At 50.9% G+C, this 71,086-nt stretch overlaps 2 long non-coding RNA genes across 5 annotated transcripts; one reads left to right on the plus strand and one right to left on the minus strand.

The window, feature by feature from the left end:
- Positions 1-3,008: 3,008 nt before the first annotated feature.
- Positions 3,009-15,214, minus strand: LOC139031579 (uncharacterized). Its single transcript, XR_011484069.1, has 2 exons — positions 14,998-15,214; positions 3,009-11,443 (listed from the first exon to the last, which is right to left on the minus strand). It is a non-coding gene; the product is annotated as an uncharacterized lncRNA (long non-coding RNA).
- Positions 15,215-15,288: 74 nt separating this feature from the next.
- LOC139031581 (uncharacterized) lies at positions 15,289-23,956 on the plus strand. 4 transcript variants are annotated; one of them, XR_011484073.1, is made up of 3 exons: positions 15,331-16,338; positions 16,369-21,698; positions 21,815-23,956. It is a non-coding gene; the product is annotated as an uncharacterized lncRNA (long non-coding RNA). The 4 variants fall into 4 exon arrangements; XR_011484075.1 differs by having other exon boundaries at positions 15,339-17,451; positions 18,005-21,698; XR_011484074.1 differs by having other exon boundaries at positions 15,344-18,144; positions 18,850-21,698.
- Positions 23,957-71,086: the final 47,130 nt, after the last annotated feature.

The following is a 71,086-nucleotide window of genomic DNA, read 5'->3' on the forward strand; positions in this document are numbered from 1 at the left end:
TACAGATTTTTAAAAATCTATTAAGAAAAATTATCCAAAAATCTGGAAATGAGACCAGAAAAACAGTGATCCTTTCAATGTCCTATCAAAGGATATTTTTCAAACCCAAGGATTACTTCCTTTTCTAGTTGAATCTACTGTTGTTTGATGCTGCTATTTACTATTAATGAAGGGCATACCAACCTGTAGATTTGTGCACAGAAGAGATGCAAATAATTTTTGTCCCAAAGTAACGTCAAAGGTTATAATGCACTGCTCTGTAAGACACTGACCATTTTTATATCTAGCCTTGCAGTCTTGTTTTAATATAATCTGACTCTACAAATCCATTTCCACAAATGGTCTTTGAATCAGCTTTTTCATCTTATAAATGTCCTCAAAAATTAATGAGGTGAATAAACTTTTGGCACCTGGGCATGCCATATTTGTAGAAAGATTTGAGAGTCATGTTTAATTTGGAAACTTATGTTGGGAAAGTCTGACGAGAATGGGAGTCTTTGCCAGGTTATGGAGAAACATGTCGCTTCCTTGAGCACTCATTGGGGGCATCCCATTTGGAAAGGGCTCTCGGAAGGCAATTTGGCGGTTGTTGTTAAAACTGAAGACCATGCCGCACTCGTGATCCGACAGTTCCTCTTTTAGAGTCAATCCGGAGAAACGTTTCCACATGGGCACTGAGAGAAATGTGCAGTGTTTGCCACGGTGAGAAAGCGGAATGAATACCTTCCACCACGTACAGTGGTACGTGCGTGTGGTAGAATGCTATACAGCCACAGAAAGTGCATCAGTCCTAAAAGCAGGACCAGCTGTTGGCTGTTTAGTCGCTCAGTTGTGTCTGACTCTTTGCGACCCCGTGGACTGTCGCCCCCACTCCAGCCCCAGGCTCCTCTCCATGGGATTCTCCAGGCAAGAACACTGGAGTGGGTTGCCATAGCCTCCTCCGGGGGGGCCTTCCCAACTCAGGGATCGAACCTGCACCTCCTGCACTGGGAGGCAGATTCTTTCCTGCTAAGTCACCAGGGGAAGCCCCGGAAACCACATCAGTGGGAAAACTATAGGTGGAAATGACTGACGGGTACAGCCATAAGTGCTATCAATAGTCACGACAGACTTTTTGGCTAACTGAATAAATAGCCAGAGTACGCCCAGTGCTTGACTCTGAAAAGTGGGTGAGGTCCTAGTGAGGTAACAGAAAAAGCCTGGGAAGAAAACCTCACTAGGACCTCATCCCACTTTCCAGAGTCAAGCACTGGTCCAGCCCGGCTGCCAAGTCCAGTGTGACATCTCATGGCTCACCTGAGCCCTCGGCCTGGATTTGCCTTTCCAGGTATCAAGTGAAAGTCCCTCTGCCGTGTCCGACTCTTTGCCACCCCATGAATTATACAGTCCATGGAATTCTCCAGGCCAGAATACTGGAGTGCATAGCCGTTTCCTTCTCCAGGGAGTCTTCCCAACCCAGGGATCGAACCCAGGTCTCCCGCATTGCAGGCGGATTCTTTACTTTCTGAATCACCAAGGAAGCTCAAGAATTGAACACGAAAATATAAGAAGCCCATGTCTGTGAGGCCAGCTGGGTGGTAAGGGCAGAAAGTGCGTTGTCAGGCCTCCGAGGACCTGTGTTATATAAACGTCAGGAACGGGCTCAGAGGAGGCGGGGTGGTTCAGGTTGTGAATCAGGCTGATTGGGTGGCTGGGCGCCTGGGGCCCCATAATACACGTGAAGCAGGAACAAAGAGGCGCTCTCTGGGTCACCTGTTGGGCTGCCAAGGCAGCTAGAATTGCACAGGTGTGTCTGAGGAGCCCTGCTTGTAGGCAAGCGCTTGGGAAACCAGACACTTTAATCTGATTCTTAAGAGGGAAAAATGGGAGTAAAGGACTGCGTGAAATTCAAGGCCTTTACTCTTGAGGGGATGATCGTTTCTCTGTTTATTTTTCTTCGGTGGTGGTTTTGTTTCGGTTTAGATTATTTTGTTAAGCTCTATCCTTTCCCAAACCCTGGCAGTTAAGAAAAGAAAGAGCAAAGGTTGGTGGTCACTCCAGGCCACCCTCCGTGTCCCTCCGGCCTGCGTCAGACGGCACGGTGGGAGCTGGGGGCTCCAGCCAGGAAGTGAGACGGGGTCGGGGAGGCCCTCCTGTCCCCACCCTCGGGGGTGGGGAGAGTGCCTGCCCCGGGAGGTGAGGAGACTGGGGTGAACCTCCCCGAGAAGGAGCTGGAGTGCCCCCCAAACGCAGGGCTGCCCCTACCCAGGCCTCCCGGCTGATCACACAACTTCCTCTGGCTGAGGTCCAGCCGCACCAACTTCCTCCCCGGCTCCCGTCACCCCCATGGGGGCCGTGAGTACTGGGCTCAAGGCCGAGCGGGCTTTCCCTCCACACTGCGCACCCCCACCCCAGGACTGCCGATGCCTGCACACTTCAGACCAGAGCTTCTCAAGCCCTGATGGGCCTGTGACTCCCCTGGGAGCTTGTGAAAGAGCAGATCCCAGTTTCATGGGCGGGGCCGGAGGGTCTGCATTTCTGTCAAGTCCCCAGGAGGTCCCAGAGACCCTTCTCTGCAGGCAGCTCTGAATAGCAAGGCTGATCTTAGCCTCGGCCAGACCAAAAGAGTCTAGACAGTGTCAGGAGACCCGGATGTATCCTCTCTGGGTGTCCTCCTCATCTCCTGACTATAAATAAGTGTTAATTACATTTTCCTGTCTGGAATTTCATCCCCATGAAGACGGGGACTGTAACTGTCTCCTGCATATCTATCTCTCCAATGCCTGACCCAGGGCCTGGCACGTGATACATGCTAAGTACATGCTGAATGAATAAAGTGAGCAAGGGGAGCAGATGCCTGAGCCATCACTGTCCTTCCCACCAAAGTGATCCATCCCCAACCCCCAAAGAGAGACATTTGGAGTGTTTTCTAATCTTATCACTCTAATCTTATCCTCAAACCCAGATCTTCCAGGAGATCCAAATCCCAGGCATAGAACCATCTAGAAGGGATTCACAGAGATCATCTCTCAGGAACAGGGTTACAGAGTTTATTTTCCTTTGTGCGTTTTTCATATCTTCCAAATTTAGTGCAGAAGGCGAGCGTTGCTGCAGTAATTCAGAGGACATTTAAGCGCTCGTCTAAGCAGATTCTCTCGGTCTCTCCTCCTCTCTCACTGCAGATGCCACGCGGGCTGTGCTGCAGTCAGTCCACGTGTCCGCTGTCTCAGCTCCTGACTCGAAAGGAAGGCAGGGCTGCGAGTGGCCACCAAGGCATGAATTCTCTCTGAATCTGTCATCTTCTCCGTGAGTTCCTTCTCATCCCCATCACTCCTGAGGAGTCCTGACCCTGTTCCTGTCGACCTCATCTCTGTGGATTCTTGCCATCCTGAATACCATTCCAGGAGGCCCCTTTTCAGAGGATGGAACTGGTTACTTAAGGCATGAGTAACAGACTGCTGAAGCTGAAGCTCTAATACTTTGGCCACCTGATGTGAAGAACAGACTCATTGGAAAAGACCCTGATGCTGGGAAAGATTGGAGGCGGGAGGAGAAGGGGACGACAGAGGATGAGACGGTTGGATGGCATCACCGACTCAATGGACATGAATCTGAGCAAGCTCCAGGAGACAGTACAGGACAGGGAAACTTGATGTGCTGCCGTCCGTGGGGTCGCAAAGAGTCATCCAACCATCTCATCCTCTGTCGTCCCACGCACCCTGCCTGCCCCCCGGTGGCAGCCTCTTCCCTTCCTCTGAGTCCAAGAGAGAAGCTCTGTTACTTGCCCCCTCTGTTCCTTTGGACTCTCAAGAGCATCCTTCTGAGGTGGGAAACCGTTGTTTATTTCTCTCTGCCTTCTTGGCATGATATTCCAGTTCTTCTTGAGGCGGTTTCTAAGAAAAGGGAGGGGAATGTACTTCAAGATCATGTCTGACGGCGTCTGTCTTACAGAGGACTCACAGGTAACCCTCCTTTCTAGAGCAGATAACCACATCCTGATTTCCTTTCTGGCTTTTGTGAACATTTGTCGTTTCATTCCCAGATGTGCTCAGTGCAGACAAGGCCATACTCATAAAGCCTCTGAGTTTAGTCTTCCCTCTGTCTCTCTGGTTGGCCTGGGTATTAACTTCCAGGCGGCAGCCCCAGTGACTTCACTTGGTTGTCTGCACATCCCACGTATTCCAGCTAATTGTCAAATTTCTGCTCTCCGTTCATTGTCTCAGGCCTGCGAGCACCTCACCAATGCAGCTTACACAGGCACAAAGCGTTCAGTGAACTGAAACCAGAAAAAAGCTCAGGGCAACGGCACAAATGCCCATGTCTCGGTTCAGGGAGTTGACTTTTATAGAAATAAGTACATTTGTATTAGTTGTTATGATGAATTGTTCTGACACTCACCCAGACAGGAAAATAATGAAAGTTTCTTTTCCCAAGGGCTCCTTAATTCAAACATTCAAAATGACCTGGCCTCAGCTGGCCCAGGGCAGAAGTCATAAGATTGAAAAAATAAGTAAATACATTTTTAAAGAGATGGAGGAACCACTGCTTTCTCATTCGGGCCAGTGACTGAAGACAAGCCAAGTTACGTGGAATGTTTTCTTCTTCCTTACTTAAAATTGTTCAAGTTGCTCATCTAGACCCTCTGAGCTAGGAGAGAGCATGTTTGGAAAGTTCACACTTGAGGTCTTTCCGCCACCTTCCCAGATATACATATTCTAGAAAACCAGGGCTAGTCTGATGACCAGCTCTGGGCTGAGCTACAGTTTAGAAGGTAAGCCGTTGCAGTCTGCTCTGTCAGGCTCTGCTTTTTGTTAATAATCTATTTAAAGTTCAGCAGGCCGGCACCTCCTTTGATTCTGATTATACTCCTAAAGCTCCTCCAAGTTCACTGTCAGCAGAGCCTGCGCTGACAGAGAGATCGCTGTCTTGGTTTGCTGGGGAACCGCATTTGAATGTCAGACTCCTTCCAAAGCAGCTGTCGTGGCAGAGCCCACACAGCCCCTCACAGGGTGGTTGTGTTAAAGGCCACCTCCCTGGGAGAACTGGTCTACCCAGGCGGCCGTGTGGACCTGCTCTGGGCAAACAGAGGTCTACATGATCTCCACACAGTTCACCCCTGTAACTGTACCCTCCTGGAGTTAGGCACTGTCTAGTCTCCGATGATAATAGCTCTTGGTGATTAATTTTGCTGGTTTTGGTTGCTTTCAGGGAAACGGTTTTTGATATGTAGTCAGTGTCTTTCAAATTGAGAGAAAATGGAATTGAGGAACCCGTTTTCCAATTAAACCCAACAATTTTAAGTCCTATGTTAGAAGAAATGCAATTCTTCCTAGAATACAAACACAGAGAGACGGTTTGATTGCTTATTACAATACTTTCATTCCAAAAAGGGTTGGAAGTGGCTTCCAAAACAATGGATAAAAGAATGAAATTGACAGCTAAGGGTATTGAACAGAAACCAAGCTTTTCTAGGATGCCTCATCTTTCCATTGCTCTGGCTGCTCAGTTCACATGAAGAGGCACCAGAAAAGAGGAAGGATGACCATCCATGGAAAATGAATCTGAGAATACCTAGAAGGGGAGAAAGAGGAACCGGTGACAGATTTTATTTTCTTGGGCTCCAAAATCACTGTGGACAGTGACTGCAGCCATGAAATTAAAGGACGCTTGCTCCTTTGAATGAAAGCTATCACAAACCTGGACAGCATTTTAAAAAGCAGAGAGATCACTTTGCCGATAAAGGTCCAAATAGTCAAAACTATGATTTTTCCAGTAGTCATGTACCGATGTGAGAGTTGGACCAGAAGGAAGGTTGAGTGCTGAAGAATTGATGCTTTTGAACTGTGGTGTTGGAGAAGCCTCTTGAGAGTCCCTTGGAGTGCAAGGAGATCCAACCAGTCCATCCTAAAGGAGATCAGTCCTGAATATTCATTGGAAGGACTGATGCTGAAGCTGAATCTCCAATACTTTGGCCACCTGATGCGAAGAGTCGACTCATTGGAAAAGGGCCTGATGTTGGGAAAGATTGAGGGCAAGAGGAGAAGGGGACGACAGAGGCTGAGATGGTTGGCTGGCATCACTGACTCAATGGACATGAACTTGAACAAACTCCAGGAGATAGTGGGGGACAGAGGAGCCTGACATGCTGCAGTCCGTGGGGTCAGAAAGAGTCAAACACCACTTAGGGACTGAACAGGAACAACAAAATGCCCCGTTTAAGTCACAGACTCACAGGAAAACAACAGTCTAAGTGTGTCGTTGAGACCATTTTTTACACGATTTAACTGCTACACACAAATTTAGAATTAAAAGCATTTTAACAAGGTGGGTAAAAACATTTACACATATTCCAAACGTCCCAAGTCAGGTGTTCCATCATTCAGGAAGCATGCAGCTGTCCACCTCCTCTGCCTGCAAGATTTGTTCTTAATAGCTCAGCTTTTCCTCTGAATTGGCCCCCAGCTGGGAGGAACGGTCAGTGTTTCAAACAAAAAGCACTTCCAGGAACTCTTAAGTAAGAACTGGTCCAGAATTCTTTCAGCTGGGGGAATGGGCAGGAGGGGACTTTTCTGTCTCCTCTGGATCCAGTACTTGGTGGTTCCCCGGGTTCTTCAGTGAAACAACAAAATGGCCGGAAAACACTTTAGAAAATGTTTCTATGACAACCCGGTATGAATGAGCAGACTTCCTAAGGAAATGAAACTCCTAAAAGCCTCTGTGACTTTATTGGTGATCTCAAGAGGAGAGTTTTTCTGTTTGTGTGTGTGGTTTTTTTTTTTTTTCCAGTTCACTGATTCTAAATCCAGGTTCAAAACTTATGACTATTTACCCAATGAGCCAGCTACATATAGTGTCTTTTTTTCACCCCTTCAATTTAATTTTTAAAAGTATTCATCCAACACGCTCTCTTTCTCTCTGGAAAGGTCCCTCTTGTCACATGTCCATGCATTGTCACCACTGACTGCTTAACTCATTCAACAGATTTTTCTTGCCGGATGGGGAAATCTGGAAAGAGCTGCACAGGAGTGAGCAGGAATTCATCTGATTTTTGGTGCTTCTTCATAAAAGATAAACAGCTTCTGGATCTTGAAAAGTAGCCAAGTGGTCAGGGTTTTCCTTTAGGTGTTTCACTTTTATTTAACTTTTAGTGAAATATGACTGACTTACAATGTTTTGTTTGATTTCTGCTGTGCAGCGAAGTACTCAGTTATACGTGTGTATATATATTCTTTTTCATTTTTTATTATGCTTTTATCACGGGACATTGACTGTATTTCCTGTGCTCTACGGTAGGACCTTGTCGTTTATCCATCCGGTATATAATAGTTTGCACCTGCTCATCCAAACTCCCAGTGCTTCCCTCCTCCCCGCACCCCCGCCTACAAGTCTGTTCTCTCTGTGTGCAAATCTCCCGTTTAAGTAGGAGTTCCTGACTCTTGAGGACTGGGATAGGTGTAAGATGACATTCTAGAAGCTGATCAGGTACCTCTGACAACTCCATCTATCAATTAAAAAAAATAATGATCGTATTTGTTTATCGTGGCTGTGCTGGGTCTTCGCTGCTACACGCTGGCCTCCCTAGCTCTGGGGCAGGGGCTCCTCTCTCGTTGGCCTCCCTAGCTTTGGGGGCAGGGGCTCCTCTCTCGTTGCGTGCTCTTGGTGCGGAGCACGCCTCTAGGGCGCGCAGGCTCAGCCGTCGGCTCCGGGCCCTGCAGTACAAGCGCAGGCGTTGTGGAGCCCCGGCTTCGTGGCTTCACGGCACATGGGATCTTCCGGGACCAGGGACTGAACCTGTGTCTTCTGCACTGGCAGGCGGATTCTTTACCCCTGAGTCACCAGGGAAGCCCCATCTATCAATTTTTGACACCAGCACGGTCTAGTTTCAAAGTAGAGGCTTGTAGCAGACCGGCAGTAGCTGCCGTCTCCTCGACCGTCGTCGGTGTGAGCACTTCAGAACCGGTTTCGCTTTTAGTAAGTGGCCATGCTGCCTGCGCCTTCTAGAGAACACACCCTGGAGATAAGGCCGGGGGTGTTTGCTCCACGCTTAGACACCGGACCACTCACTTCTGCACCAGTCCCCCGTTCTCAGGGGCCCTTCTGCCTGGTAATGAGCTCGCTACCAGATTGACATCTTGAGGGGCCCCTGTTTTAGAGCTCGCTAGTAAATTTTAAACAGCACACACAGTTTGTCACAGCAGACACCTCCTGTTCTCTTTATAAAATTCACATGCACAAGCCTTGTCCTGGATTTAGTTAGCCTGTTAGACTAGGGGAACAGCTAGCTCATCAAGGAGAGACGTTACGGATATATTACTTTATGAACAGGACTGTCCCAAACTTTCAATTTCATTCTTTCAATGAAAAAAAAGAAATGAGCCCCACATGGTAAACATTTGCTGTTAGAATTTTGCTGAAATGCACTAATAGTTTTCAGCAGTTAAGAGCACTGTGTCTGAAAGGAAGGAAGAGATAGGAAGTCAGCTCTCACAATAGATGGAGAGTAAACGCGTGAACCGTGAGGATAAAGATGAAAATAATTGTTTCATTCCTTCCCTTCCTTTTCACCCTAGTGTATGGTTTGGTTGCATCTTCAGTGCCAAGGTGGGGGCGGGCACATTGCAGGTGCAGGAGTTTTTCCCAGGTGCCTCCCCGACCAGCCAGGTGCCGGGAGAGGAGACGCCTTCTCAGGGAGGGGGAGGGCTCTTCTGAACCCTCCATGTCTTTTCTTTAAGGAACAGAAAGGCCTCGAAATTGCTTTCTTTGTATTTTTCACCACTTCCCTGACTAATACAGACACACTGTATTTGCATAACATATTTTTGGTCCGCATGGGACCCCATCTCAAACTTCCTGAATATGCATTTTATTCTGTGCAACTTCTGAAAGTTGAACCTCTAATCTCATTACCAGCCTGTGTGCTTCCACTGAGTTATTTTTCTGGGCTTCAGAACAGCACCTCTGATTTGTAAGCCGAGCTAACAATTACATTTTCATCTCTGAAAGATGTTCAATAAAGCATGCTTTGTGTGGGGAATAAATCAAAGACCTCAGGAGGAGTGACCAGCCCCCTCCAGCCGGCCTGGCTTCTTTGCTTGCTCAGTGGAGGCTGGCAAGTAAATTCTCTTTCTCTAGAACATTCATCATCCCCCAGAGAACCTTGCAGACTCTGTTCCAAAGACAGCACTGTTTAGCCCCCTTCACCAAACTGCTTTCACTTTATCCCCCCAGCCTTGCAGACAGCTCAGTGAGCGAAGTACCAGCCCAGGGAAACGGCAGAAGACACCAGAGTGCCGGGATCCGTGAAGAAACTGTCCATCCTTAGAAGCCGAGGACAACAGACAAGATACAGCTACAAAAACAAGAATAAAAATTTCACCGAGGCAGGTTGAAGCAGAGTCAGAATCACTCTTCCAAGTCATTTCCATTTCTTTGGGTTCTCACGTCGGTTTAGCTGCTTTGGGGCCCAACGCTTTGCCCAGATGATTTCTTTGAACCCTTAGCACCATCCTCAGAGGTGGATGAGGCATCAGAGGCAGAGTCCCATGGGAAGAGATGGATCAGAGACAAGTCCCTGAGTTGTGGGCTTGCAATAATGCGCAGCCTCAATCGTCACCGGCCCTGGGTCTCTCCCTTCAGTGTCTTCTGGCCTCAGGCCAGTTTTCTACACCAGGCTCATCACCTCAGAATCATCTGGTGTTTATTAAAAATAGAAATGCTCTCCCAAAAAATAGGGGTGCCTCAGTGTCTCTTGGAGGCTCTGATTCATGGCCTGGGGGTGGGCAGGGGTGCAGAAGTTTCTTTCTGGAACTCTGGTAATCAAGTTGGGAAAGAGATGCCATTTCCCCAAAGTTTTAGACCCACAGACATTTTTAATGTAATGTATAATCTGAAAGCTCCTTCAAAATCAAGAAAAAAATATTTTTACATGATGTTAGCCAAAAGTTAGTATTTTAATTTTAGTATGTTATTTCAGATCAGTATGATAGCAAGGATGTCATGAAGTATTTCTAATGTACTCTTACTGATGATTATAATTTGTAAGATACATTTTTACTTTTTCTCACTTTATGCATGGTTTGTGCTATATAAACACTATAATTTTATACCAAAACCCACAACTTTTTAGCAAACCACTTTAACAATGATTTTTGTATTGTGTTTGGTTTGGGCAAGCAACAAATATTACAAAGCAGATGGAAATTTAACCATGATAAGGCATCAAAAATGGACGATGGCCTAATTTTAAAGAACTTTCATGATTTGTTTCAAAATGGTAAGATAATGGAGAGAGTATTTCATTTGTTAAATTTTAATTTCAGTAAATGGAGAAATAATTGGATGTAATAGTTGCTGTTTTTTCTCTTTTGGACAATGATTTGGAGATACTGGAATGGACTTCCTATAAGAATTCCAATTTATTTTTTAAATTTTATTTTATTTTTAATTGAAGGATAATTGCTCTAAAATATTGATACTTCCTACCATATATCAACATGAATCAGCTAAAAAAAAAAAATCCAATTCATTGAAAGTAACATTTTTGAAGCTGATATGAGGAATGATGATGTTATTTTTCTTCATAAACTTGGATTCAAATGTTAGTATCCCAAATGCTTTGTTGGTTTAACCAATGACCCAGTGTGAATTAAATAACGTAAAACCAAGATGAAGACTTGCACAAACCCTAGAGGCTGTCAGGAGGGCCCACACGGCCAGCTGTTCTCAGCAAACCGGGTAACAAATTCCCACCCCTCCTCCCCCCACCGGCCTGCCTCCTGAGTTCAAGCTGTCAGGTAGCAAAGGGGAAATCTCTGAGTGGTTATTTTGTTCATTTATGATTTTAAAACGAAAATAAAGGGGACTTCCCTGGTGGCCCAGTGGTTAAGATTCTGCTCTTCCAATGCAGGGGGTGCGGCTTCCATCCCTGCCTGGGGAGTTAAGAGCCCACGTGCCTAAAGCTGAAGCAACACGGTAACAAATCCAATAAAGACTTTTAAAAAGTGGCCCACATCAAAAAAAATAAATAAAATCTTCCAAAAAAAAAAAAAAAAGGAAGCAGATGCCGTCAGCACCTCCAAGACATGAGCCTCTCATGCACATTCAGAGAAGGTCCTGGAAACGGGGAAGAGTCAGCTACCTCAGCTGGGTTCTCAGTCCTAACGCCCATCAGAGTCATCGGGTCAGCTTTTCAGAATGACACACCCAGGACCAGCCACTCAGCCAGAATCTTAGGCGGAAGCTTCTAGTGTCAGGACCTACTTCCCCAGGTGAGTCTGAGGCGTGGCTGGGATGAAAACGGGCAGCCGAAGGGGATGAGTCGGACTGTGACATTGGGGAAGGCTTTTGGGGGCCATCAAGCCGAAGACCTGAGACCCCTTTAGCATCCTGGCCGTCTGCCCCGGGCTCTGCTCTCCAAGGAGTCCGCAGGCTTAAGGAAGGCACGCATACCCACAAATCGTCCTGCCTGGAGGGTTTTGGAAACAGGCCTGTAAGTTACTGGTAAAGGTGAGTGAAGTCGCTCAGTCGTGTCCGACTCTTTGTGATCCCATGGATTGCAGCCTACCAGGTTCCTCCATCCATGGGATTTTCTAGGCAAGAGTACTGGAGTGGGGTGCCATTTCCTTCTCCAGGAGATCTTCCTGACCCAGGGAATGAATCCGAATATCCCGCATTGAAGGCAGACGCTTTACCATCTGAGCCACCAGGGAAGTCCCAAAGGTGACGCCTTTGCAAATGCAGGTGGTGGAGGCCACGTCCGCCTCACTGAGCACCCCATCACTGCCCCCCACCCAGCACTGCGGGGCTCCCCAGCCCTGCTTCAGGACAGGCTCCTATAGGAGCTGCGAGCCCCACTCATACCCACGCCTGGGAGCTGGCTCTGCACCAGCCTGCGCTGACCACTCAGGACACGCAGCTAAAGCTGTGGCCCTGCCCCCGGGCACCTCCACCCTCCTGAGGACAGCGAGCGGGTCAGGGCTGCAGCCACTAGGCTGAGAGCAGAGACGGCTGCGGGCAGCGTCCTCACCCTGTCCCCGCCGAAGGTGACAAGGGCGGGGGGACATCCTTTGAGCCATTTCCCCTGCACTGTGCACTCAGATATGCTACATGGAAACATACATAATATAGAAAAATATGTGTAATAAATGTGTGGTCTTTCATGCATGTCTGTATACGTGTGTATGCTTACACAGTTTTTGTTGTTGTCTGTAGAACAACGGCTGCAAACTAGTCCACGGAAACTTCTACTGCGAGTCATGAGCTCACTTCAGGTAGTTCCTGAAAGTGTCATCTGTGGCACCTGGGGCTCATGGGGGGCAGTCTGGATGAGTGGGTTGGAGTTAACGGTGGGAGCTTAGCATGCCAGGCTGGGCATTGTTTAGAGGTCTTATTCTGAGTATTGTGAAGAGCCCCGTGCATGTGTGTGTGTGTTGGGTAGGTGTATTGGATGTGTTGGGTGTTGGGGGTGTGTGTCTGTTGGGTAGGTGTATTGGATGTGTTGGGTGTTGGGGGTGTGTGGAGGGGTGTGTGTGTGTTGGGTAGATGTATTGGATATGTTGGGTGTTGGGTGTGTGTCTGTTGGGTAGGTGTATTGGATGTGTTCGGTATTGGGGGTGTGTGGAGGGGTGTGTGTGTGTTGGGTAGATGTATTGGATATGTTGGGTGTTGGGTGTGTGTCTGTTGGGTAGGTGTATTGGATGTGTTGGGTGTTCGGGGTGTGTGTCTGTTGGGTAGGTGTATTGGATGTGTTGGGTGTTGGGGGTGTGTGGATGTGTGTGTGTGTGTTGGGTAGATGTATTGGATATGTTGGGTGTTGGGTGTGTGTGTCTGTTGGGTAGGTGTATTGGATGTGTTGGGTGTTGGGGGTGTGTGTATGTGTGTGTGTTGTGTACACACGTGTTGGGATGTGTGTGGCTGGGTATGCATGAGTTGGGTAGGAGTAGTGGGTGTGTGTTGTGAGTGTGATGGTGTGTGTGCGTTGCCCAGGCACACGTGTGTTGGGGGCAAGTGTGGCTGGGGCAGACCCGCCCTGGGGGCCCCTGGTAGCGGCTGTGCCCTAGTCCTGGGCCCCTGCGTGCTGCGTGGGGGATGGTCTGGGGGCAGGGGGCAGGCAGCGAGGCAGAAAGTGCTTGTGGAAACAGGCGCAGCAAACGGGCTGAGAGGGGAGGCAGGAAAGGGGCTGAAGCCAGTGTTTGGCCCCCAGCAGACGCGGGCCTGGGCGGGGCGGGGGCTGCGGGCCGCACCCGCCCGGTGGTGCCTCTGACCGGGGACGGCCGCCCGAGTGGGGAGGGCCCAGGTGGGGCTGAGTTTGAGGATGCGTGTGCCCTCTTCACTCAAGGGAGCCCAGAGCGGCAGCAGCAGTTCAGACATGGACTGAGAGAGAGGACAGAGTGGGGAGGGAGCCGCAGAAGCCGGAGGCGGCCAGCAGGGCTAGCCCTGGGGTCCCACGGAGCCAGCCCTGGACAGCGGGGCCAGCCCTGGACAGCGGGGCCAGTCCTGGACAGCAGGGCCAGCCCTGGGGTCCTGGGGGGCCAGCCCCAGGGTCCCGCAGGGCCAGCCTGACAACCGCCAGCCCACGGTCCTTGGCTGTGCCAGAGGGAGCACTCAGGACCCCGCACCACCGAGAAACTAAGGCAAGGTGCCCGGAGCCCAAGCCTCCGGGACAGCAGGGGCTGAGGCCAGGTGGCCAGCGGGGCCCGCTGGGGCATCTCAGGGCTCTGTGTCATGGGGGGACCCACACCAAGGCACTTGGGCGCAGCCCCTGGGCAGTAGCTCCCCTCCAGGCCCAGGGGAGGGCGTCATGCCCTGAGGGCCGCCCCTCCTCTCGGGATCTCTGTTCACCCTGGGCTGAGTTATTCAAAAACAAACACATCGGTTTATTTTCCTCCAAATAAACAGATCAGTAAGTGCCGATCCCAGCAGGGCAGGAGCAAAGCTTTCTCGGCCCTCAGCCTCACATAGGGACCCCTCCTCCACAGAAAGCAGCTCGGGAAAGTGGCTTTGGGGGTTTGGTTCTCTTCCCGCCACCAACGTGTAATTTTCATGCAGCAGCTTGAAGATCCTTCTAAGAAAACAGAACGAGATGGAGCCAGCAAGACGTGTGACGACATGCACACTGGATGCTGCCAGACAGATGGCGGGGAGAGGGCCAGCCCGCGGGAGGGGGTCAGGCACGGGCTGGGGCGCCCGGTGCAGGGGTGGTGGTGCAGGGGACCTGGCCGCCAAAGCCCCAGGAAGCTCCCTGCCCAGGTCACCCACTTCTCTTGAAAGTGGAGCCTTTCTTTCCCAGAAAAGCAGCCCGAGTCTGAGTTAACCCAGTCCAGCCAGCTTTCCTCCCCTTACTCATAACTGAAGTCTGTGGTGATGTCTGAAACCACATTCACAGTGATTTACTGTTTCTATATGACAGGCAGGCATGAAGCTCTCCTGGCCTCACAGTGAGCGTGTATGTGAGTGTGTATATAGGTGTGTGTGTGAGTGTGTGAAGGTGTGCATGTGTATAGATGGGTGTGCATGTATATGTATATAGGTGAGTGTGTATGTATGCGTATAGGTGTGTGTGAACGTGTGTGTATAGGCGTGAGTGTCTGTGTGTGTGTGATGTGCACAGGTGTGTGTGTGTGTGTGTGAGAGAGAGAGAGAGAGAGAGAGACACTGCCTGGCTCACGGCCCTCAGCTCTGACACCGGCAGTCCCGTCCTGCTGGACGGGCTGCGCCTTGGGTCCCAGCACCAGGCCCAGGACCGCGTCCCCTGAGGATGTGGGGCAGATCTGGGCACAATGCTCCCCTCCCCCAAGCAGCGGTTCCCAGCCCCTGGTGGCCTCTGCCCTTTAGAACTCGGCGTGGAAGGCAGTGTCACGGTATCCCACAAACTGCCCTGATCCGTGTCCGGATTAACCCTGTCAGCCACCCTCACTGGTCTCTGCCTGCACCCTGAGTCCTAACCAGCCTGAGGTTCCCGGGGGTGACTGCGTTCAACGGAAAACAGCGGGCCTGAGTGTGTGTCGTTTTTGCGCTCACCTCTTGGAAATGACCTGAAAAGCACCCACAGCAACGGAGCCGCCTCTGCAGGGTCCACGCGGGCGGGACAAGCCTGCCCCTGGCCCGGGGGGAGCTCCCGCCAGCGCTTGTGCTGTTTCCAGACGGCGCCTGTCGGAGCTGCCCACCCCCGGGGGGTGAAGGCTTCCCACAGCCGAGCGCGAGTCGCCCGCCGTCGCTGAGCCAGGAGCACTTCTGAGCCCAGGGGCCACCGCCCTGTCCGCCTACTGCTGGGGTGGGCGCCTGAGACTCACCTGCCGGGGCCCCGGGCCCCGCTGGGTGCTGGTGGGGGGGCCCTGGGAGGCCCAGCCGGCCTGTTCGGCCCCTGTGGTCCCCCAGCTGCCATTAGTTTCTCTTCTGTTTGTTCTTACCTGAAACCGTCAGCACAAGTGGAACTTTAGACATTAAATGCACGGCAGCAAGCCAGGCAGGGGCATCCAGGGGTCAGCCTGGGCGTTAGCTCAGAGGGTTCAGAGACTCTTAGCTGGGCCGGGTTACCCCTTAGCTGGAGCACATGGAGAGACCCGGGGTGCTGGGGGAGGGCCCCGGGAGGCCAGGGCACCTACGGGGCACACGGCTAGTCACCCACCAGCTGCCTCCATGCCCAGGGGCCACAAGGGCCACACTCGGTGTCACCGCCCACCACAGTCAAAAATCTAACTCCAGTCTCAAAATCTAATTCCAAAAAGGTGTTATTTGCCTCTTCTAGCTTTTTCAGTATCATATCGATTTTCTGCTTTATTTACTTGGACTGAGTTCCATAGAATTCAGAACCAAAACAAACGTTTGATTTTACAGACAGAATGCAAGCAGAGACCTAAGGTCCAGTTTCTAGATGAAAGCAGACCCACACTAGTGGACATCAGACCGACATTTTAAAATGGAATCCTAGGGCTTTCCTGCTGGCTCAGTGATAAAGAATCCGCCTGCCAGTGCAGGAGACCCGGGTTCGATCCGTGATCCGGGAGAATCCCACATGCCTCGGAGCAACGAAGCCGTGCACCACGGCTATTGAACCCAGGCTCTGGAGCCTGGGAGCCACAGCTGCCCAGCTGACTTGCTGCAGCTGCTGAAGCCTGCGTGCCTAGAGCCCGTCCTCTGCGGCAGGAGATGCCGTCACAACGAGAAGCCCGCACACCGAGGTAAAAGTAGCCCCGCTCACCGACTAGCTTGCAACTAGAGAAAGCCCTCGAGCAGCAAGGAAGACCCAGCACAGCCAAAAATAAATTAAACAAATATCTGCCTCTGGGACACCTTCCCCAAGAAGGGCAGCTGGAAATTTAAAAAAAAAAAGAATCCTAAGTCTGCCTGGGTGGCTCAGTGGTAAAGAATCCACCTGCCAACGCAGGAGAGGTAGATTTGATCCCTGGGTCGGCAAGATCCCCTGGAGGAGGAAATGGCAACCCACTCCAGTACTCTTGCCTGGGAAATCCCATGGACAGAGGAGCCTGGTGGGCTACAGTCCATGGGGTCGCAAAGAGCCGGACCTGACTTAGCGGCTGAGCATACACACACGTATGCTTACATCATGCGTTTGACACCTTAACACTGCTGCCGGGGCCCGCGAGGTAACCCCGGACCCGCGTCGCCGGGAGGAGGAGCAGGGTTGGGATTGTCAGGGTCTCTCCCTCCCCTGCGCAGCCCAGCCTGGGGACTTTGTGAAGAACCTCGGGCCAAGGCACCCCCAGGCCTCAAGGTCCCTCCACAGTGGAGGCAGTGGTCCCCTGCCTGTCCCTTCAGCCTACCAAGGCACATGGAATAAATAGTCTCCCTAAATTAAATCTATAAACTATTCTCTATGTCCCACATTAACCCCACCTCCACCCTGGACTGAGCGGATGGGCCAAGGAGTGACTGTCATTGGGTGGACTTTTGGCCGGTCAGGTAGCCCCCTGTCCCAGGTCTGGAAAACGTGATGTGGGAGGGCAGTCCTGCCTCTTCCCTGCCCAAGGGCGGGGGTTTCAGTATGTCTGTTTCCTCCCCTGGCAGTGGCAGGATGGTTCTGGGTCTTTCTGGATCTTTCTTTCTCACTTACTCAGGGCGAGTTAGCTTCCCTCTTTTTGCTGTTAACATCTTTAGCCCGATGGCAACAAGCCTGAGGTCTGTGCAGAGACAAGGGTTTGGCAGGAGGGCGCGTGCTTCTCTGCGGGGTATTTTGTGTCTGTGTTCACGAGTTACAGATCAATTTGCTCCCTCCCTGAGTCTCAGCCTTTTTCTCTCTGGGATACGATCCAGTAACCACTGAGAGTGCGCCTTCAGCAGAATAGTCTTATTATCCAGCTCCGGGTTCATCCTGAGTCCTAGTCTTACCTGAGCTGCTTCCTGACTTTTGTCACTCACGAACCCACCTTTTCATGTCCACCTGGGGAGCCGGGTGTGTGTCTAAACGAGGATTATTTCAACAGACCCGAGTGGGCTGACGATGGAGGCACACAGGTGAGCAGACATGGCCCTTGCTCTCAGTAGAAAATCAAACAGGTAGGTGGGAAACTGTGACAGGGTACCTGGATGAAAGAACATCGAAACCTTGAACTGCTTTCTATGGAAAGTGATTATTGTTGCACATTTGTGGAGTGGCCACAGCTTGGGCGGTAGTGCCAGACAGTGGTTCTCAGAGGCTTATTTGGTCCCAGTAGAAAACACTGAGGTACCAAGATCTAGCTCACCAAGACCTAGGTTCATCTGATGGCAGCTTCTGGGTTGTAGACAGGTTCCCAGATTGAAATGGCTTCTAAGGACCGGCCTTGGAAACAACAAATCCACTCAGTCATAGTTTTCCCAAACTGTGCTATACTCTTTTTCAGAAATGGTAGGAAGCACAGTTGGGGGTGGTGGGGGCGATGATGGTCTCCAATGTGACTGGAAAATGTTATATATGTCCTTACGTACCCTGGACAGTTCATGACATGAGCAGGCAGATTAAAGAACCCCAAAGAAAAAAAGCATTAACTAAATCTCTCTAATTTTAGTTCTGTTTAATTTAAACTAGCTCAAGTAGGACTTTGCAGGGTCCTATTTTGAAATACCTGGTTGACAAATATTCTCCACGTCACCCATCCGGGAGTTGCTGAATGGTGAAGGTCAAGGCCAACACCGCAGGGTGATCACAAGAAGAAACAACGAGGATGTGTGAGTGCAAATAAATCTGTTGCTGTTCTAAAAACAAAAGCAGCCCCAAAGACATGATCAAAAGACTGTAGATGATAATTCAAAGTGTAGATGGATGTGCCGGTGTTTTCTTGTTTGTGGTTTATGCGAGAGGCAGGCAAGCTAACCCATCGCACGTTCCCTCTGCCCTTCTTAATTCACCTGAATATTTCTTATTTAAGCCTGATGTTTTAAACCCGAGCCTTAATGCCCTCTTGCTGACATGAAGATGAAGCCCAGCTTGCAGGCTGTCTCTCGGGTGAGGAAAGGTCACGGTACTGGATGCACAGCAGGAAACCTTGTCAAGGGCTGCTCCTGTCTGTCCTCACACCGTGGCTGAGTTCTCCCAGAGCAGACTTGTCCGAAGCCTGCAGGATTTTGAAATGAAGCTGTAACTAACTGCCCAGGGCTGCAGCAGAAGTGAGAGAAATATCGTTTCGTGTTTGTTCATCTTGGGCAGTCGGAGAAGAAAAACCTAAAATGGGTGTCTTGACTTCTGGAGCCACTTCCTTCTTAGCCCCCGATGGGTGACGGGGCATAAACCTGGAGCCTTCAGACGGCCGAGGTGGCTGTTGTCACCGTGCCCGTGGCCAGCCCTGGAGCCCAGGAGAGTCCCTGCCTGAACTGTGGCCAGGGCTGATGTCATCCAAGAAGCTCACTTCCTGTCTCTAGTTTTTTGTTTTACAGGTCAGCTTAGATGACTTGAGAGGGAAAGTTTCTGCCAAAAAACCCAGAAGGAAGCGGCACCTGTTTTTGCAGCTTTGGCATTTAGTATTAGAAGGAAGTCTCCTCGCTACGGTAGCTCCACTTTGAGGAAGTTGGAAGCATCCGTCCATCCATGGACATTTACTGGACACAGCCTGTGTACCAGGCTACAAAGGCCCCACCCTCAGGGAGCCTGGTGTCTAGAAGAATGACGTTGGCATCCAAGACTCTTGATGGAGGGGCCCACGCACCTACTTGTAGACTCCCGTGCGGGACACACCCCTAGGTCACCAGCAGCTTGGAAGAAGGCATGACTAATGTCTTGCTGTCATTTGAAAGTTTCAGGATCCACTTTCAAGAAAGTAATGAGAATTGGTGGGCAGTTAGCCTTTTGGTCTTTATCCATGAGGCAAAGTCCTGGGTTTGAGACCCTCTGATATTTAAGGAGCCATCTCTGTTTTCCAGACGTAAGCGAAATTCCTAGCTCAGCCTTGCTATCAATATTTACTCTCTGATATGAAGCCTTGGGCATCTGATGTAAGACATCTTTGTTTACAAGGTCCAAAGCTCTACGGATACATTTGGTGCAACACATCAAAAGCGTCAAGGCTTCTGGTCAATCCCTGTGGGAAACCCATAAGCAGGGCACACAGTCCTCCTGAAGCATTCCCGGATCAGGGTGGAGGAAGTCCAACCTCCTGGAAACTGGGGAGAAAGATGGCCTGTGGAGACGTCACAGGATGGTGGGCATGTTTAAGGGTCAGGCACTGTAGACAGTTCACGAAATGGCTCCCGTAATCCCTGCAACAATTCCATGAAGTAGGTTGTATTTCACAAACAGAGAGCCTGAGGCTCAGAGAGGTTCAGTAATTGACCAAGATTCTGATCCAGATCTATTGCCTTCCAGGCGATGGTCTTCCAGCTGAGCTACATGGAACTCTGGGAGTTGGATAAGGTGGTGGCATCTGATGAATCAGGCAGTTAAACAATGGACCCCACTCTCTAACTTCTCTTTTCAGTGGTCGCTGCTCGTCTTCAGCCTTTGGCATAATGGAACAAGAAGGCTTGTGTGGTTCCCCCTTTTACCAGCTTGGTGGACTTGGATGAACCAATCGTGATTAGACATCAGCTTCCTCAACCCCGAAACAGGAGTAACAATGATGCTGAATGAAAATAACAATCAGGGATGCTAGAGTAAGAGTCCATCTTTAGATTTTAGAATGGGATGGACGCGTGTTTGAACCCGGAGTCTACATTTAAGAGCCCTTTGACCTTGGGGGCCATTGCTTACATTCTTTAGGCTTCAATTTCCTCTTGGACAGATAGGGGAAACAGCGCCTCCCTCACGGTGTGGTCGCAGGGATTAGAGGAAGGGATGGAGGGACGCAGGTAAGCACTTTGCTGGGTGATTAGAAGGTTGTGAGAACTCAGAAGTTCGCTACTGCTGTTACTCACATTGACTCGCCCAGAAGCCTGCTGCCGCTCTGGGAACTCAGGGCAGTAACTCGCATGGGGAGGTGGCTTGTAAACCGCCATGCTTCCTCCGCGTGTTACGTATCGTTAGCGGTGGTGATGGGTGTGGCCCTGGCGAATGCTCACTGTTAATAGTTCTCTTATGTTTATTCTTCTTAATATTAATAAGTACACTATTTCTTTATTTTCATTTTTTTCTTCATAATTAAGATTTGTACAATGTTCACAGAAGAGTAGGGTACAAATTCCATTCAAGGTCCCGTAGACTATAAACCAGGAGACCCAGGAACATAACCAGGGACATCAAAGAAGCTACAAAAGTTTCATGGACTACAGGTGTTGAAATTATGCAGAGTCTGTCCTCTTATCACTGTGGAATTATGTTAGAAATCAGTACCAAAAGATATTTGAAAGTAACCCACATATTTTCAAGTGCAATGTGACATTTACCAAGAGAAATCTTTGATTTAGCCATTGAAAGACTTAATAAAGTTAGAAGACTGAAAAAACACAGAAGATGATTGAAGAAAACATTTAAGTGAGAAATTAATATAAAAAATGCTTTAAAAATCCCATGTACTTGGAAATTAAATATCCAGTTTTTAATGATGGGTGTATCTAAAAAGCCATAACAAGGAAAATCTTTAAAAATGCTTTTAACATAACAAAAAGGAAAAGAGAATTTACCAGAATTGGTTGCAGGCGGCTGAAGCTGCTCAGTTCAACCAAACACAGTGTGGAATCTTTGACTCTTATATTTAGAGTTATGCTCTAAGAAAGGCCAAAGGAGTCAGCCACAGCTTACTCTGGAATCCAGAGACTTGAACCAAATATCACTGGATCTCAGGAGCAAAACTACTGTAGGAGATGAGCAAAATTACCCCAGAGTGGCCCTGATGGGTGAAACGAACACGTGAAGAAGGAACACTGGCTCCTGCCCATCACACAGTTGGTCTCCTCCCCCAGCCGGTGGGTCCCTACCAGCCTTTAGGATCCATCCCAATCGCTTCATCTGGAAAAGCGTGACAAGCGAAGGGACCGCCTGGCGACCGGGAGGAGAACAGCGCAGGCGGATGACGGCGGGCAGAGGGGCGCCGGGCCCACAGCTGTGCCCCGAGCTCTCCACGGGCTGGACGGAAGCTTCGCAAGGAAGTGGAGGCCAGGAGGCAGGCCAGCGCCTTCCCAGAATGGGTGTGGCGCGTGGGGGCACAGGCCGTGATGCCTCATCCGTCCTTCCCACGGCCTGTGACATCACCCGTGCCTGCTGAGCCCGGGCGGACCTGCACAATCCTTCCCCACAAAGCCCATCAGGCGTGCTGTGCTGGAAGATGGTGTTATCATGCAGGGTGAAGCCCAGGGTAAGTCCCGCTTTGCAGTGTCAGCCCAGGACCCCCCAGCATCTCTAACGAGGGTGGGAATGCAGCCCTGTCGGTGGTCTGCCTAAAACTTCCTCCCCCTTCCTCTTTCTTGGCAGAGCTCACATCCGGCTGTGGAGGCTGAAACACAGGATGCTTGGTTTCCCAGCCTCCTCAGCAGCAAGACATGGATGTGAGTCCTCATCCTGGCCCAGGGGACACGGGGAGATGCCTGCTATGTAACTTCCAGGGCAAGTTTTCCTTGCTGACGATATTTGCAGAAAGAAACTCCACTCTATGCTTGGAACTTGCTAGCGTGAACATCTAACATCTAGGGTTGTGGCCATCATCTCATAACTGTAAAGCCCCACGTCCAGAAACAAAGACCAGTGCTCTGTGGACGGAGCGGTGGGGATATGATCACACATGTGTGTCTCTAGTCACCTGCCTGGGGTCTGAATTTACCGTATTTGACACCACTTGCTTCTGAACCCTCATGATACGAGAAGAGTCCTTGTTTAAAGCACTTATAATTGGATAGGCTAGGACTCCTGTGGCTGAAATCCTTCTTCCTGGTCTGAACCCTTTTCCTGTGTTTGTGGCATCTCCTGCGTTAAACGTCACGACACACCCTACAGCACAGAGGTTGACTGTGCCAACTGCTCACTTTTCCAGCTTCCTGGGTGGTTCGGAATGGACCGACTCCACCAAACAGGCACCCAGGCCAAGCCCTGAGTCAGAGGCTAGTGGTGTGAAGAAATAGAGATGGTGCAGAGTCCACACGATGGAGGAGCCGGGGCTGCGTCCAGTGTCCGGAGTGGCAGTGGCCGAGGCTCTGACTGCAGTAGCGCCCGGCGACATCAAAGTCAGGACGGCTTCTGGAGCAGCAGCAGTGGCATTTCTTCTGAGGCATACTTAACTGACGCTGTTGTGTTCATTTCAAGTGCGTAGCAACGTGATTCAGTCATGCGTATAAACACACATGTATGCATGTGTGTGTGTGTGTGCTATGCTTAGTCATAAAGCCATGTCTGACTCTGTGCGACCCCATGGACTGTAGCCCAACAGACTCCTCTGTCCAGGGGGATTCTCCAGGGAAGAAGACTGCAGTGGGTTGCCATGCCCTCCTCCAGGGGTTCTTCCCAACCCAGGGATCTAACCCAGGTCTCCCACACTACATGAGAACTTTTTATCGTCTAAGTCACCAGGGAAGCCCATATATATATATATATATATATATATATATTCTTCGTCAAATTTTTTTCCATTACAAGTTGATACAAGGTATTGACTACAGTTCCCTGTGTTAATCAGCAGTTTTAAATTAGCTACCTACTTTATATATAGTAGTGTGTGTATTTTAATCCCAACCTCCTAATTCCTGTCTCCCTGCCCCAGGGGCATTTTTTGATGGGGTTGGGGGAGGCTGTTCCAAGCTGCTTATTAGGTTCTGAGCCTGGCTCTCCATCTTTCCATGAGTTTTTGAGCTCCTCAATACCTTTTTAACCAATTTCCACTTGCTAAAAACAGCAAACTTGATTTCTGTTGCTTGCAACTAAGAATACTGACAGCACAGTAATCCGCAGGCAGTGGTCGCTACGGGTGACGCAGCCTGTGAGAAGCCCTCTGTTAGAAACTGCCCCTCTCCACTTCTTTAGAGCATAGAAAACAGATGCATCTCTAAGTCCTAGTGTGTACACGATCAAAGCGTTTTCCATTTCTGTGTTTGGATTTCCATGATGAGGGAGGCATAAAATTCAATTAGATCATTAAAGAGGGTCCTCCAAAACTCTCTGTGAAATGTGATTTTCTACTTCCTGAAAGGAAACACGAGGTCGGCTCTTCTCTCCTGTGGGGTTGCTTGGAGGGTCCAGGGTGACCCAGTTGCCATAGCAAGAACTTCCTTTTCAAGGCACAGCAGAGACACGACCGGCTCAGAATGTGTCCCCGAGGCCGGTGACTCCATCGTGCTTCCGTGGAGGCTAGCTTCACCGTGAGCTCCGGGCAGTGCTGTCGAGGTTCCCGAGACCTTGGTGTGGGGCCCTCGGGCTGGGTGTGGGCAACAGCTGTCTCTCTCTGGATCCTGTTTCGAGTTCTGGGATAGAGGAGGCTCTGAGCGAGCCTCAGAGCCCCGGGCTCACTTGTTTGGAATCGTGATTTCGGCCACTCTCCTCATCTCCAACTTCTTTCTTCCTTAATGATGACGATTATAGCAATAGTAAAAACAGTGTCCACATTTTATTAAACAGATTCTAGCAGTGCGGCTGTATGCTAGATGCTTTACCGACATGATTTAATCTAACTTCCTATCTCTCCTGCAAGATATTTTACAGATGAGAAGACCAAGATACAGGGTGCTTAAGAAGCTTACAGCAGTCGCTTTGAGAGGTTGACATTATTAGTCATCTTTTCATATGTCCATGTTTTATCTCTCAGACAGACCCCTTGAAGGCAGGAACCAAATAATATTGATCTTCCTGAAACCTGTGGTTTTAGAAATCAGGCGTTGGGCTGCTTCGTTGCTCTTCCTGTGTGGGAAGATGAGAAGACGAGACTTGACCAGGGGCTTAGCGCTGCTCTGGGTCTGACTCATTGCACTTGACTGTTTCTATCGTGTGTGTTCTCCCTGCCCCGGACCCCCGCCCCCTGCCCCCTGCCCCCCACACTGGTTTCAGGCAACCTGCGTGAAGGCGCAAGGGGCGGATGGGTGCAGCTGGGCCGTGGAAGGGGCTGCAGGGCCTCCGTGGCTCCTGGCAGAGCGCAAGCTGTCTAACCCCAAAGCGGCCTTGTGTGGGAGGTACTCTGGCTCTGTGATCCTCTCACCAGTTCTCAAAAGCACAAAGCCTCGGAGGGGTGTGCTGATGGGGCTGGTGAATGATTTACCCACACCTCACTCTGACACAGGAGTTCGGTGTTGCCCAGCGGAGGACACCCGAGCTTCACGCAGCCCCCAGGGGTGGACCCCAACCCAACACGGAGTTGTGTTCAGGCAGCCAAGGGCTGTGTGCCCTGTGTAAAACCCGTCTTCCCAAGAGCAAACAGAGTAAAACCTTTTTGCTGTGACTTAGAACAAGGTGAGGAATTTCTTCCAAGAATGATTAACCCTGACGATAAGTTAAGCACGTCTGACCCGACACCAAGTTTAGTGATCCGATAGTCTTCCTGCCAGCTGGCAGTTTTCGTCAATCACCTGTGTCTCAGATGCTCTTGTTTAAGCAAAAAACAAAACGCCTCTTGTCCTAGCTTGGTTCAGACTTACCACCAAGGGGAATGTGTTTTAAAGGCTTACCGTTAGAGACACTGGACTCCATGTTTCTGAAACAGCTGTTCAGAGAGCATTACTGTGTAATTGTGTTGTCAGCAACACAATTTCTAATTTTTATCAAATCTAAAAAGAGCTCTGAATCTTTTAAGTTACTGAAATTGAAATGATACTGGACTGTTTGATAACAAATTGACACCCTTGGCGTGTATGCTCAGCGGTCTTCCTACAGACTTTCACTGCGTGTCTGGGTGCCAGACATCCTGTAAGGACCTGGGGATGCAGAGAAGGCACACACACAGGCGGCTGACACGGGGTTGAGGTGGCTGGAGAATGCGTTCCAGGGCTTGGCAAACTGCAGCCTGAGGGCCGTACAACCAAAGCCTGGGATTTACTGGACCAGAGCCACCTCCGTCCACCTTCCCAGGTGGCGCGGGGATAAAGAACCCACCCGCCAATGCAGGAGGAGAAGCAGGTTCGAAACCTGGGTGGGGAAGATCCCCTAGAGAAGGAAACGGCAACCCACTCCAGTATTCTTGCCTGGAGAATCCCATGGACAGAGGAGCCTGGCGGGGTCCGTGGGGTTGCAGAGTCAGACACGGAGCTGATTCCTTCAGTGGAGATTGAGGGAGAGAAGAGAGTCAGGAATGCTCTATCAGAGAGGAACCTGAAAGACCAAGGAGAAAGCCTGCAGAGTGTGAAAGATCATCCCTGAGATGAGGGCTTCTCTCTGCCCAGCTGCTTCAGTCTTGCCCGACTCTGCAGCCCCGCGGACGGAGGAGCCAGGCCGGGTCCACGGGGTCGCAAAGGGCCGGACTCGACTGCACACACACGCCCGCACCTCCGTTCACAGACACGCTGTCTGTGGCCCTCTCTGCTGCGGCAGAGCTGGGAGGCTGGGACAGAAACTAGGGTCGCTGTCCAGCCGCTGTCACATCTGACTTTGCGACCCCACGACCTGCAGGACGCCAGGCTTCCTTGTCCTTCACCATCTCCCGGAGCTTGCTCAAACTCATATCCAAAGAGTCGGTAATGCCATCCAACCATCTCATCCTCTGTCATCCCCTTCTCCTCCTGCCTTCAATCTTTCCCAGCATCAGGGTCTATTCCAGTGAGCTGACCCTTCGTGTCAGGTGGTCAAAGTATTGGAGCTTCAACTTCAGCACCAGTCCTTCCAATGAATATTCAGGGTTGATTTCCTTTAGGATTGACTGGCTTGATCTCCTTTACCTATTAGGTGGCTCTTTCCAGTAGAAGTTTGCCAGGTCCTGGGCTCAAAAGAGAGGATGCAGACCTAGGCCAAGGCACTGATAGTGGGAATAAGGACAAGGACGTGAAGCCCGGTGGGGTTGAGGAGGTGGATTTTGCAGGGCAGGGTGGGGGCAGAGAAGGGGGACAGACAGCGGAGAGCACCCGGGTTCTCTTTCGGGAGCTGGGAGGGACATCATTCCCACCCCCAACACCTTCATGTACACACCAGGTCCCGCATTTCCTGGGAACTTAATAGCAAGCTGTTTTTCCCAAACACCCCTGTATGAATGTGAGTGACCCTTTGGTCCAGAAAGCCTGGGACAATATGTCTAAAATGAAACCCCTCTTTTTCAAGTTACTGGTATATTAGAATATTTACTACTTTTTCTAATGCTGCCATAAGACTGAAAAGGGGGGTCAGTCATTTATATAAAATATAGCAGTGTTGAATTCGGCAAGTTAAAACTATGAAAGTGCTTTTTTTTTTTAATCTTTATCATGACCGAACTAATCCAAAGCAAAGGCCTATTAGATAATTTAATAGATAAAAACTTCACAAAGTAGCTGCTTGGTGACTTGACAGTAAATCTTTGCTTTATTTATTCTTTAAATCTTAGAGAATTAATGACAAGTTCTAGGCGGGTAAGTAGGTTTGCTGCGGGGGGAAAGGTCACCTTGAGGAACCATTCCCTCAGCCTGCTCCTTCATGGCCTGGTTCAGTGAAAACATGCAAAGACCCCAAGTCTTGTAAGCTTCATGAATCCTGTTCCATTAAGTCCGTCCCTGCAAAATAAACTCATCAATGACTGGTCAATTCTGCGAGCCTTGTCAGGGCCCCTGGGTGTCAGGGGCGGCCTGTGGCTGCTCTCGGGGCCAGGAAGATCAGAAAGCCCAGGTGTCTTCCCTCACTGATCTCAGTCCAGAGCGAAACACAGAGGTTCAGGGCGCGTCCAGGTGTGTGAGACGTGAGCTCTTCTTTCCTCTTTAGTTTTATTGACGTATAGTTGATTTACAACATTGTGCTAATTTTTGCTCTATAGCAAAGCGACTCACTTTTACACATATACGTATATTCGTTGTTATATTCTTTGCCATTATAGTGTACCCCGGGATACTGGCCTAGTTCCCTGTGCCCTACAGGGGGACCTTGTTGCTTATCCGGCCCCATATAGTAGTTTGCCTCTGCTCATCCCAAACTCCCAGTCTTCCCCTCCCCCTCCCCTTCCCCTTGGTCACCACAAGCCTGTTCTCTGTGTCCGTGAGTCTGTCTCAGGTGTGACCCGTCCTTAGTAGAGGCAGAACTGTCCTGCTACTGGTGGCTAGCTTCCCGTCCTCCACCACATCCTCATTCTTCTATGAATAAAGCCACCCTCCTGCCCGCACACCCCTGCACCTTCTGACTGAAGAGGAAGATGACGCCCGGGCCAGGCCTGACCCATCCAGGTGCCTCCTGCTCCCGTCACAGTGAGGGGCCCAGGTCCCTCCAGAACTTGCTGAACTCTGCTGGGAGGACCAAGCCCTTCCCTCCCAGGCGTGAGGCCGTGGACCGGAGTCATAACCCAGCAGCCAGGGGCCCTCCCCTAGGTGGAGCTTGGGATACAGGATGCTTTCAGGTTTGGCTTCCAGACCAGTAAATTGCCCCCTTTTGCCTTAGTCAGTCTGATTTGGGTTTCTGGACCTGGCAGGAAAATTCCAACCAATAAAAATGGGGTCAAGGAAGCGGGGGGATGAGAGGGGTGGGCTCTCACTGGGGCATCAGAGAAGCGAGCATGTCCAGCTGAGACCTGAAGACCGGCCAGGGTGTCTCCAGACAGAGGAGGGGGTGAGGGTGGGCATGCCAGGAGCATCCCAGCACTGGCAGAGGCCCAGTGGGAGGGGCTGGCCCGGGAGGAGGCCCAGGTCTGCTGTGACGGGAGGCGTGGGCCACTGGGCAGGGCGAGAGAACGAGAGATACCCGAAGGTGGGGCAGAACCTCTGAGACGCCCACGAGGAGGATGTCCCACAGCCTCGGTCAGGAGTGCCCCCCTTGTCTGCCCTTGAGGAGGCACTGCTCCCAGGCAGGCGGCAATCTGCAGGGCAGCGCTTGGCTGGACGCTGTCTCTCATTACGACGGCTCCCACCCTGGCCTCTCTGTAATTAGGCCTTGCTTTCCTCTCCTGATAACCAGTGTCAGCCACGAACTCCCCGGGAGGAATAAGCCATCTGACTCCTACGTGACTCTGAAATACAGTATTTTGGTTGGGTTTTAATTTGCCTGTAACTGCTGCTAAAAATTGAAACATACATATAATATTATGGGTCTGGCACTTGGAATACAGGTCGGCTTGAGGAAGAGCAGTTTAGTATGTGGTTCACAAACAAACGTGTTCGTTGCTAAACATGAAAGCATCTCAGGTTTCTTGCAGGAGTTGGTTGATTCCCTTTGTCTTGGTTGAGCAGGAGACTTTAGATTGAAAGCAGTGCATAATCCTGGAAGGCAGTTTCTGGAAGTCTCGGACAGATCACTGACAGATCGCTGCAACAGGAAATAAAATCAGGGGAACCTAGGACCTCCCTGGACTATTTCTACAGCTTCCTGAGAGCCTGGAATCATTCCACATGGAAGTTTCTGAAATGGGGAAGGGTCTGTGGTTAAACGCATTTGAAAAAGGCTGGGTACGGCATCCTTCTGTTGAGGACCCACCAAGGTCCTGACTTTCTGATGGCTCTGAGAATTCCCTCAGCGGAGGAACGAGATTGTGTGCAGGGGCCTTGGGGGACCTGGGACCCACTTTCATCCGGCATAGCTACACAGGATGTGGGCTGAGTTGTCGGTTTTCTTAAGGGTCCAAAACAAAGCTTGGAGAAGCTGTGATGGAGATGAGAATTCACAAGCACTCTTGGCCACCTCTGCTGAAAAGTGAGCCGGCCTGTCCTGCGATGTGCTGGGCACAGACGGTCCCCAGGCTCGGACACTCGGCCTTCTGACCTGTGATGAACATGCCGCCTTGTGGCTTGAGGACGCTGTGGCTCACGGCACCCCGTGAGGACATGAGCAGAGTGAGTACGGCTCGTGTGGGGCAGTGAGCAGCCGGGGTGACCAGAGAGAGCTTGTCGTTCCCGCGCGTCAGATCAGCAGATCGTGATGTGTGTAGATCAGGAGGTATTGCGCCAAATAAGATGGTTCTTGGCTTTAAGAAGCCTCACGTCTGATGGGCTGGAAGTATCAGGGTGGATTAAACCAGAACACAGTGACTGTGTTTCAGAGAAGGACACGGTACACACGGATACAAGACAGGGGAATCATCACTGTTTGGGGGAAGAACTATTGTGAAGGGCTCCCTGGGGAGGAAGTCAGGTTAAGGAGAAGCTCTAACAATGAGTGGAATTTCCAGAGTGGTGTCCATACTGTTACCAGTTAAGAGCAGTGCCAACCACAAGGCCTGGAAAACCCAGCTGACGGCAGCTTCATTATCTCATGTGAAGGATGGAGGCCAATGGATGAATCTCAACAACATGTTAAGAGAAAAAAACCACCTCCGCAAGATTGCATTCTGTGTAATTCCATTTACATGACATTCTAGAAAAGGCAAAACTATGGCAACAGGAAGCAGAGAGGCGGTTGCCAGGAGCTGGGATGGGGCTTGACTGCAAATAGGGCAGGAGGGGGCTTGGCAGAATGGGGGGCGTCTTGACGGTGGGGGTGGTCCTATGGCCATCTGCATTTCCACTCAAACAGCTGCACTCTTAAAATGGGCTTCGTTTTGTATAGACCTCAGTCAACCTGATTTATTTTTCATTACAAAAGGATATATATATTCATTGCAGAAAACGCAAAGAATACAAAAAGGCCCAAAGGAGAACTTTAGGCTCCCTCATCATATTGAAGCACGTCCTTTTGGGATTTGTTATAACAAACTTGGGATTACACTGTCAGTGCTTCATAATTGTTTCTTACAACTTAAATTTTAATGCCTCGTGAGTACTACAATTGCACTCATCTCACACACTAGCAAAGTAATGCTTAAAATTCCCCAAGCGAGGTTTCAACAGTACGTGAACCGAGAACTTCCAGATGTTCAAGCTGGATTTAGAAAAGGCACAGGAACCAGAGATCAAATTGCCAACATCTGTTGGAACATAGAAAAAGCATGAGAATTTCAGAAAAAAACATCTACTTCGGCTTCATTGACCAGGCTAAAACCTTTGACTGTGTGGATCACAACAAACTGGAAAATTCTTAAAGAGATGGGAATACCAGACCACCTTACCTGCCTCTTGAGAAACCTGTATGCAGGTCAAGAAGCAACAGTTAGAACTGGATATGGAACAGCAGACTGGTTCCAAATAGGGAAAGGAGTACGTCAAGGCTGTATATTGTCACCCTGTTTATTTAACTTACATGCAGAGTACATCATGTGAAATGCCGGGCTGGATAAAGCACAAGCTGGAATCAAGATTGCTGGGAGAAATACCAATAACCTCAGATGTGCAGATGACACCACACTTATGGCAGAAGCGAAGAGGAACTGAAGAGCCTCTTGATGAAAGTGAAAGAGGAGAGTGAAAAAGCTGGCTTAAAATGCAACATTCAAAAAATGAAGATTATGCCACTTCAAGGCAAATAGATGGGGAAACAATGGGAACAGTGACAGACTTTACTTTCCTGGGCTCCAAAATCACTGCAGTTGGTGACTGCACCTGTGAAATTAAAAGATACTCGCTCCTTGGAAGAAAAGTTATGGCAAATCTAGACAGCATATTAAAAAGCAGAGATATTACTTTGCCAACAAAGGTCTGTCTAGTCAAAGCTATGGTTTTTCCAGTAGTCATGTATGGATGTGAGAGTTGGACTATAAAGAAAGCTGAGCACCAAATTGAAGGTTTTGAACTGTGTTGAAGAAGACTCTTGAGAGTCCCTTGGACTGCAAGGAGATCCGAACAGTCCTTCCTAGAGGAAATCAGTCCTGAGTATTTATTGGAAGGACTGATGCTGAAATTGAAGCTCTAACACTTTGGCCACCTGATGCAAAGTACTGACTCATTAGAAAAGACCCTGATGCTGGGAAAGATTGAAGGCAGGAGGAGAAGGGGATGACAGAGGATGAGATGGTTGGATGGCATCACTGACTTGATGGACATGAGTTTGAGTAAACTCCAGGAGTTGGGGACGGACAGGGAGGCCTGGTGTGCTGCAGTCCGTGGGGTCGCAAAGAGTTGGACAAGACTGAGAGTCTGAACTGAACTGAGTACTTCATCTTATAGATGTACCAAAAGTTACTTACCAGTCCACATTTGGGGGGAAAATGTGTGGTCTCTACTGTTTTCTGATCATAAACAACACTCTGCCACGCTAGTGCCCTTACACGGAGCCATCAGGTCCCCTCAGAGGTGAGTGTGGTGAAGGTTTGAATGTTTTTAATGCTCGTGATGCATACCTGGGGGTGTGTTCTTTTGGTTAACCTCAGGCAAAACATCAGTTGGGCAGGTACGTTTTATTTGTAAGCAATTGAAACTCATGTGGAGCCAGGTCTCGGGAATGAGGAGGCAGGCAAGCTGTGGAAAGTTCCCTAAATTGCTCCTAAAGGCAGTTTCAGAACGTGGGGGCGGCAGGTGAGGGGAGGCTCCAGTGGATCATCAGCCTCACAAGACAGCCAGCCCAAAGCTGTTCTGGGGAGGGAGCAAACCCCACAGGTCTGGCCCGATGCTGAGATACCTGGACAGCAGCCTCACATGCCTTGGACACCGGTGTTCTGCGCTTTGCAGAAGGTGGATTGCTTCTCACGTCCGTGAGTCCCTCATTTATATGACTGCTCTTACCCCATCCTCGGTGCGGTGGGGAAGGACTCACTGTTAGCTCCCATCACGGCTCAGCACTGGGGCACGGGACCCATGCCCGGCTCTGAATCCGGTCCTCATCTCCCGGGATGAGTAACTGGGGGTGTGCACTTGCGTCAGCCGGTGAGTGTTCCCTGTGCTGAGCCGTCTCCTACCGGCTGTCTCCTCCTCTCCTCGTCGGGACTGCTGTCTGCACCAGGAGCCCAGCCTACTTCTGTTTGACTTCCTCTTAATAACCTGCAGAAACCTTGCTCCTGAATGCGTTCACACTCACAGCGATTAGGGCTTCAAGCCACCATCCTAGGGACCCAATTCAACCTACCGTGTTTTCTTTGTCCCACTTAAGCCAACTTTTCATAATTTCTGTTCACAGCCAAAAGTTTATTATAAACACACACAAGTACCTCCTGATCGATTTGTGAATCCTTGGTTCCTCTTGGGGAGGGGGAAGTCTGGGGATGTCCATCTTTGGTGCACGACTGGGGATAGTGCTCCGGGCCTCCAGCAGGCAGGGACCAGAGATGACGCTAGCAGAGGTGTGTCATCTGGTCTAAAACAAACATCCCACGTGGTGAGATGTCAGCGTATCTTTTAGGGGGACCCAGTTCTACCCATAACACCCCCGTATACTCTCACCCTGCCGTCTCCTCACACCAGACACCTGGACCTTTATCACGATGACGGATGAGGCTCAAGTCCACTTTACTTTGGGAGGGGAGTGTGAGCTGGGTGTAACAGGAAGTGAGATACATCTCTTTGAAGTCGTGACTCTTGATCACTCACCTCTATGAACACCTGCCGCCAACAGAGACGAACAGTGCAAGGAGCCAGTGCAAAGAAAAGGTACCAGACCCGGCCTGTGGCTCTGGGGAAGCCATGTCCTGAGGAGTCACACCTGGTTCTGTGAAGTGCGGCTGACCCAGTAGATGCCCCAGAAGCACCTGCTGGGTGAAGTCACGAGCGTTGGAGAGGAGTTTCGAGGGAGATCCTCACCTCAGAGGCCTCACCCTCTCTTACTCAAAACACACTGAAACGACTCCAACTTCCACTTCTGGAATGTAGTAGAAATGGGGTTTATGAGTGTCAATTGCTGTGTGGTCAGACGGCAGGGTGTGTGCGAAAGAATATGAAGCGTCAGGACACATATAAGCATGAGCTTTGTAAACCACCCAATGCAACAGGTCTCTGCTGAATCATGCAGCCTGCGCTGGGGGCTGAGCTGGGACTGGGGGAAGACCACCAGAGAGTCGGGAGCAGAGGAAGGGGGTGGTCCCGGAGGCCCTGCTGGTGCCCGAGCTGGACCCCCGGACAGAGGTGCTCAAGACCCCTCCCAGCCCCTGTGGGGGTGCAGTCCCTGCCCTGCACCCCGGGGATCCTGGTCCTGAGAGGCCTCGCCCCCTGGAAGCTACGCCCCCCGCGGCCCCACCTGGGTCCTTCATGCTCTTGACTCAGCAGCCCTCAGGACAGCCGGGGGGCCAGGGGCTCAGGAGCCCAGAAGCTGGCCTCTGGGCTGGAGTCCCTCGGTGGCCGTGGGCAGAGGCCTTGGCCACAAAGTGCAGCCTGAGGGATGCACACGCATCCACTGAGGTCGGGGACACCTCAGTCAAAGGTCTCCAAGGCAGCACCGGGTCCTGGGCCAACTCGGGGAACAATCGCCTCCCAGGTGCCCCGCCGGCCCCCAGACTCATACCCGTGCTCAGGCCTTGCGCCCTCACACGGCCAGGCCCCCTCCTGTCCCCGGATGTCCTGTTCTCACAGGTCAAGTCTGACCCAGGGCCAGCCTCTCTGGTTCAAGGCCCTCTGCCCCGGATACAGCCGGCCTCCGCAGCCTCAGAGCAGAGGGGCTGAGCGGGTTGTGGTTTTGCTGAAAATAGCAATGATAACAATAAACCTACCAAGTGATCTGCCAATCGCTGTTCCGAGAACTTCACGTGCAGAAACCTGTGGACTCCTCCCAGGACACCTGGGCTCACAGGTGGGGAAACTGAGGCAGACGCCCACCCACGCCCCGCAGAGCATGGCCAGCCAGGCCCTCGGGGATGGAATGTGTTTGTGTGGATTTGTTCAAAAAGTGAATCCTCTACTGACAATACTGACAAACACAGTATCATTGGTGGAGGGTTGCATGGAAAAACGCTCTCCCAACTCCAAATAATTCCTCACAAACTTAAACGTAATCCACCTCAGGACATTGTATCGACATTTTAACGATGGTGTTTCAGGTTCTGTGGGACCCTCTGGGGGAGAACTGCCCCCTGCCCCTCAGACCCCACCTCACAGGCACCCCCTCCTCCCACCTGCTCCCTTCCCTCCCCACCCTGCCACAGGATGCTTCCATCAGAAAGAAAATGCATGAATTTTTTCTTCATTCAGGTACATTCTTGTGAGAGTAAATCTGCCATCATGGAAGAAGTCGCCACAGAGATTATCCCCAAAACTTGCCAAAATGGTGACACAAATCAGGGTGATTGCAGCTGATCACGTTTATTACATATTTGAAAGTCGCTGGGCACGTAGATCTTAGTTTTCATGACAAGAAGAAAATGTGTAACTGTGAAAGGTGACGAGTGTTAACTAGATTTACTGTACTGATCATTTCACAGCATATACAGATACCAGATACATACGCATGTCTGGCAAAAAAGAAATATGTCCTTACATAGGCAAACATAGAGACAGTAGCATTGAAATCACACTAGATAAATATATTTCCTTGCAACTTGAATTTTCATGTCACAAGATGTCCTGGAGACAGTTCCAAGTCTCTGCCATCTACAATCTACACTGTTGTTTTTAAACTGTTCCATCAAAATCAGAGTAGAAAAGAATTGCTCAAACTTTTTACATGAGTAGGACAGTCTGGAAACAGCAGCACCTCCGAGGGGTTATTAGCAAAAGAAGCAACTCTCAAGAGGGAAGCCCATGAAGAGCCCAGGTGGGTCGAGGCAGAGGAAAGCTGACGTGTCGTAGCAAGAAGGCGACGGGGCGCTCAGAGCCCCAGGCGGGGGTGGGGAAGGGGAGAGGCCGGCTTTTCCTAACTGCCCACCCCAGTCCGTCAGCCCCCACACCCACAGCTGCCCAGAGCCCCCCTGCAGGTTCTGAGCCTGAGGTCTGAGCTTGGGCTGCGACTGCAGGAGTCAGAAATCAGGAGCTCAGTGATTCTGGAGTGAGCAGCGTGATGCTGGGCCCATTCAGAACCTGGGCCCCGACCTGAGCTGCCGAGTCCTGCCTGGTTCTTATTCTGAAGTCCCCGCTCTATGAACTGAGTCCTATGAAGTCGGCCCCTCTCTGAGGCCCCAGGATGGAAGGTGTTCCCCTGGGCTCGTCCTGCTGTCCTGACCACCCTTCCTGGGACCGGCTTCACCAGCGACAGAGACCGACCTGCCCACCTGCCCCCCAGCCCCAGCTCTCTCCTGGGGCCTGCGGGCCTGACTGTTCTGAATTCCCACGCAACTCTCCACTTGCCCTCCTGGGTCAGCCACCCTCCACGGGGACCAGACCCATCGTATCCTCTTGGTGGCCCTGGGCCAGGGCTGGCCACACCCCGTGTCCGCCGCAGGTCACTCTGTCATTGCCACGTGCGTGTTAGTCGCTCAGTCGTGTCCAGCTCTTTGCGGCACCGTTGACTGTAGCCCACCAGTCTCCTCTGTCCATGGGATTCTGCAGGCAAGAGTACTGGATTGGGTGGCCATTCCCTTTTCTAGGAGACCTCCTAAAACAAGGATCAAACCTGGGTCTCCTGCGTTGCAGGCAGATTCTTTACCCTCTGAGCTACCAGGGAAGCCATGTGTGCTGGACCCCACTCAGCTCCATCCTGGGGTCCCCCACAGGCCATGTGGGGACCTCAGGATGGGGCAGGAGCTGAGGAGACACTGGGAGCCAGATGGATGGATGGTGTGTGGTAGGTGCAAACTGCAGTGCAGAAAAGACAGCAGGGGAAGGCAGAAAGAAAATGAGAGGCAGAGAGAGAAAGAGGGGGGAGAGACAGAGACAATCTCTGGTGACAGAGACAATCTCTGGCCTGTCTTCCTCCCAGGTCTGCCCTGGAGGACTTGCCCAAGGACCCAGCTCTGAGGGCCTCATGCTGGGCCCAGCATCCCGGGTCCCAGCGTGCAGGCAGTCTGGGCTCTTCTCAAATGCACCCCAACAAGGAGCAGCCCAGGGTGGCAGGGCCCCTCCTGGTGGGCTGAGGTGCAGGGGTCTTGGGCTGGGGGAGTGCCCTCTGCTTGAGGGAATGGAGGAAACAACTGTGGCAAAAGGGGAGATGGAGAGGATGGAACACAGAGTCGCCAACTCTCTGCAGCTCCTTCCATCAGAGGTGGGTTTCTTTCCCACCCCTTGAATCTGGGCTGGCCTTGCAACCTGCTTTACCAGATAGAATAGAATATGCTGGAAGTGACATGCAAGGCCAGGCAAGATCTCTCAGTGTCCTCTTCCTGCTTTCCAGCTGCAGCCACCACCATGTAAGTCGCCGAGGCTTTCACAGCCATGTGCAGGAGAACCCTGGCAGCTGGTGTGTGCGGCACACGGCCCACGTGTCCGTCTCAGATCATCCCCGGCTCATCCACCCACCAGGCAGGCACAGCCATGAGAGCGGCCCCAGGCGAGACCAGCAGAAGAAACTTGGCCCAAACTGCTGAACCGCAAGAAATTCAAGTAAATCATAGCATTTGAACAAACAAATATTTATTTGAGCAATAAATCATTGTTATTGAAACAAATCAGCAGTTGCTATTTTAAGCCTCTAAGTCACAGGGTAGTTCTGTTTCATGACAAAGATCATGGAGTTGTAAGAAAACAACCCGTTACTGTTATCTCAGCAGTGATTTATTTTCCAAAACCGCACAGAACTGAGATGCTGCTTCCAGTGTGGACGAGTTCACTCAGATCGCCGCCTTCAGTCTGTGACCTCTGTTCCCGAGGTGTTGCTGATGGGGGCAGAAGGCGACCCCTCCCCAGGCCTGCAGACGGGGGGGTGGGTATCTGCTGAGACCCTCAGGCGCCGGGGCATCTCGAGGGTAGTCATCCAAAGCTGAGGTTCTGGGACTTTAGTGGACAAGCAAACCACCCCGGGGTCAAAATCCAGGTTCCTACTGGGGAGTCTGGGCTGGGGCTTCCTGACCGCCAAGGTGACCCAGGACTGCGGGGCCACATCCAGCTGTGGGGGGCAGCAGGGGAGCAGTGGTCTCCGCACTGGTTCTGCACAGGGCGCCTCTGCAGAACTGCACAGAAAGCTCCAGAAACTCTGGCCTCCTTGTCTGGGTGGGGCCTGGGGTGGACTGTCCTGACAATCCTCAGTGATTCGAACTTGCAGCGCGGGTCGAGGACGCCCTGTGTGAACTGACCGTCTATGGCCGCTCCACCCCATGGCCGGCTCTCCCACCCCATGAAGACCTCACCTGCCTCCCATGACGGAGCCCCGCTCACCCCTTCCTTTGGCGTGGTTGGAGCCGGGCCGAGGGCTGCTGTGGGGTCAGGCTGTGCCAGCAGCTGAGGACCCGGCTGGCTCTCAACAACCCCTTCCCCGAGCAGTGAATGTCAGGCCACCTTGTGGGCTGGCAGGCCAGTCTGAGGCAACTTAAGTCAAGTGCCCAGTTTGGGGAGAGACCTGGTCACCAGGGGACCTTATTCACAAGCAGAGGGCGGGAGGCCTGCAGGACCAGGGCTGAGGACTCAAGGGGGCCGAGGGCTTGGGTCAGTGTTTGCCAGTGTCTGCTGTCCAGGCTGGAAGGCCCCCTCTGGTGAGCACAGGCCCTTTGCACGGCCTTGCCCTTGAATCAGGTACGACTGACACCTGCCAGGACTCGCCCGGGGGCCAGCACCTGAGTGGCAGCACCTCAAAGACACCAAGAGTGAAAAACTAGAGATTTTAGATTTTAGAATTGAAGGTCCTCCTTGGAATGGACTTTCTCTGCACTTTTAATGTGAAAGAAAATCACTAAAAAAAAAAAACAAACCCAACCCCCCCAACGTGAACTGGAAGCTGGGAGACGGGAGATGGTGGTTTATCTGTGTGTGATAAGAAGGCAGCTTTGCAAAAGTATGGAAGGCTTGGACGGGCTCTACCAGTCATGAAATAGGGATGTCTGTCCCTCGGGCAGAATGAACAATTCCAGCCGCCGGACACTGAAGATGCTAGTTCGGGGTCGTCTGGGGTCTTTCGCGGGGAGGGTGGCATTGTAGTGGAGTTTGCTTGGGGGTGATGGTATGTGTGAGAGGGAGAGGGAGAGAGACGGAAAGCAGGGAAGGGAGCCGGGCGGTAGCAGCTGTGAACCGCCGCCCTGCCCGGAGTCTGGGAGCCTGGGCGCCTCTCTCCGAGCTCCACCCCGCACTCTGCCGCCTGCATCCTGTTGTCCCTTCTTCCTTTCTTCTCCCAAGCCCGTACTTCTTACGTTACAAAATTACCCAACACTGCACACGTCTAAAAGCAGAAAGTGGACATCCGTCTTTTTGCCCAATCCCTCCAACAGTGTTCTCATCTTTGAGTGTAAGAACCGTCTAGGCCAGGGGTCCCCGCCTTCTGGGCCGTGAGCTGGTGCCTCCTGTCGGATCAGTGGAGGCTTTAGACTGGAAACAAGGTGCACAGTAGACGTGCTTCAATCTTCCTAAAACACGCCCTCTGCCGCAATCCGTGGAAAAACTCTCTTCCATGAAATCAGGCACCGGTGCCTCAAAGGTTGGTGACCGCTGGCCTAGGAAACAGGCTAAACATTCCGGGGACCCAGCCCAGAGGCCCTGAGTCACCAGGTCTGGAGCGGGTCTGGGAGTCCCTGATCAGCCAGCCCCGCCCGCCCCCTGCCCCGGGGATTCTGCCCCAGACTCAGCTGCTGGGGCAGGTCACAGGCTTGAACCCTTCCATCACCAGTGCAGACACACGCGAGTACACACACGAAAAAGCTGTGATGTGGAAAACACGCCCAGAATGCATGCCCAGAGGCAGGACCACTCTGCAGACGGGGCACAGCGCTTCCAGCCCGCAGGCGGAGCCCCAAGTGAGGCCCATCGTTACAAAACCAGCGTTTCCTGTGAGAGCGCGCTGGAGAGCCTTCCTGCAGTCCTGGACTTCGACCCCTCTGCCTCACAAAACCCTCCCACACGGAGTCAAATAAAGCTTCGCTCTGGGGCAGCTACAAGCCGCGGCTCTGCTGGGCTTCATCTGCAGCTGGCAGCACAGAAGGCCCTGCTGCCCTGCAAACAGCCCTGAACCTCTGCCCCCGGGGGTTAGCAGTCTATGGGAAGCAGATACTCCAGTGGGAGTTCTCTGTGCCTTGCCAGGTTTTCTGATAGAATCAGTTCCGAGTCCCCAGTGACCACGCAGGATGTGGAAAGAGCACAGATCCCAAGGTCCAACAGGCCCAAGCTCAGATCGGCTGCACGTAGGTGGATAAATCTGCCTCTGGGCCTCAGTTTTCTCACCTGTCAAATGGACACAGCGGTGCTCTTCATAGTGGTGAGGACTCAGTAAAAGGACACAGAGGGAGTTTTATCCAGAGCGATGTGTCAGCAAATTCATCCAGTCCCCGCTGTTCACCGAGCGCCTGTTTCTTGAACCTGGTGGGTTGCCTGTTGGACCTCGCTTCCTGCTCCCTGGGGGCCAGCCGTGCAGCAAACGCGCCTGCCTGGGCGTGGGGGAGCTGTCGCTACTGTCATTATTTCATGGCCATCAGTCACCATAAGTCTGGGTGTTGATGGATGTGAGTGGAGGGCTCAGGTGGGGGAATTAACCCACAAAACACCAGGCACCTTCTCGGGGCCCAGGCTCCCCAGGTGCTCCGGCCTCGTTAATGCAGGTGCTTATGGAAGCGTCTTTAGATAAATGACTCCATAGAAACTGGTCCTCTCCACCTGCGTGGCTTACTCCCCCAGTGGAGAGGGAGCGGAGACCCCTTGGCTCAGCTCGTATTTCCCAGCTGAGAGAACGCTGAAGGTGCAGCCACTGGTGTCCGTCAGCTGAGGCGGATCCACTGTCAGCTGAGGCTCGACCCCAAAGAACACGCCAAGGAGGGTGTTTCCTGGGACTGAGGGGTTTGTCTCATTGTGTAAATTTCAGACTGTTTAGCGTGTAAACAAGAAACTGTGTTCAGAAAATTGCAAAAGAAAACCCAAAAGATAATAAAGATCCCAGAAAAATGGAAAATGTTTTCTTGGGGGGGTAATGAAAGCCAGGAAAAATAAATTTAAAATCCATTTTGAATAAGGCTCTGTGTTATTTCAATTTTCTGTGTATGTGAATGACTCATTGTAATCCAGTCGCAAATGATGGAAAAAATGAAATGAAAGACGGTAACTCCAAACACAGCTCAGATGCTATGCTGTGTTCAATGTCTCTAATAAACCAAGTGGGAAGATGGATACAGTTTCCGCCACAAGTTACTTCTTCTTGCTAAATAAATGTGGTATGTTTGTGTGTGTGCACACGCACGTGCACACAGTTGTGTCTGACTCTCTGCAGCCCCACGGACTGTAGACGCCAGGCTCCTCTGTCCATGGGATTCTCCAGGCAAGAATACTGGAGTGGGTTGCCATGCCCTCCTCCAGGGAATCTTCCCAAACCAGGGATCGAACCCACATCTCTTGCCTCTCCTACATCGACAGGAAGACTCTTCATCACTGAGCCACCTGGGAAGCCCTTAAATAAATGGGGACTACATAGTGAAAGAATGTTGGCTTGAAGTTGGGCTGCATTTGTAGCTGCCCAGAAACTGTCATGTCTGGGTCCCCTCCTGCTGGACACGGGATCTGTCTGCATGGGATACAGGCCTCAACTCCTCTGTTAATTTAAAAATGTAAGCCATGATCTATGCACTTATTAACTGAAAGCCGTTGATTGAGCACCTATTCTATCACAGGTACTGAGAATGCAGATAATCGAGCCTGGCCTTCCCTCACAGAGCTCAGAGAAGGGAGACACATCCCAGCGGGAGCTGCAGGGCAGAGGCAGGGTGCAGTCTGGCTGTGCGGCCAGCAAAGACTGTGGGAAAACCGAGAACAGAGCCGGCCTAGCCGATGCATCATTTCGGCAGGTGGCCCCGCGTCTGGAGCAGAGGAGGGGCTCTGGGTTCCGGATCTTGGAGACCAGACCCCTCCCGGGCAGCTCTCTTGCTTTAGGCCCGGGGCTCAAACCTTTTCTGTGAAGGTAAAATGCTTCCCCTTTGTGGACCAGATGGTAGGAGCCTTAGATGTGCTCACCGAGTGGGCGTGTGGGAACCCTGAACGCGCTCTCCTCCGCCACCAAAGGAGGTGAAAATCCCTTCTCTTCCTCTTCTTCCTCCCGCCACCAACTCCCGCACACTCACCTTCCCTCCTCACTATGTCTGGGGAATGCAAGTGCTCGGGCCGTGAGTTCCCAACTGCCCCGGAGTGACCCTCGTTCAGGAGCAACTTTATAAACATCAAAAGATCATTTTTCCAAAACCGTTTTTTTAAAAAGAAAAAAAACCCAGGCTCAATAAGAGCACATTGTGCTTCTCGACGTTTGTTTCTGAGAAGTGTTTTTCCACTGGCGTTTCAACTGAAGCGTTTTGTTTCTTCTCTCGTCTCTCCTTGAGTTCTTGGCGGCCGTCCACATACCAGCGTTTCACCCTTCCCTCGCTCTGAAGGATAAGACCTCCAAAGCCCGGCTCCTTGCTCCCAGGACTTGGCCGAGCAGCCACATAGCTTCTGTCTCCTGCGTCTCAGCTCCTCCGGGCGGTGCTGGCTGCATTTTTCCAGGACTGGACAGGATGCCGAGGCAATGATGTCACAGGCCTGGCTGCAGCCCCGGCTTCCTGCGCCTTTCCCCCGACACACTCAGGAACCGTGTCAGCTTGATCCTTCGGCTCAGGCTCCCCTCCCAGCTCCGCAGACATTCGCACTTTTAGGAGGTGGGAGCCAAGCGCCATCCGAACCTGAAGCCTGAGTGGTTTTTCTCCTGCAAAGCTGGAACACACGTTCTCCTGCCTTGAGGAAAAGCATAGCATCTGGCTTAATTTGGAGCGTCCTGGCCCAGAGCCCTGCTCCCGGGGTCAGACGGCGGTGATCTCATCTGAAAAGCTGCAGGCTCCCAGGGCCGGGCTGGCGGCGTCCCAGCCAAGGTGGCGGCGGGGCCCTAGGGACTCCAGGGGCGGGTACCCCACAGGGGGGTCGTAACACTGAACCCAAGACGAGGGCTCCAGACTCTGACACATGGGCAAGCAGGCTGTGGTCGCGTTTAGAGGTCGGCCCTGCCCCTGCCCCCTGCATCTCATATCCTCGCCCTCAAGTAACACTGTTGACGGAAAAGCAAAACAAGGCCCTGCTGTTATAGCCCAGGGAGCTACAGTCAGTGTCCTGGGATAAACCATGATGAAAGGAATGTGAAAAAAAGACTGTGTGTGTCCATGTATAACTGAGTGACTTGGCTGCACAGTAGAAATTAATGCTGTAAATCAGCTACACTTCAATTTTTAAAAATAAATTGTTGTTGTTCAATCACTAAATCGTGTCTGACTCTTTGTGACCCCATGGACTGCAGCACACCAGACTTCCCTGTCCGTCACCGTCTCCCAGAGCTGCTCAAACTCATGTCCATCGAGTCGGTGATGCCATCCAACCATCTCGTCCTCTGTTGCCCCCTTCTCCTCCTACCCTCAATCTTTCCCAGCATCAGGGGCTTCTCTAATGAGTCAGTTCTTCGTATCAGGAGGGCAAAATGTTGGAGCTTCAGCTTCAGCCTTCCGATGAACATTCAGGGTTAATTTCATTTCGGATTAACTGGTTTGATCTTCTTGCTGTTCAAGGGTGTCTCAAGAGTCTTCTCCAGCACCACAATTTGAAAGCATCAATTCTTCGGTGCTCAGTCTTCTTTATGGTCCAACTCACATCCATACATGACTACTGGAGAAACCATAGTTTTGACTATACAGACCTTTGTCAGCAAAGTAATGTCTCTGGTTTTTAATATGTGGTCTATGTTTGTCATAGCTTATCTTCCAAGGAGCAAGCAAATTTGGAAAACTCAGCAGTAGCCACAGGACTGGAAAAGGTCAGTTTTCATTCCAATCCCAAAGAAAGGCAATGTCAAAGAATGTTCAAATTACTGGCCTCTCAGTGACACAACCCTAATTTTTTCTTGGCTGGAGAGTCCCCATTCCTGGACACCTGAATGTGTAGCAGCTGCCTCCCTCCAGCTCCACCCCTGTGCTAGAGGAGGCTTTGATTGACTAAATCAGAAGAGATCATTTATCATTTTCCTGGACACCATGGCTGGAAAAGGCAAGAAGACATTTACCGTGGGATCTGGAAAAGAAAATCCCTCACTCTCCTGAGAGCAATCAAAAGACTCTCTGTCTGCCCTGGATGTGGACAAGACAGCAGGTAATTCCTGGAAATTGCTAGACATCATCTTACGACCCTAACAAGTGTCATACTGAGGATGAGGCAGGAGGAGGGTGAGGTTACTGACCTTCCAAATCCAGCCACATGCAAAGCCCAGATGATGTCTAGTTTTTTCAGTTAAGTTAGGGTTAGGCTTAGGCGTAGGCTTAGGGTCGGTGAGTCACTGAACCTTTTATTTAGGCCAGTTTGAGTTAGGCTTCTTTTACCTGAAACAGAAAGAGTCCCAACTGATAAAGTATGTAAACAAGCTTTGTAAGTTGCAAATCCTGATAAAAACATTAGTTTTTATTGTTTTTATTACTACTAGTTAGAAAAAATACCTGTGGTTCAAGGAGCAGGTTGAGAAATATTCCTAAGTTTTCATTTTAATTAAGTACCTTTTGGGGAAAAAAAAATCTAAATCACCACCTTAGAGTATTTCAGAAATAGATCTCAGCTAGAGTATCTATGTAAAAAGAAACAACTATAAGACAACAGTACAAAACTGAGTGATTTTAAAATATATATTAAAGTCACAAGTCAAAAAGAAAAAACTGTCAGATTTGGCTACATTAAAATGAAAATATAGAAAATGCCATCTGACCAAAAAAATCACCATAAACTAAGTTAAAATGCAAAGAACAAACTGGGAGAAATGTTTGAAACTTATATGACAGATAAATGCTTGGTATTCTCAACACAATACAATATATAAAGAGTTCTTAAAAATCAATAAAAACATGAATCTGAGCAAACTCAAGGAGACAGTGAAGGACAGGGAAGTCTGGCATGCTGCAGTCCATGGGGATGCAAGGAGTTGGACATGACTTAGCGACTGAACAACAACAACAAATAAATTAATAAGAAGAAATCTCCTCAATAGAAAAGTAGTTTAAAAATTTTTGTCATGAAATTTAAAATCAGAGAAAGTCAAGGGCTAACCAGTTAAAAAGGATTACTGATAATTGTAATAACTAATGTATATTAAATGCCAGGCACTGTACGAGTTCCCTCACAAAGATTCAGGTATAAGAACAATTATTACAGAGTTAAAAAAAAAAACAAGTTAAATGTCAAGCAATAGAAAACTTGTAACCTATGAACTGGACCAACTAGGAAACTAGGAATGAAAAAATCTCACTATCAGCTCCAAATGAATAAAAAGGATTTGATTCCTTATGTTCACTGCTCTAGAGTAAGCCCTCAGCAAAGCTGTTCAGAATTGGGTCCTCGAAAATTTGAGAAGCAAACATTTGCTAGGATCTGGCTTCGAAGATCAACTCAACTCCAAATCAGTAGTTTCTTGTGCTTAATCTAATCCTTTCCCTGCCCTAAGATTCACCTTTGGACTAATTTGAAAACACGTCAATCCTGCTGTGACCAGCCAAAGTCTGATATGGTTTATGAGCTAATGCCTTTGGCTGAGCCAGAATCTCCCTGCCCCACCCCACCCCAAGAAATTCGGATTTCTAGATGACCAGCAGCCAGGAGATTGCCCAAGCAAAGAAACTGCAGGTCCCCCGATCCTTGGCTTGTGGTCAGCTCAGATGCTCTTCATCAGTCTCTAAGTCACGTCTGACTCCGCGACCCCGTGGACTGTAGGCTGCCAGGCTCCTCTGCCCACAGAGCTCTCCAAGCAAGAAGACTGGAGTGGGTTACCGTTTCCCTCTCCAAAGGATCTTCCCAAACTAGGGATCAAACCCGAGTATAGTTCCTTTAAAACCTGAAAATAAAGCTCCGTATGATCCAGCAATCCCACTCCTGGGCCTGTATCTAGAAAAGATAAAAACTTCAAATTTGCAAAGATACATGCACCCCAGTGTCCATAGCAGCACTGCTCACAATAGCCAAGACAAGGAGGCAGCCTCAGGGTCCATCAACAGATGCGCGGATACGGACGATGTGGCATCTCTACACGATGGACCATTTCTCAGCCACAAAAAAGAATGAAACCGTGTCACTTGCAGCAACATGGATGACCTAGAGATTATCACACTGAGTGCAGTGAGTCAGATGAAGACAGATGTGATACCACTCACATGTGGATACAAAAATTAATAGAAATGTATCAGCATACAAAACAGACTCACAGACACAGACAACAAACTCATGGTTCTGAAGGGGAAAAGGAAGCGGGGAGGGATGAATTAGGAGTATGGCGTTGACCAGATACACACAGAAGTCATGGGTTGTCTGTCCAGGCTTTTTCCAGCTGGTGTATTCTGTACTTCCCCATCCCTGAACACGTGAAGGTTCTTCCCCGAAATTTGCAGCTTCCCCAAACACTGGATTTCTCCCCAGCAAGTGCTGGAAGACATTTTTAAACTCCAATTAGAAAGGATGCAATATGTCATCTTTGTATTCACTTCTAAACACCTATTGAAGGACTTCTAGGCTGGCAACAGAATGTAGCGATTAGGCACTGGTTGGTCGGGAATCTTTCTGGCTTCTGCTAACAGGTGCCGTGGCTCTGCTTGAACAACTAGCTTGCAATATGGAGATGGCCGCAGGAGGTGAGGCTTGCAATATGCTAAGGCTGAGGCCCTCAGGAGACACAACCAAGACCCAAGCGGGGCCCCTGAGAAGGCTCAGCACCTTGCAGACCTGGGTCCACCGTCAGTGTTCACGCAGCGCTGACTCTGGGAGGAGAGGACACCCGGTCACCTGTAGGATTATCATTTAGATCGGAGTTCAGACTGGCGGGAGGTGAGCTGAAACGCAAGCCTGACAAAGGGTATCCTTTTCTGACTGGTGACTGTTGTTTGGAATGGAAACTGAACCGCTTTTTGTTTTTTTGTTTGTTTTCCTGTTAAAGTAGTAGCTTTTAATTTTGTGGAATTTTTTAAAACTTGCTGCTGCTTGTTTTCCTGTTTGTTTCACCTAAGTCCGGAGTAGAAGACGTTTTCCCTAAATTAAAATTTGCCTATTTAATCAGCATTTCAGATTCGTTAGTGCAGACTGCGGCTCCTGCCCACCTGCTGTTACTGCTATTTGTCAATAAAGTTTAAAAGATGTTGAAGCAGGAGCTTTCCAGAAGATGGGCTGCTTTTCGCTGAGAACTGAGGCCACACAGAGCATGAGCTTCCAAATTGTTACTGATGAAACAGCCTCCTCGGGTTCAGTCTCTGGGTTGGGAAGATCCCCTGGAGGAGGAAACAGCCACTCATTCCAGTACTCTTGCCTGGAAAATCCCATGGACTGGGGAGCCGGGGGCGGGGTGGGGGGGGGGGGTGGCACAGTCCATGTGTTAGGGGAAGCACACTGACCGAAACCGCCCACCCTGGCCAGGCACCATAGTAACCATCTGCCTGAGTTGTTTTACGACAGGAGGTCCTGGTAAGGAACAGGGAACTAATAAGCCGCCATCAACCAGAAGAGTTCGGGAAAGGTCAAAAGGAGACACCACGTGTCCGACGACCTCCCAGAATCCTTCTCACTGGCATCTATCTTGGGTGAACAAGGCCTGCACCACCAGGAAGGACTCTATGAGTCAGAATGATTGGCTAAAGAGCCCCCGGAAACTAATCCCATCACCATAAAACCTGGGACTGCAAGCCACGTGGCAGAGCAGTTCTCCTGGGTCCCCTTCCCCTCCTGCTCTCCGCCCAGGCGCCCTTTCCCAATAAAATCTCTTGCTTTGTCAGCACATGTGTCTCCTCGGACAATTCATTTCCAAGTGTTAGACAAGAGCCAGTTTTGGGCCCTGGAAGGGGACCCCTTCCTGAAACACGTGGGGTTGCAAAGAGTTGGACACAACTTAGCTTCTGAGCATGAGCACGCAGTTAGCACCTGGGAATTCGTGGGGGAAATTCTCAAAATGAGGATTTCAAGCTCAAGAAGACAAATCTGCTCCCTCCTGCTGTTTGCTTCTCCTGCCAACCTTTTGTAGGAGTTTGAGACTAACCTTGTTAACTCTGAGAGCCGGCTGGCTCTGGGAAACAGAGACTGTGATTGAGTTAAGGGGGTGGATGCCGGATAATAGGAAGAGAGATGATGAGCTTTGGGGGGCCACATTGACATTCAGGCTCTGACTAGACTGGAGGGAGGGCGTTGCAGTGGCCAAGGCTGGCCTAGAGTTGATTGGATTAAAGTGTGACTGATTGGATTATCTAATGAGAAAGGAGGTGACCAAGCAATATGATTTATGTTACGTTTAATAAAGAGAACAATTCGGGGGGCTTGGAGACAGGAAGGTATGGATCACTTTGTGTATCTGAGCGGATCAGTGTGGGGAGCTGGAGGTTCTCTGCTGGAGATGTTGAGGGATTCCCCACTGGGAAGGACTTGTAAGAAGGGCATCTCCACTGGTGGCAGCTATGAAAAGGCAGCTTCTGTTCAGTAACAGTGAAGCGTTCAGGGTAGCTGCTGGATGCTGCGGCGTGCGGGGTGTTAGGAAGTAGGGGGTCCCGTTATTAGAGATCTGATGGCTCAGCAGTGCAGGAGACCCAGGAGATGCGGGTTCAATCCCTGGGTCGGGAAGATCCCCTGGAGGAGGGCATGGTAACCCACTCCAGTGTTCTTGCCTGGAGAATCCCATGTGCTGAGGAGCCTGGAAGGCTGCAGTCCACGGAGTTGCAAAGTCAGGTACAACTGAAGCGACTTAGTGCGCACACACATAGACGTCCACTCTCCGAGAGCATCCGTGTGTCAGTGTGTGTCTATAGAAGAAGTCTGCGCAGTGGGTGCTGGCAAGTGTTTGCCGGGCAACTTGAGGGTGGGGAGAGGCAGGAGCGAGTTGGGGGGCGGTGAGGAGATACAGGAGGAAGGAGGAACAGCTCTCCTGGAGAACGGGTTGAGCCGCTGCATCCCCGGTGCCTCGTCCCTGGGGCAGGGCGGCTGGTCGAGACGCTGTCCAGAGCTTACAGGTTTGGGGTCCAGCGGGGGATGCAGCTGCGGTGCCTGAGGCAGGACGGTCCCAAGGGAGAGTGGGGCTGAGGCTGAGGACAGTGAATTGGGGGGCCTCACTCTGCTGTGGCTGAAACACCAAGAAGGCAGTTGTGGGCTCAGATCCCCTCTGCCCGCTCTGGCGTCCCCAGCAAGGACTGTGCGTCCAGTGCTGCTGTGGACTTATCGCCGGGCACCACGGGGCCTCAGCAGACACCCCCTGCAGCAGGAAGGACTTTTAAGGGAGGGGGAGGGACAGCGACCCGCAGGGTCCTGCCCCGCCCAGAAACTCAGCGCCGCTGCCGCCTCTGGGGAGGCGCCGGAAGCCGCTGTCTGACTCTCGGCCCTCACTGGCACGAGTGCCTGGGGGGCCGTGTACCTGCCTGGGAGACAGGCGCTTTCTCACTCTGCTCTCCTGCAGTCAGCGCACGCGGGGCCAGACTCAGGTCCTGGGCAGGCCGGCTCTCTGGGTGCGCTGACCGGTACCTGGGCAGGTGAGGGACCCCGGACAACTAAGGGTTTGCTGGTAGACCAGCAGTACTGCCCGGGGCCTCTCCCAGCCTCTCACCATATGGGAGCCGCAGTCATGTGTCGCTACTGAAGTTCAGATTAACTGAAGGAAAATGAAAAATCAGTGCCTGCTGCGTGATTTGGAGCAAACCGGTGGAAAATATGTGTCAGTTACTTCTCCCATGATTAGGGGTAACCACAGCACTGAGGTGACATCAACTTGAGGATGAAATGAGTCAACCCACGCAGAGCGCGTGGAACCCGACAAATCTGCTCTTTTCCTTCTGCTCTTGGCTAATTTATTTGAAGGAGCTGCTCAGTCTCTGAGTCGTGTGTGACTCTCTGCGACCCCATGGACTGTAGCCCACCAGGATCTTCTGCCCGTGGAATTCTCCAGGCAAGGATACTGGAGTGGGCTGCCATTTCCTGTGACGCGTTTCACAACCTTCTGAGGGTGAAGGCGGACCTGCCCATCACTTTTCCAGCATCAGGGGAGGGGGCAGCTTGCTCACACTCTGGGGGGAACAGCCCCCCACCCTAAGGTGCTCCCCAGCGGGCTCCCTTAGCCCCCGGGGTCAGGGGACCGAAAATCTGGTGTGTGTGACCACTTTTCCTTCTGCCTCAAGCCCCATATAGCTCTTCACAGCCTGGCCACAGGTCCCGTCTTTGTTTAAGATTTTAATGGTTTATTCATCGTGAATCTCCTTGTGTTAATGCTGATTTCTTAAAACGCTGCATCATTTATCTTGACTGCTGGATTTTGGGGTGTCCCCAGCCCGTATCTGCCCAAAGCAGGTGACTCACTCTCTCTACCCCATCCCAGCCCCAAGCTTCTCTCAGCGTTCCTGCCTCAACCCACAGGTGAGATTTTGCACCAGAACCCTGGCCCTGTAGGGCAGTGGTTCTCAGCCTTGGGTGCAGACATCAGACTGAGTCCCCTGGGATTTCTGTGTCTCAGAGCTGTCCACACAGAGCTGAAGTCATTCAACAATTAGAGTTTTAAGTGTCCGTGTTCCGACACCGCTTTCTGCCGTAAGTGGTGATGCTCTATATCCAGCTGTCTCTCCAGCTTGGGGGGCTGCATTTTGACCTATGACCTTGCTTCTCTGGCAGTTCTAAGAATAACTTGATTTTTCAATTTGCTCCCCATTTACTTGCTGTTAGTGTGGAGTGCTGACTTCTAAGCTCCTTGAATGCCTGCACCAGAAACCAGAGCACCCACCCACCATATTTAGAGGCATTCTAACAACCCCAGCCTCTTGAATACACACATCCTGCAGCCGTCTGACCTGCCCCCATCAGGGTTGGCGTCTCCCTGCAGGGCGGGGCTGACACCCTGGGGACCCCTCCACCTGCCTCATGGGTCCCACCCCGCGGTTCCTGTCGTGGGTCTTCTTTCTCATCTGCTTCCTCTTTTTGATGGAGCACATCCTCCTCGGCTTTAAGATCAAGGGTTTCTGAGACGTACTTGTTTTTAGAGCTTGAACATCTAAAACTTATTCATTTTACCCTTCTAACGTGACTGAAAGTTTGGCAGATGGAAATCACATTCTATCAGGACATTGAAGACATTGCTCCTAGTCTCATAGTTTGCTTTCTTGACTACTTCACTTAGCACCTGGAGCAGAAGATTGTGGGGGTGGAGGCCATCACGTCAAACCCGGGAGGACTTCCCTCCATCCCGGAGCCTGCAGGGAGGGTCCAGCTCCCCCTTCCCCCGTGTGTTCAGGCTGCTCCGTCCGCCCGTCCATGCCCCTTCAAAGAGGCCCCTTCTCCGAAGGAGAAACCCTCCTGGGCCGAGTCGCAGACCCCTCCCTGTGGCACCCCCCCGCCAGAGGGAAGTCGCCCCGCTTTGCCGTCCATGGCACTTTGCGCTTTGCCGTGTGTATCATGTGAAGATTTTTCCTCACTGTGTGTTGAAGTCCTTGCACCCAGGGGTCAGGGCTTTACGATTCCTGTCTCCCCAGGCTGCGTGGACCACAGAACTGTTGGTTTAACTGACTTGGATGAAGATAATAATTGCTCCGGGATATTCCAAGCACAGCAACTAGTGTGGCTGCCTGGACCTCAGCCGGCCCCCAACATTTCCGGGTGGAATTCAAGCCTGACGCCATCTGGATGCCTAAGCCACTGTTTCGGAGGCTCCCACCCTCCGAAACCCTCCCAACCCTCCGATGTTGATGGCTCCATAGCACACAAGACACCACCCCCTCCAGATGGAAAGAATGTGAACAGGGGACGGCACAGAGAAGACTGTCCTCTCTGAGAGGTCTCCCCCCAGGAACTGCCGGATACAGGGTTTCCAGGACCCTCTGAGCCCCACACCTTCTCCCCTCCTCCAGTCACATCTTTGCCCCGAACCCTCTGACTCTTCTGAGAAGGCCAGCTTCCCAGAGTCTGGACGGCTTCACCACCCTGACACCCAGAGCTGACACTTGGATCACTGCAGAGATCTCCATCCAGAGAAGGGGGTGCGGAAACAGGGCTCCATCCCAGCCCTGGAGAGAGATTCCAGCCAGAAGAAGCAAGGATGATCCGGGGAGGATGGCAAAGGCTTTGACCTCAGAGACCTCCCCCCAGCCTTGTGAGTCTGAGACACGTGTTCTCATTTATCCCAGAGAAGGGTGTGGCTCTCACGCTCTTTCCTCCTCCCCTGGTTAGACGGCTGTGGCTCCTTCTTGCTTCTCCAAATAGGCCATGTCAGACACCTGTGTGGTTACGCATCCTCACACGGGTGTACGGAGCTTAGATAACTTCACACTGGTCAGGGACCAGCTGCCCACGCAGGACAGAGAGGAGCATTCATCTATATGCAGTTTTGTAATATGCTTTAAAATTTTACCATTGTATTGAAGCATCCTCCCCACATTGTCTTCAGAAATACTCCACAAAATATTTTCATCTCAATATCTTCCTTTTCAAGCGTTTAAAAAATATGTGTACAATCCATACATGTCTTCAAAATATGCAGATTTCAAAGATGCAACTTTTCAGTCGTTCTAGATTTTTAAAAAAAGTACTGTCCTCTGTAATGATGGGCAGTGAAGAAAACACTGGTTTCGCTTCTTTTTTTCTGTAGTTGCTTTCAAATTAGGCTTCCTCTCTCCTGGCAGCACGTCCTGGGGATTCTTTGCGGTAATTTAGGTGTGCATGTGTATACCCTGGGAAAGACGCCTAGAATCTTTTGCTTCCTTTCCAATTTTTAAAAAAAGTTTAAAGTCTACTAGCCTAAACATGGGATGTTTTAGAAGGCAGAAAAGCCAACTTTCAGATCAAGCAACTGTGAGGTTAACTTTCTCCCTCAAACCATTCAGTTCAGTTCAGTCACTCAGTCATTTCCGACTCTTAGCGACCCCATGGACTGCAGCACGCCAGGCCTCCCTGTCCATCACCAACTCCCAGAGTTTACTCAAACTCATGTCCATCAAGTCGGTGATGCCATCCAACCATCTCATCCTCGAACCATTAAGACATGGCTTGTCATGGCGCCTACCTGAGGCACCTCTTTCCCCAACTCGCAGACAGAGTTTCTGGAAGCTGCCTCCCTCGTAGCTGTGAAATGGGAAGCCTTCTGCACTCAGCAGATATCATTTCAGTTTGGGGGTGGGAAGCAGGAGGGAGGAAACTTTTTAAAAGTTATGAAACTACCCCTGCACCCTACCTAGCTCCCTCGTGCACCTGCAATATTATTTGGTTTTTTTAAGAGGATTAAAACCCATCCCCACCCAGACCTAACCAGTCCTTTGCTTGCTTTTTCCAAGAGCCCACTAGAACGCATGCCAAACCTTGGTCCCAGTCTGTCTGCCGAAGACGGAACCCTTCCCTGCTCAAAAACAGCATCCCTCTTTCCTCCCTGTTGGGGACGTAGCTGCAAATTTCTCATTTCTAAATCCCTCCTTCTCCTCATCACTCCAGCCACCTTTACCGCGTCTAAGTCCTAGATGCCAGCTCCAGATCTGCGCCTCCAACACGAGTCCGCCCTTAGTAAAAGTTACTCCTTTTAAGGTCTTTTGAGCCAGGTCGGGCTCCCGTCAGACCAGCACGCCCTGCTCACGGGATCTTTGTGTGGCTTTGAGCAGCTGTGCTCATTGAGGCGGGTTGTTTCCAGGTTTTTATCTGGTGAGATAAGGGGACACGGATCAATTCCTCCCATGTCTCTATGGCTGCCTAGGAACCAGGGGCCCAGGACTGCCTTTGAAAGCCAGCGCAAAGCAGTGTCTTCCCCAGAAAGGATATTCTGATCTAATGGGCTGCAAAGGGGAGACTTTTCCTCTCTCCTGTCACCGGAGGATTGGGCTGTGGGGTCAGCGCTGGGGTCTGACTGCCCGAGGGGGATGGGCTGAGACAGACTGTTTGCAGGGAGCAGGGGCCCTGAGACCCTGCCTCGTGCACACAGGACCCCCTCTGCTCCAAGAGCCACAGTGGGGCTTGGAGTGGCTGACCCCGTGTCCTGTCGGAGTTCCCAGGAATTCCTCCCTGGGAACAGTGACCCCGGGAGTCTGCACTTTCCTCCTGACGCTGACCAGCCTTTGTCATCTCCTCTTGAGTCTCTGCCACAACTACACCCCGGGGTCCACCAGCCACCAGTCCACAACCTCAGGTTTCAGAAATGCAAACATTTAATCAGCAGATTAGGGAGTTCTGTTTTGACATGTTAGTTCAGTCTTGTCTTTTTAAGGAAGTTAGGATTTTCAAGACAGCGCATTTCTAACTGTATCACCCACACAAGGTCACAGATAAAGTCTGTAGGATATGAGGTGATTTAGTTCAAGATAAACACTTTGAGCTTCCAAACCCACTTTGCCTTCACACAATCATTTCAGCCTCCTTGCCAAAGAGTTCGTGGATAAGATGGATCATTCCGAACTGTGCTACTGAGTGGAGATTCAAATCTCCTCCTTCACACTGAAAGTCTAAATACACCACAACTAATCTCAATTTCTATTGTAAGCAGCTATTGAAAAAAGAAAAAGGAAGTGAGATCAAAGTTTAAAAATGTTGTTCAGGACAAAAAATGTGTGTTTGCAGTCTGTCTTTTTCTTTCTTGTTGTATGTGATTTCACATCACAAGAATTTCTGCTACAAGTCAGACTCAGTTCAGCCTTTGAAAGCGGCACCCACATAGTTCTGGAGAGGAGGTCTCTCATCTATGAGGCTAGTCTTGAAGGATGAGCTGGTGGTTCTTAGGCTCTTAGACCCGGTGACCATGGGTCCTGAGAGCACCCCACAACTGTGAAGCCCTGCTGACTCCACCCAAGACGCTCAGGTCAGTTGACCTCCGGGCGATTCTACTGCAAAGAAGGGCTCTGTGGAGGAAACGTCACTCCTAGTCCTACTGGGGGCAAGATGACCACTCTTGAGGCCTAATGCTGGGTTAATGAACCTCCAGGAGAAGCGTCAGTATCCCTGCCTCCCAGTAACCACATCCTCGTGAAGTCCCGCCCATGAGGAATCAGGGCTGGTCCTGCATGACCCAGAGAATACGCTGAAGCAACAGCTGGGCTCTCCGGGCCAGGCCGTGAAAGACATTTCACCTTCCACCTACAACCCAGATTTCTCAGCAGCGGCCCTGTGACCATTCCCGCTAACTCTTCACTCTGGGGGCTGTTCTGTGCGTTGTAAGGTGTTTAGTAGCGTCCCTGGCCTCTACCCATTAGACAGCACCAGCAGCTCTTGCTTGGTTGGAGAAATCAGAAGTGTCTCCAGGCACAGCTGAACTGGCCCGAGCTGAAGACCTCTGACCTGGACTCTCGACTTGCTAGCTCTGGGGACAGCAGGTCGCTGGGTGTTGCGAGAGCGCTGCGGACAGGAGCACGCGTGGAGGAGCTGAGACCCCCAGCGGACAGCTGACTGCATCTTGCCGTCCCCTGGGGGAGCCACCTGGAGAAGGACCAAGCCACCAGAAGACAGGGGGGGGTGGCCAAAAACGACGGATAAGTCCACGGGGCCAGAAGCGTCCAGGCGGACCACTCCGGACTTCAGACACATAGAAACCATGAGAGATAACAGATAGTGTCATGCTGTCAAAGCCACTAAGTTTGGCGGCGACTTGCCTAGCTGGTTTGTTCAGAATTATTCTTGAGGTCTGAGAACCGGCTGTATGCAGAGCAGGTGTACACATCCTTTTTCTTTCCCTGACTCTCCGTGACCCCATGGACCACAGCACGCCAGGCTTCCCTGTCCATCGCTAACTCCCAGAGTTTGCTCAGACTCATGTTCATCGAGTCAGTGATGCCAATTAACCATCTTTTCCCAGCATCAGGGTCTTTTCCAATGAGTCAGTTCTTCACATCAGGTGGCCAAAGTATTGGAGTTTAAGCTTCAGCATCAGTCCATCCAATGAATATTCAGGACTGATTTCCTTTAGGATGGACTGGTTGGATCTCCTTGCAGTCCAAGGGACTCTCAAGAGTCTTCTCCAACACCACAGTTCAAAAGCATCAGTTCTTCAGTGCTCAGCTTTCTTTATGGTCCAGCTCTCACATCCGTATGTGACTACTGGAAAAACCACAGCTTTGCCTATGACTTTGTCAGCAAAGTAATGTCTCTGCTTTTTAATATGCTGTCTAGGTTGGTCATAGCTTTTCTTCCAAGGAGCAAGTGACTTTTAATTTCATGGGTACAATTAGCAGTACCTGGGTCTGAACTATCTCCGCCGGTTATGGAGGACATGACTATCCCTCACCATTTACAGACCGAACCTACATGCCCTGCTCCTGCAGATGGGACATCAAACGTGTGGGCCTAGAGGGGGAACTGGGGCCCCTGCTCATTGCCAGCCCCGTTGCTCTGGGGTGAGTTTCTGGGGCCAGTTGGTTTGTCCCAAGATGTTGGCAAGGCAGCTTGGAGGTATTGTTTTTGTTGTTGTGTGTCTGACACACTGTTACCATTTGACAATGAATTAAGGTCCATATATTTCCCTTTTTTAGCCACAGTGAGCTTGAAAGGGCTATTCAGCTTTCGTTTTCCATACTGTCAAGAGAAATATATTATTCCACTTTTTTTTCTATTATCATCAAATGTACATCATTCCATTTTTTACTGCAGTCAACAAACACGCATATTATTCCATTAGCAAATCTGTCTACTGATTTTAGAATCACTAAATCCAATTATCCAGTTCTATAATTATCAATGTGATTTTCCTGAAAATATACAAGAGGAGAGAAAACTGGAAACTAGGGAGCAAAGAACTACAGAGTCTTATTCTTTGGTTTGGTTCGGTTCTAAAGTTCTGCACCAACAGATGATGGAGTGTTTATTTGAGAGAAAAGAACAAAAAGGAAAGAAAGAGGAATAAGGAGACCACTTAGGCCCTGAAAAGAGCCCGGCACCCTTTCTGCATTTTATCTTTAACTCTTTCTCTGACACATAAATATTTCACATAGTTAAAATCAAAGTATACATATAATTTACATATTATTGTCCCATAAGATATTATACAGTTCTCTGTTTCAAAGTAAAATACATAGTCGCCATTTTAAGGGCAGCATAATATTCCATGATCTTGATATACTGTCATCTCCTTATTGTTGGGTATCTGGTTTGTATGAATCAGACTTTTAACAAGATATGACTTCTGAGAAGATCTAGAAATATTGTTAACAGATGGCTTATGAACTGATTTTGATATTACAGTGCCTCTATTGATGATTCTGCAGTAAATAAAATGTAACTAAGGATTGCTCACAAGTTGGTTGGAAACGTGGGTATTATATATACAAATAGAATTTACAGAGAAATACATGAAATTTAAAAAAATGTCAGAAATGAGATGCAGGTAAGACAGAAAAGGCCAAATATACACAGAAATCAAATGGAGCCAGATACATAAATAAAGACATTTTAATCACATTACTCATCCACGTGTCAGAATTTTCATGGTCCAGAAGTTTCTCTGTCTGAATTCATGATTCTATTTAACCTTGAAATACTGAGGGCATCCTCCAGGTTTTATATCCCTATACAGCTAAGTTCTTTCTCAGTTCCTCTCTAAGATTATGCTAAATCCATATTCCCAGATTAAAGCAACCATTTCTAAAGTGAAAGGCAGGAAGTGGAAAGTAGGGCGTTTCCCTAGTTAGAGAAAAAACACAGAGGATCTCAGGAGTGACTTTGACTTATGGGACAGCGGATGTTTGAGAACGTAGCCTGGAGAGGAGTAGAGAAAAAAGATCTGTTTCTGTAGCCTGGGCTTTTACGAAGAGAGACTGAAAGCGCTATATAACGCCCTTGTATTAGACCCTGATGTGCTGAGACCACATCTTAGGTCATCAGGGACTGAAGCTGTCCTTTTAAAGGAACCAGGTTCTCACCCCTGCCCACCCTGCTCCCAGCTGAGCAACAGGGCAAATTCCATCTCCCTGGAACGTTTCAGCCGGCAGAGTGACAACTGGAAAACCATTCTCACTGACTTAGCTCTGACAGCAACCGATGTTTCTTTGTTTTTCTTCCCTCCCGCCTGGGCCCAGCTGTGACTCCGGGCCAACCTTGAAAACGTACCCAAACTGTTACACAACTAGAGGAGCTGTCGGCTAGAAAAATGGTCTCTGTAGATGGTTCCTTCTCTTTGAGATTCACAGGGGTGGCTCGTGGGAAGGTACAAAACCCAAATCCTAGTTCTGAGCGGGGCGATACCATGTGAGGTCCCTTCAACGTCCCTTGGAGTGTGTGCCTGCAGTAGAAAATGCAAATAACTTATTCCTCAGTCTTATCTGCTCTGGTTAAATGGCAGTTTATCTTCAACCCCTGTGTGAAGGGAATGATCAAACTGTGTCACGCAAATCAGTATACTTGATTACATACCAGTATCTACATAGCTGCTTCCCTGGTGGCTCAGGGATAAAGAACCCGCCTGCCAAGCAGGAGAAGTGGGCTCCATCCCTGGGTCGGGAAGATCCCCTGGAGAAGGAAATGGCAACTCACTCCAGGATTCTTGCCTGGGAAATCCCATGGACAGAGGAGCCTGGCGGGCTATAGTCCACGGGGTCGCAAAGAGTTGGGCACGACTTCGTGACAACATACCACATTCATGTATACAGACTCCTGTAACTTTTTCTATACTAATTCTGTGTGCGCGCACACACACACACACACACACACACACACACACTATGAGTTCATACTGACACTTCTGATCTCATCCCAATCCCCCTCTCCTCCAGGGTGGGCACCTGGGGCCGCTCTCCCAGCAGAGAAGCTGCTGTGGCCGTGGGGTCGGGGAGAGGCCACCCGCCCCCCCACCCCGTGCAGTGGCCGGATGGACGCGGCCCAGCGACCGCAGATTTCCACTTGTCTCTGGCTGCAGATTCAGGATTCGCAGCTCAAACACGGTGACTCATGGGTCCCGAGGTCGGGAGCCCAGGTTCAAGGAGCAGGGCAGCTGCAGGCCCTCCTCTGGCTGGGATCTGGGTCCCCCCCGAGCTCTCTGGTGCAGGCGGCCGTCAGGCCCTGGGACCATCTGGGTGCAGCTCTCAAGCCCCTACAGGCTGCTCCCTAATCACAGGGCTCTGCACGGCCGGCAGGAGGGCCGCTGCTCCAGGTCGCCCTTGTCAGGCGGTCCTCTGTCCAAGGGTTCCCCTGCTTAGGTCGGGCCCACGCAGGACCGTCTTACTTTTCGTGACCTCAAAGTCAGCTGTTTAGGGACCTGAATTACATCCATAAAATCCCTTTGTCTTCACCATGTTATTTAGTGTGTTAGTTGTTCAGTCATGTCCGACTCTTTGCGACTCCATGGACTATAGCCCACCAGGCTCCTCTCTCCGTGGGATTCTCCGGGCAAGATTACCGGAGTGGGTGGCGGTTCCCTTCTCCAGGGGATTTTCCTGACCCAGGGATCAAACCTGCATCTCCTTCTTGGCAGGCGGATTCTTTACTGCCTGAGTCAGCAGGGGAGACCTGTCCGTGTACCGGTAACTTAATGACAGGAGTGAGATTCCACTGTATTCCCGTCTGGCCCCCGGCGACAGGAAGTTACCCAGAAGCTGTGCGTGGTGGGGCCGCAGAAGGAATCCTGGTGCCTTGAGCTAGCCTGACCCCCTAGCTTTTCTTTTTAATGTACTTTTTAATTGTGGTATAAAGCACAGAACATAAAATGCACTGTTTTAATTCATTTTTAAGTGTGTTGTGAGTTCAGGAGCATCAGGTGCAGTCATGGTGCTGGGCTCCCACCGCCTCCCTCCATCCCCACCACTCTCTCCAGCCTGTGAAACAGAACCTGTGTGCAGACTGATCACCGCCGCCCCAGCCCCGGCCTCCCCCCACACCCCACCCCTTGTGCGTTGCGGCCGGGGCAGGAGTGGGGAAGCCGACAGGCTCGCCCAGCTCACTTCTAAGAGCAGTCCTGTCGCAGCCTGGTTTCTTGTTCCATTCAGCATTGGCTGCGCATCCGGCCTGCTCTAGAGGGCTCGTGTAGCTCACCCCCTGAGCTGGGACCGTGAACCCCGTTTGCAGGGCAGGATACAGAGGAAGAGACGGGTCAGGGGGTAGAAACAGGACGTGCCGCCCGACTCCGTGCGTCCCACAACTCCGGACGCAGCAAAACTTCCCACTCGGTCAGCAGGATGGGGCAGTCTCTTCGATTTGGGGAAGAAACTGAGTCCAGACCAAGTGAGGATCCTCGGGCCCGCCTGTGTCTCAGTGTCCCGACGACCAAACGGGGGTGGTAGCATCTACACTTGCTAAGTCACCGCCCCTTGTGTAGACAGCTTACATGGCAGTTATCTCCAACCCAGGACAGCCACAAGACTCTGGAAAAGGTTTAGAGCTGCAGGAACCGCTCTCAAACACAATAAAAGATCGTTCTTCAGCTTGCCGGAAGCTTCCCTCCTTGTGGATGTGTCATCACTGAACGGGGTGAAGAACGTGGCTTTGACTCTGCCTCCTTTTTAAATTTGTATTTCCTCTGTTCTGTGTCTGATGGAAGCCACGGGCTGCGGGTGAAACCTGCTTGTCACATCCTGAGAGTCTTAGGCCCAGCTGGGCCAACACAGAAGGGAATTTGGTCCCCCTTTCTGGGGTCTGAACGCTGTGTTTTGTGTCCTGCAAGATTTCTTTAGCTCTGTTCCCAAGTCATAATTATTTCCAGACAAGATGCTGGCTTGGCTGCCAGCCGCGGCCCTGATGAAGCTTTTGAGTTTTTCAAGCAGCAAACACGGAAGCTATCCGCCTTCCGTGAGTCCTTGGTAACATGGCAAAGGGAGAAGTCGTAATTTCTAGTTATGATAATGTGTTTCCAGGATAAAGTAACTTGTTGTTCAAATTCCAAAACCACACGCGTAGAAACTATCATTTTCTGTGTGGACAGGAGCTCTCCTCCTAGCCTAGCAGAGTAAGGCTGACTGTGTCAAAGGCCTCTCTCTGCTTTTGAACGTTGAGGCCCGTGGGGTGGCGAGCCCCCCAGGAGAGGGTGGCGCTCAGCCGTCTGGGAGCCCTGTGTGTGGACCCGGGCCCGGGCAGGCTGCGGCTCTGGGGGCCTCCGACAGGTCGGCCATCTGCGGGGGATCCCAGAGGTGCCTGGAGCACTGAGGATCTTGGGTGTACAACCTGGGCTTAACCAACACAAATTCAAAAGACTTCTTGCTTGGGAAAAAAAAATGAGTAGGGGTTATTTATATTGCCACTTCAATATTTTCAATGTACTTGAAGATAAAAGAAAATTCCATAAACATAGAGAACTACAGCCACCAGTCCCCAAAGATGCGAGCTCAGCTGTTTCCTCCTACTCCGGAGCGAGAGGGGATCCAGGGTGAGGACGTCGCTGCGCTGGCCCCTCCTCGCGGTGGACGCGGCCGTTCGGGTGGACACACGCTGCAATCACACCGCTGGGTCAGACTTGTCCCAAAGGCAAGTAGGGGACGGGCCTGCTGCTTCCTCCAGCTGTGCCCGACCCGGGACGGTGTGTACACGTGCACGCACGCACACACACACACACACTCACTGACACACGCGCACACAGACACGCACAGTGTCTGACCGGCCCAGCCTACCTCACTGGGCGCGCTGAGCCTCAGCTCTGTCCACAGCCCCCCGCGGCCCCTCCGAGCCCCGTGTAAGCCCTCTAGCCTTCGTTTGCACAGTGCCCAGCCCCTCACCCCCACCGTGGCCTCGGGTCACGCTTTCCTTCCTGGTTCCCGGCTCTGCCCTCTCTCCTCTCCGCAGGGGCCCCAGGACCTTGACTCAGGGACGCCCTCGCTGCCTCCCGTGTCCGCCCGTCGGCGCAGGGCCAGGCAGCCCCGACCAGCCAGGGTGGGGGGGTCTGTCTCCACCCACGACTTCACAGATCTTCTGTGCCCACATCCCGCTCCCCGACCTCTCTCAAGGTCGCCCAAGGTCACTGAGATCTGCTTTCCCCTTCTTCCCGGTCCGTGTTTCCCACACGACCTGGTCTCCCCATTAGCCTGACTCCAAGCCAGGGTCAGAGTCGGACCAAGCCCTGGGGAGGCAGGCAGCCTGGTTCAGCCCCACCTGGATGCCTGCGCATTATGGCTGCAGCAAATGTGCAGAATGTGAAAAGAACTTAGAGGAGAATTCTACCAGAAATGGCACCGTGAAGTCCATTTACAGGGGACAGAGACGTGGCAGGAAGGAGGTGACCCAGAACCGAAGGTAGGGGACAAGCAGATCAGCCAAGCTGTTCCCAAGGCCCAGTCACGGCAAGGACAGACCCAGGTGCAGCCCGACCATGGAGAAAATTCTCCCTGGACACCCTACCCTCTGGTTCACACTTCCCGCCTGATACTCCCGTGAGTCCTGTGACCTCAGCCAGCAGTAAGGAGGCCCCAGAATTCACTTGGGAATTAATTCAACCCTTAATTTTTGGAATGATATCATCATTTCCTTAGTGAGCACATGGCATTAGTCTTGAAGAGATACAGAATTAAGTGATAAAATAATGAAGATAAGTCAATCCTATTTTTTTAAATATTGGTACCAAAAAATGTCTGTGAATATTCGTTGCTTTTTCCCCCCATTTGTTATGTTTATGAGTATTTTGTGTGCTGGGTTGCCAGGTCAAACTTGAAATTCTAATTTAAAGCATTAGTTTAAATAGCTGACAGATTATGATTTTATGTTGACATTTTAAGAAAATGTAAGATTCATTATGTGTCCAGAGTTTATTTGTTACTTTTCCAGGAATAATTACTTAAGTGTTTGGCATGATTTGCCTGTTCATCAGACAATTAGGAAAATCAAATTATTACATTTACAAATGCTGTTTAAAAGGTTATTTGGTTTTTTTAATAAGAGCAAAGATTAATCAGAGGCCCTCTTTGAAACGTTATTAAATATTACTAGATTCATTGTTGAAAATAAAGCTTGCAGGTTGAATGGCAAGTAAATGTCATGAAGGGACACTGCCATAGTGCTAATTAAGCGCTCAAAACACTCACCAGTTTTTATTGTAAGTGTATTTCTGGTGAGGCCCTTTGGCAAGGATCACCTTTCCTTTCACTGAAAAGGCCATTTCAGACACAAATGAGCGCACACTCACCCCAGAGGCCAGGGAGTCCAGTTCGAGCCCCAGGGAGGCTGCTGCTACCTGCGAACTGAGTCGCTCAGCCCCTCTGAGCCTCAGTCTCCTCATCTGTAAAATGGCACAACAGCAATTACTTCATGCGGCCGACTCTAAGGGTAGAATGAGACCAGGTGGGCGAGAGAGGCCCTTGCCAAGGACCGCCCCCCCCAGCAGGCACCCATCCTTGTCCCATCCAGGAAGACCACGATCAAAGAAGCATAGCAACCTTTTACCTGGGCCACAGCCTCCCTGGATTTCATCAGAAATTCATGTCGTAAGGGAAATTCGCATGTTGTCTTGAAAGCCTGCAACGGCTCCATCTCAGTCCGGGGATGAGCCGAGGCCAGGGCTGTGGCCCGCCGCCCGCACCCTGTCCGCCGCAAGCCACCTGCATTCCCCCTGACCTCATTGCCTGCCGTTCCCCTGCTGCTCTGACCCCAACCTGCCTAAGTGACCAGCGTTTCTCCTGCCTGCGAGCGTTTCCCGCAGGTTCTGCATGGCCCACCCCCTCCCACTCTCAAGCCTCTTTTCAGAAGTTGCCTGAGCCCCCGAAAAAGCCCACCATGTCGGCTCCACCCCCTGGGTGCCCACTGGCCCTGCCGTCCTTTTCCGCCAAGGTCCTCGTCACCATTTAGTAAAACGCCTGTGCTGTGACTGTCTCCGCATTCACATACCCCGATGGGATGCAAAGAGAGCAGGGGTTGTATTCCCCACCATGATCCTGACAGAGCGGGAGCCCGCCCCTTGGAAGAGCAAACGATGTGAGACATGCGGGCCCAGGACTCAGGCAAGCTGGATTTCTGAGACTCGCCTGTTGGGTCATCTTGTATAGATTGCTGGACCTCCTGACTCGCTTCCCCCTGTCCATGGTGAACGAGCAATCCTGTTGGACATAGGGAGCCCAGGATGACTTGGGGTATAAGGGTGCATTGGCTGGAAGGCAGTGCAGACTGTTACCACTAGCTGGTGACATTTCAAAAGACTGTCCAAGGGTGCATGGTTATAAACATTTTGAAGTTGAAAATTGTTTTCCCTTATGGAACAAGGTTGTGAGCCAAGAAGGACTCACAGCTCCAACATCAGCAATACTCAGCCCTGTCACATGATATGGGGAAGGACAGTCGCCATGAATTGTCTCAAAACTGGTGAAAACTGGGGTCGACCTGAAGATTCTGGAGACATGTCAGGAGGAAGCTGTTCGCATCTTCGGAGCTTGTCTCTTTGCTCTGTGAATGCTTGGTCAACGTCCTCTCGGGGGGGGGGTTGGAAAACTGTTTGATGGGAGAAACTCGATGAAGTTCATTACCTCTGACCACAGAACGATTCTATAAGTGCAACAACTGTGTCCACCAGGATGGCGTGCAGGCTCAAGAGAGAGACCAAGGGTTTTCCTCGTTGTTTATACGGGGTCGTTTAGTCCGCATTTTTAAAACTCCTCTCATCAAATTCAGAGACCAAAGCTCTTTCTCTCAGAAACTAAAATTTTTGTACAGAAAGAGCCCAGGCGTATCTGCAGGAACTAGGCTGGTGTGACAGATCACCTGGGCGGCTCCACAGAATGAGGACAATGGTCTGATTAGCTGAGGCCACAGGTTCAAATACAGCAAGTTACTCAAACCAGTCACCCGGGCACCAGTCCACTCACCTGCGCTTGGGCTAACCTGGGGCCAGGTTCTCTGGGGGGCAGGGTAGTGGGGGGACAGTCAAGTGTCAGGTTCCTGGGGACATAAGATCACATGTGAGAGTCTGGAATGTTCTAGAGTAGGTGGGGGGAGGGTGTCTGAAACCAAACACCGGTGTTATCCTAAATGTTTTGCAGCAGTTTAAGGACAAGATGCTCGTGGATGGGGGCGAGCACAAGAGGTGAGCGCCACCTGGTGGACGAACCAGGAAGTCCTCCTGGTACCAAACCTGCCCGCCTTCCCGGCCCCCACCCGCCAAACTCACCAATGGACTCTAATGCATCGGATGGAGCATACACTTGACAACATTCTTTCACGTTTTCCAAAAGAAGGATAATTTACACACTAATAATGAATTTCCCCGGGGGTCCCCCCGGTGCTGTCTGCCTTCTTGTTCTCCAGGGAGGTTACGAAGGAATCCTCCCCTCACCCCGTTCTTCGTTCTTTTGCTCAGACAGACCCTCCCCGACGTCCATCTCACACCTTTCGGCCTCATGCAAGAAACCCTGATTTTATGTAAATGCCACATGGGGCCCAGAGATGCCACATGAGCAGGGCTGGCCTCTGGCTCTGAGTCAGGAGGACAGATGTGCAAGCGATGAGTGTTGGGATTTGCAGACCAGGAGCAGCAAGTATTAAAGGACTGCCGAGGGCGGGGTGGGGGGGTCTGGGGGGAGGGCCAGAGGTCGGGGGCAGTGAGGGCGGAGGGGAGGTCAGGGGCCACAGGCAGCGCCCCCAGAGTCCACCCCATTCGGTGCCGCCGTCCAGATGTCCCCAAGCTCCAGCTGGCACTGCAGTCTCGCCTTCCCTGGCTGCACTGGGCTGGCCTGGGTGTGGACACGTTGCTTTTCCTCTTAGTTCATCCAAGGCAGGGTTGGAATTTTCCAGTAGAGTTGTTTACTAGGCAACTCAAGGGAAAAACAAAAGCAACAACATGAAGTGCTAGCTTGTTGAGGCAAGCTACTCTGACCCGGGGGGGACAGGCGGACACGCGAACACTGCAAATTCGGGCTCGGCGAGAGCAGCTCCTCTGCACGCGGCCCCTCGGCCCCCTCCACCTCACGCGGGTCTCCAGGCGGCCAGGTTGGTGGAGGCACAAGGCAGCTCATGAGTCTCCTGGGCTGGCTGAGATCCGCAGCACCTTTCAGAGCCCCGCTCTGGGACAGGCTCGTGAAGCGCCTCCCAGCCCCACTGCAGCCCTCCGCCCTCGCCCCTACCCTCCTCCTCCTCCTCCTTCTTCTTCAAGACTAATGAACATTTACACATAAAGTAAAAATATGAATTCACGGATCACAAGCATTGCTTATGGTATCTGAGGGGCTCCCCTGGTGGCTCAGACGGTAAAGAATCCACCTGCAATGCAGGAGAACCGGGTTTGATCCCTGGGTCAGGAAGATGCCCTGGAGGACGGCATGTGTACCCACTCCAGTATTCTTACCTGGAGAATCTCATGGACAGAGGAACCTGGCGGGCTACAGTCCATGGGACCGCAAAGAGTCAGACAGACTGAGAATCTAACACATCCACCCACCCACACACATATATGGAGTATGCATAGGCAGGTGTGATTTCATCACTTCAGTCTCTCGGTCATGTCTGACTCTCTGCGACCCCACGGACTGCAGCACGCCAGGCTTCCCTGTCCATCACCAACTCCCAGAGCTTACTCAGACTCACATCCATCAAGTCGGTGATGCCATCCAACCATCTCATCCTCTGTGATTTCATAGTCATGAGAATAAATAATATGCAAAAATATAATGTATATTTGTGCAAAAAATGTATTCTTATTATTTAAGTTTTAAATTGTAATATGTAAAAAAAAAAAAAAAGACTAATGAACATTTGAGTTACCTCTGAGCTTGGCGAAGATATCTTTTGGTTCCTCTGGAAATGAATCTATAACCTAAATTATCGTACTTCTGCATTTCACCTTGAGATGAGACTCAACACCTTCCTTTTTACAGAATTGATTGGGACACGTGTGTTTAGTCTGGGCAAACTGGAAATACCGCGAGGAAAGGCTGAACCTGGATGTTAGTCCTGAGATTGTGCTCACTGAGCAGAAAGGGAGGCCGGGTCTCGAAGTGGATCGTCCTGGCATGAGGGACCAACAGTCCAGGGATGAGGGTCCCCGGCCCCGGTTCTGGATGAGGTCCAAGTCCGAGCGTCAGCCCTGCCACCCACAGTCCCGAGCGAGGCCCCCACACCCCCCCGCCCCACATCCTTCCTGCGAAGTGGCACAGACTGCCCGAGGTCTGGACACCCTTCCTCCACCCAGCAGACCTCCACCCGGTCACCGCACTGACGATGTCCACTCACAGCTGGTTCATTCCCAGAACAGAAGGAAGGCTGCGCCGGCCTCGTGGGAAGGACTCTGCTTCTTTCGGTCCTGGTTTTTTAGTTTTCTCTTCATCTAGGAGGTTGTTACGGTACAGGCAGCTCTTGGGATGTCTCCACTGTCAGAAATGAGCTCCCTACTCGACTGGCCCAGGACTCCAGGTCTCTCCTGGTTGGACGGTGCGTTCATTCCCATCTTCAGGCAGGAAGATTCTGACCTGCCTCGTCCTTGGTGATCCATCAGACCGGAGCAGAGCTGAGACTCGCTCCATGCTTCCCCTGGGAAGCCGCCGATGGCTCTCAGAACAGCGCGTCTTCTGGACCAGACGGAACCATCCCCAGCCTGCTGAATGGCTTGAGGACCCAAAAGGCTGGTCTTAGAGATGTCACTGAACACTCCGCAGACCTCATGGTGGTCCAGTGGATAAGAATCTACCTGCCAGTGTAGGGGGACACAGGTCCCATCCGCGGTGAAGGAAGACCCCACGTACCGCAGAGCGATTAAGCCCATGCGCCATGACGACTGAGCCTGTGCTCTGGAGCCCGGGAGCTGAAACTCCCGAGCCCGCACACCCTGGGCCTGCGCTCCGCAGCAGGAGTGAGCAGTGAGAAGACCGCGCACCGCGATGAAGAGTAGCCCCGCTCACCGCAGCCAGAGAGAAGTCTGCTTGCAGCAGCAAAGGCCAGCGCAGCCGACGTAAATAAACACAAATAAACTCCGCCTCTGACCCCATCGTTTCAATAATTCAGGTAATACCTACGGGTCATCCAGCGCCTTAGCTTTCTCCCCCCATGTCACACCCACAGCTACAAAACGTACTGCTTTCCCCATTTATAGTGTGGTTCTGGATACACCCCGATTTCCGAATTGCATTAGTCCTGAGCCAGGACTGTGGGAAGAGGTGGTGACCATTTAAGTCCGGAGGCAGACTCACCTCGTGTGGAGCATCCTTTCTAACAAAACCCTTTGAGGCACTGTTCTGCTGCAAAAATAACAGCCTTTGGGGCAAAGCTGAGACAGAAGGGAGTAAAACTCTCAGAACAAAATTGTTCTGCTTGATAAATTTCCTCAGGGCAGCCCAAGGCTGAATGGATAGGAGACCCTCTGCCAGAGAAACAAAACCAAAGCAGAAGCGTAAAGGGAGGAGGGAGAAACAGCGGTGAGCAGCCGGTCTTGACTGCAGAGTTTTGCAGGGGGATGTGCTCATCTGGGGGAAGTTCTGTGGGGCAGGAACGCGGCACAGCCCCTCCATCACCCCCTCACGCACCCCGACTCCTCAGACCTGGAGGGGGAGGGAGCCCCCAGGAGGAGGGGGGCTGCGAGTTCAGGAGGAACAGTCTAGGGACAGGATTCTAGAACCAGAAGCTGGAGCTGACTGGGAGGAAGCCAGAAACGTCCCCACCTCCCTGCAAATGTGGGAAGGACGCTGGATTCCCCAGTGTTTGTGAACTGGGGCTGTGAGGAGCTTTTTCCCCAGTTCAGAGTGTGCAGTGACCCCAGCAGCGAGAGAACTGGGCCCCTCTGTGCAGCTGACCGTCAGATGCGCCCCCTCCTCTAGGCCTAGGTCCCAATTCAGCAAAATTTGTGCTGAATTAATTTTGGTTCCTATGGAGACGCTGATTTTAAATTGGGTAACAAGGGCCTGCATACAGTTCTGTCTGTCCCTTTTCAGCCTAGAGCCTGGCTGCTGAACAAGATCTTTTTCATTTGGTGCCATAAATAACACATTCAGAAAGATTCTATCAATTCAGTCCTACGGAAATATTGGTGTCAAAATTAGCAACACGGCGCCCTTTGTATGACATGAGGCCCATACATGCTAATACCTCCCAGTGGGTTTTATTAATCACACCTGACAAATGAGCCCTGTTTGCTAAGAGGTCGATACAAAGAGGTTGATACATTAGTCTGCTACTCATGTTTCTCTTCCATAAAGTTACTTTTTAAAGAAATCGAAAGAATCACCTATAATTGTTTTATTATAAAAAAAAAATACTACAATCACAAAACTTGGAAAGCCAAGAGGAGACACACAAGCTTCTCCCATGCTGACAAAAACAACTTGAGCGTTGTAATATATTTCTAGGAGCATGTTCATTTATTTCTTTGCAGTTTTTCACTGTTAAATTTTTTTGAAAATTATGAAGCCTTTCCAATGTTTCCAAAATAATTTAACACCTATACCCTCACCACTAAAATTTAAAATCTGCTAGCATTTGACTATGTAATTGTATACATAAAATTACTATATCCCTCTCTTTTAAAAGGGCTTCCTTGGAAAGAATCTGCCCACAATGCAGAAACTCAGGTTCGATCCCTTGGTTAGAAAGATCCCCTGGAGAAGGGAATGGCTACCCACCCACTCCAATAGTCTTGCTGGAAGTATTCCATGGATGGAGGAACCTGGCGGGCTACAGTCCATGGGGTCACAAAGAGTCGGATATGACTAACACTCTCACTTTTTTCTTTCTCTTTTAAATAGAGGATGACAGATAAAGCTAAAGCTCCCCCCCAGGAATCCCGTCCACCCACACATGTCCGCATGTTCATGGCTGTGTGATTCTGCACTTTTTACTGCATATTACACATACTCATAAACACCTACTCTCTTTTTGTGTGTATCTTTGAAATATACATGTATCTTTTTGCTCTTTGTTTTTTCTTCCAATGTGATGTTATTGCAACTCAAGCTGTCTCCCTTCCCCTGGGGCATCAGGGCAGGGCCTCCACGGTGGTTTGCCCCCCACCTCAGCCCAGCACACCATCCCGCTCCAGCTGTAAAGCCCGTCACGGCTCGAGACCACCCCCAGCTTCACCCCTCGCTGGTCGCTGCCCCAGCAGAGCTCATCCTGGTCTGCTCGGGTGCAAGGCCAGCACACCGCTCCTCTCGCAGGACCATCCACCAGCTCCATCATGCACGTGTGCTCAGTCACTCAGGCGTGTCCGACTCTGCCACCCCATGGGCCGTAGCCCACCAGGCTCCTCTGTCCCTGGGATCCTCCAGGCAAGAATATTGGAGTGGGTTGTCATTCCCTCCTCCAGGGGGTCTTCCCAACCTGTGGATCAAACCCATGTCTCCTGTCTCCCCTGCACCGGCCCAGTCTCACGTGAGCAGTGTTTGCAGAAGGCAGACAAGCAGCATACAGTCCGACCTCATTCTGATCGTCAGTCGGGGATGGAGAGAGAGGAAGCTGGGAGCAACATCTCAGAGTGGAGCAGGGAGCTGGGGGCCGGGGAGGCTCTTAAGTCATCTTCCACCTCCAGCTCAGACACTCAGAAGGCCAAGGTCTCTGAGATCCCCCACCTACGCTCAAATTGGTTTTAAAATTCATGTCCTAAGTCACTTTCTTCCACTTGCTATTCCTTGAGTGTTCTTTCAGAGCAAACCACGCGTTCAAGGACTGTTGAGCAATTCCACACTCAACAGCACGGGTGCATCTCAGAGACACACTGTCGCATGAGTCCACTTAAGAAAAGTTCAAAATAAGCAAAGTCAACTCCCAGCAATGGAGGCCAGCAGATGGTCCCCTGTGGGTGGGCAGGGATGCAAGGAGCTCCTACGGGGCTTCCAGGAGACTGCTGACGCTGTTTCCGTAGCTGGGCACTTTGCTACATTAATGTGTTCATTTCGTGGACAGTCTTGGAGCTGAATCCTCAAGAGCATGTGCACTTCTCTGTCCAAATTTTGCTCAACTAAAAGGTTTACTCTTTGAAAAAGCAAATCAAAAGTATTCTGTATATATCAGCAGATGAATGGATAAGGAAGTTGTGATACATATACACAAGGGAATATTGTGAAAAGTGAAGTCGGTCAGTCATGTCTGACTCTTAGCAACCCCATGGACTGTAGCCTACCAGGCTCCTCCGTCCATGGGATTTTCCAGGCAAGAGTACTGGAGTGGGGTGCCATTGCCTACTCGGCTATAAAAAGCAACACATTTAACTCAGTTCTAATGATGTGGATGAACCTAGAGTCTAATATAGAGTGAAGTCAGAAAGAGAAAGACAAATATCGTATATTAACGCATATACACGGTATCTGGAAAGATAGGACCAACGATCCGATGTGCAGGGCAGCAAAGGACACACAGACATAAAGAACAGACTTCCAGACACAGTGGGAGGAGAGGTGGGGTGGTCTGAGAGCGTGGCACTGAAACATATACACTGCCATAAAGCAGCCAGCCAGCAGGAGTCTGACGGACGACACGGGGAGCCCAAAGCCGGCGCTCTGTGAGGAGCTGGAGGGGTGGGGTGGGGTGGGGAGGGAGGCAGGCGGGGGTTCAGCAAGGAGGGGACACATGTGTGCCTATGGCTGACTCATCCTGATGAATGGCAGTTTTGGAAAGCACCTATCCTACAATGAAAATGAATAAATGAACATTTTATAAGCATTCTGTATATATACGTTCAACTGCATACCTGACTCACTTCGCTGTGCTCCTGAAGCTAACCACATTGTTATAATCGGCTATGTCCCAACATAAAACAGAGTATTTTAAATAATCTGAAAACAACTGAGGTTTTTGGCTATGCCTCTCACAGGGGAACAAACTCATAACAGGAGGGAGGCCGTGAGGAAAACGGAAAGGAAAACAGTGCGGGGACTGAAATAACGGGACCGGTTGGAGGCGCTGGGAACCAGGTCTCTGGAGAGAATGACGATTCGGATTCCCAACTGGGCTTCTTTTTAAAGCAGCATTCATGCCCCTGTCAACCGCAGCTAAGCAGCTAGGCAGTGTCCTTAACACACTTCTAAGATGCTATTTTAACAAGCACTCAGAAGGAAGTCTG

This window comes from Odocoileus virginianus, chromosome 27 (assembly GCF_023699985.2).
Source record: "Odocoileus virginianus isolate 20LAN1187 ecotype Illinois chromosome 27, Ovbor_1.2, whole genome shotgun sequence".
Lineage (NCBI taxonomy): Eukaryota > Metazoa > Chordata > Mammalia > Artiodactyla > Cervidae > Odocoileus > Odocoileus virginianus.